Source organism: Balaenoptera musculus, chromosome 18 (assembly GCF_009873245.2).
Source record: "Balaenoptera musculus isolate JJ_BM4_2016_0621 chromosome 18, mBalMus1.pri.v3, whole genome shotgun sequence".
Classification (NCBI taxonomy): domain Eukaryota; kingdom Metazoa; phylum Chordata; class Mammalia; order Artiodactyla; family Balaenopteridae; genus Balaenoptera; species Balaenoptera musculus.
The window spans coordinates 12,717,092-12,789,180 of NC_045802.1; the positions used below are offsets into that span (position 1 = coordinate 12,717,092).

General features: G+C 40.9%; 2 protein-coding genes across 4 annotated transcripts; one reads left to right on the forward strand and one right to left on the reverse strand.

The window, feature by feature from the left end:
• Positions 1-2,451: 2,451 nt before the first annotated feature.
• On the reverse strand, positions 2,452-3,435 carry LOC118884398 (TIP41-like protein). Its single transcript, XM_036832047.1, has one exon. It carries the CDS (start codon positions 3,433-3,435, stop codon positions 2,788-2,790), a length of 648 nt encoding a protein of 215 aa, XP_036687942.1. The 3' UTR covers positions 2,452-2,787.
• Positions 3,436-33,103: 29,668 nt separating this feature from the next.
• Positions 33,104-59,256, forward strand: SERTM1 (serine rich and transmembrane domain containing 1). Of its 3 annotated transcripts, XM_036831090.1 has the most exons (4): positions 33,104-33,204; positions 35,021-35,085; positions 47,642-47,752; positions 56,355-59,256. In XM_036831090.1, exon 4 carries the CDS (start codon positions 56,533-56,535, stop codon positions 56,854-56,856), a length of 324 nt encoding a protein of 107 aa, XP_036686985.1. In that variant the 5' UTR covers positions 33,104-33,204; positions 35,021-35,085; positions 47,642-47,752; positions 56,355-56,532; the 3' UTR covers positions 56,857-59,256. The 3 variants fall into 3 exon arrangements, with proteins under 3 accessions (XP_036686985.1, XP_036686983.1, XP_036686986.1); XM_036831088.1 differs by lacking the exon at positions 47,642-47,752; XM_036831091.1 differs by lacking the exons at positions 35,021-35,085; positions 47,642-47,752.
• Positions 59,257-72,089: the final 12,833 nt, after the last annotated feature.

Below are 72,089 nucleotides of genomic sequence, written 5' to 3' on the forward strand. Positions count from 1 at the left end.
GACATGAGTGAGGCCAGATAGGGCTGAAGACCTGCTTCTACTCTCTATCAGATGACCTTCCACGGGGAATTTAACCAAGAACCAGGAGCAGTGCATCTGTGATACTCAAACCTTATCACAGCGATCACTCTCCCTAAATTATTAAAGGCCATCAGAAATCCCCCTCAAGGTCAATCTTAATCAAGCCTGGCTGTACATCAGAATTACACAGGGAGCTTCTAAAAAAGACATATGGAGATTCCAATGACAATGATCTGGGATGAGGCCAGGGTAAAGGTATTTTAAAAAACATCCTAATGTTTCTAAAGTATATCCAGATTTTTGAGCCATTAGTTTGGATAACCAACCTCCAGTTATCCATGTCAAGGGCAAGTTGAGAGAGAATTGCAGAGTCTGGGAGGAACACAGATAACTGAATTCTATAGGCAACCCCAAATCTCATTTATGCTAATGGCTTCAGCCTTTTTTTTTTTGTAATTACTTATTGTTTATTCTCCTCTTACAAAAAGACACTTGGAACACATAAATATAAAATGGTGTATGTCTTGATTAGCAATGGGCAAATATAAGTTTTCTTGGCATTCTCCACAGGAACAAACTAATGAAGTTTTCAAAAGTACACTCATCCTATCCACCTCCCACCTTCTTCTATAAAATGGTCAATTCTACAATTTTTAACAATGGATTCTCAAAATAAGTAATTTAAGACTGACTCAGGGACTAAGACATCTGAATCAAGTTAAAAATATATGTGTAATATGATGCTGCCCAGAAATCTCTAATTCAACTAATAAATATTATTACAGTTTTTCATTTTTTATAATTTGTATGACTAAAGAGTCTGTTCTGTTCAAATCTGCATGGCAAATAAAATAAACAGTAAAGCAGAGTACAATATATACACTTTTCTGTCCTAAGAGAAAACATTAAGTACCGGTATATTTAACATACACTGAACATGCCATGTATTTTCTTAAAGCCAACAAAGCTGATTTCCTATACATTGCAGGTGATGTAGCAGAAAGCAAACAAATACCCAAATCATTTGTGACCAAATTTAGCTAATAAAATTAGCTAAAAAAAACAATATACACAACAACACACCAGAGTCTGAGTAATGATGAATATCCAACTGTATTTGTTTCACTAAAATTTATCTTCAGGCTAATATCTGAAGAGTTTTGCTAATACTTACAATTAAATATCCTTCCTTAATGATTTATGTATCAAGTGGAAATATGTACAACAGCTGTTTCAAACCAGAAAAAAAGGGGGTAATTCTTTTCCCCTGCCCTTTAAATAAAATATTTTTTTAAATCCATTTAAAGTTAATTTCTTACTTGGTGCTTTATAACCACTTCCTACTTTATGGAGACCATTTTAAAAGGCAGAAAAGAATATAAAATGTTTAAAGGGTCACCATCAAAATAACCAAATGGATTTCAAATTTACTTTTGTAAACTTTCTGTACTACCTAGATCTTGTACTAATTACTTACACTTTACTGGATCCCCGATAATGTTAAAAACATGAATCTTTTTTTTTTTTTTTTTGGCCATGCTGCGCAGCTTGCTGGATCTTAGGTCCCTGACCAGGGACTGAACCCAGGCCCTTGGCAGTGAAAGCGTGGAGTCCTAACCATTGGACTGCCAGGGAATTTCCCAAAACATGAATTTAAAAAAAGAAAAACTGGCTTTTAGATTTTAAAATAAGCCCCTTCCTCCTCCACAGCTACCCTTCAAATATTTTAAGCAGAAAATTAATCTGGTTGCTTTAGAGACTGATGTAATTTTTGCTTAAACTGTAACACTTAAAACTTTTTAGGACCAATATCAAATTCAATATCCAAAAGATTTATTCACTCTGAGGGTGCGTGGAAGGTGGAAGTAAAAAACGTCAGTACAAATAGAACCACACATAAGAAAAAGCACCTAAAGATGGAGGAGAGACAGCTCTGACATCCTGTCAGTGGCAAACCATGATTGTGTTTCCATGGACATAACACCTTAAGTTCTCCAAAAACCTAGTTTGTTTCTATGTCTGAAACTTTCTTTAAACTTCAAAAGCCAATTAAAATTTAGGAGGGTAATTTTTTTTTAATTTCTGGGTATATATCATTTGAGATCAATTTCCTAGGAGGCAAGTCATGACTCCCCAGAAGTGTGAATAAACATCAAAAAAACCAAGGTAAAGAGCCACTACATCAACGTGAACAATTAGGAATCGTATGAAAGTCACAAGGTGTTACGATTCCCTGATTTAAAGTAACTTCCTCATGGTAGAAGATAGTGTTTCATGACAGATATAGGTTATGGCCACTGCTTCTGAGAGATACACACATCACCCCCTACTGGTGAGACCCCACTATGTGACAATTTAGAAATCTGAATTTAACTCCAGAAGATATAAATTTCTGGAATATGAATTTGAAGACAGAGAGTACAACAGCAGTTGAGTGGAAACTGCCTGCGACACTCTTTTATTTATTTATTTTTCCTTTAAGGCTACAGAAAATCTGCACATAGACAAGGCAATTAATTCTCATAATAAAAATACCCCCTCCAAATAGCCCCAAGGTCTCCAGTCAGATTGCACGGTCAGTATATGCTGTAATAAATTCTATTCCACAGATGTACATTCTTTTGAGTCTGCAGGGTTAGGATCAATTCTTTCTGGAAATATTAGCTTCTCACAAACTGCCTCCTTTATCGGCAAATACTGTGATATTTCATTAGGTTCCATGAAGAGGGAAGGTGAAACATGCATTAAATTAGCAATTTTGCTCTCTCATGAGGTATATTCTTGTAACATGTAGGTCTTGTCAGCCTCATGGTAAAGTCTTGTGTCATTCTTCCTAATAAGCACCCCATCAATTCTCAAGAAAAACCGCAACAGCAAGAAAAAGCTAGAAGGCATTACTCTAATTTTCACACTCAGGTTTGAAACTCCATGATCATGAAGTTCATCCTCAAACAGGAGAACTTCTTCAAAAAACTTAATCTGTTCTCTGGCTTTCAATTTCTCTGTATCTATATGATCTGTTGTAGGTACAATCTTTAGCTTAAGTGATTCTCCAAGTAACGTCCCCTTATAATCTGTTGTATAGGTCCAATCATACGGTTTCACAACCTCCTTACAGTGCTCACCCTCCGTCCTGCTTTCCTGCCACTCTTCAGCACAGGCTACTTTAAGCATTCCTTGGTAGTTGTTCACACATCTTAATGCATCTGTAGCATTGAACTCAATCCCAAAGCCAGAGCCATGCTGGATTCTTAAAACGTTGTCTCCAAACATCATTTCAGGGAGAGATGGCATATGCAATTCATCAGCTAACTTCTCCACATCCGCTGACTTCATTATGTGGGTCTTGGACGCCGTCAGCTTCCAGGGCCCGAAGGATAAGTCCTGGTGGCTGCTCTGGAAGCCGTGGATCATCACGGCCGCAGCGAGGCCCGCGTGGGCCACATGGTACAGGCTGGAGCAGCGGCGGCAGCGGCAGCCGCGGCCGACACCGGGCTTCAGCCTTTTTATTTTTTTAACTAGGTGGTAATTAGTACCAAAATCAACTGTCTTGATTTTCTTTCCTTATTTCTGTCACTCATGATAAAATAGAGGTGCTAATTAACAGTGAAATGGCCTGAAGGCAACCAAAAGGCAAGAGAAAAAAGGGAAAGAGAAGTGTGTGGTTCCATAAATGGGATCTTTGTTCCTGTTAGCAGGTTTAACATGCATATGGTCTTTACCATGTGCCAGGCTCCATTCTAAGAATTCCACATGTAACTCATTTCTTCTCACAACGACTCTACGAGTCAGGTTCTTTCATTGTGCCCATTTTACAGCTGAGGAAACTGTAGCACAAAGATAGTACTGTAAAGTCATAAAGCTAGGCACTGGTGGGGATGACACTGCATGCACGCTATCTGATTCCACAGTCCTCCTTTAACCATTACACGTATGTATTCAGGAAGCTAATAAACTCATTAAGAAAAGGAGAATATATTAAAGAAAGGAAAAGTCAGAGAACTCTGTGGTTATCATTCAGAAAGTCAAGACACATATATATATATATTTTAAATTAATTAATTAATTAATTAATTTATTTATTTTTGGCTGTGTTGGGTCTTCGTTTCTGTGCGAGGGCTTTCTCTAGTTGTGGCAAGTGGGGGCCACTCTTCATTGCGGTGCACCGGCCTCTCACTATCACGGCCTCTCTTGCTGTGGAGCACAGGCTCCAGACGCGCAGGCTCAGTAGTTGTGGCTCACGGGCCTAGTTGCTCCGCGGCATGTGGGATCTTCCCAGACCAGGGCTCGAAACTGTGTCCCCTGCATTAGCAGGCATATTCTCAACCACTGCGCCACCAGGGCAGCCCAAGACATATATTTCTAAATGGATCTTGAATGCTAATTTTTTTTCTGGCTGTATCGCTGATTCACAATGTGGCAACAGTTCCTGAGCCAACACTTTAAAGAAATCACTTTTTCAGATGCAAAACTAGTTTTTTTGTTAAATTGTTTAGTACCTGAAAGGTAATACAATTTACCTTAAAGCTAAATCCCTAGGTGAAGTGGCTGATAGATTATTACCATCCTCCTAAAAATATCTGCTCAAATGAACAGATAGATTATAAGTAAAATTTCCAAACTCTCTGCTTGTACAGATTTCCTCAATAGTAAGATTTCCATCTTGCCTACCTCATCTGTACGCATTGCACCTATCAGGTAACAGAACCTTCATTCAATTAGGGTTTTATTAAACCTCCATCATGTAGTTAATTCTATCTCTTTCAAAATGTCAGAATCTACTGCCTCATGGAATGCTGTGTATAGTCAGTTTATAAGTTATCTAGGTGTTCATGGTGTGCTTTGCTTTTGCTTTCATGTTAATTAAATTACTTGTATAAATTATTGCAGAATGTCCCAGATGATGGAGATCAGGCAAATGCCAGGGTGCTCATTAATATTTCCTCAACACTTGCAGGAAGGAAAGCATTGCTACTTGTCTCTGGTCCCCTCTCTCCCAAGTGGTTCTCAGCCTTGGCTGTGCATCAGAATTGCCTGGAGATCTTTAAAAAATATGGATGCCTGGGTCCCACCCCTGGAGATTCTGATATCATTGGTCTGGGCATTGGAATAAGGAATTTTAAGAGATTTCCAGGTGATTCTAGTGTGTAGCCTGGGTTAGGAATCCATTCCTCAGGAGCTAGCAAGACTGTGGGTAAAAGCAATAAATGAGAGGAGGTATATCTTTCAAAGCCACCCGCATTTTTTTTTACACTACGTGACTCACAAATCTCTGGGGCTGTCACCCTCTCTCTAGCTTGTAGAAGTTTTTCTGAAATAGGTATAACCTTAGTATTTTATTAGAATTCAGTTCCTTTGGGTAATTGTACTGTGTGCTTATAAAATGTCTGAGCGTTTCGCTTGAGTCACTGAGACATCGTGTAAACCAATAATTCTTTAAGACCCACTCGTGTATGCTAGGAACACTGAAGCATTTTAATTGGGAGATTTTGCTTCTGGTCCAGTGGTTCAAAAGTCAGAGAAGCATATTTTCAAGCAGACAGGCTGCTGTGAGAGTTCCTGCAGTGATATGAAGTTACATACCTGTATTTACTTAATAGCACATATCCGTCTTACTTATTATAAGTAAATGTAACAGATTCAACAGATTTTGAAGAGCAAAAATACAATGTCTTTACCTAAAACAATGACTAAAAGACATGCATGTCTTCCTTCAACAGTTTCCCACAACCCACCCTGAGAAAGAATAGGGAACGTCACCAGGGAAATGACAGGGTGTCCAGGAGACTGTTTACTGTCACTGAGCATAAGGCCCTTTCACATTCAGACTCCATCCCCCCTTTAACAGCATGTGACCATGAGCTAATTAGGTAGCCCATCTATGCCTCCATTTTGTCATCTGCAGCATGGGATAATAGTGGTCTGTAACTCATGGGCTGATGTAGGTTAAGTAAATTAATACATGTAAAATTCTTCAAACAGACTTGGGCACCTGGTAAGCACTCAAATATTAGCTAAAATAATGCTGTTTTTTCAAGACCCTAGGATTGGAAGCCATCAATTTCACCCAACAATTTAGCTACCTCTGTGAGAGGTGGCAGAACTGGCCCTGGTGGACACAAGGGGCAGGAGACTCAAGGACCCTCAGCCGTAAGCTTCCGCCTTCTTCCTCTAATATTTAAAGGGATCAAAGAGGCATCTTCTCCACCTACTGGTTCCATTCACCTGTCTGAAATTTATTTTCCTCACTCTTCAGAACTGCAAGCTCCATGAAAGCAAGGATAATGTACGTTTTACTCACCAATATGCACCCAGTAATTATCCTGGGGTCTGGCACTCAAGAAGTGAGCAACGAAGTGTTGATTAATCTGGAAGTCCCGGTAGGGTAATATATTATCAGCTACTAACACTTCAGCTTAAATCAGACCATGCACTTTAGTTCTGTCACCTAATGGTTTTCAGGTGTGTACAGATAATGAATAAATTGTGACAGGAGAAGGGAAAGGCTCGGGGGGTTGCATGGTCTCATTTAAGCTGAAGTATTTCTTGCTCTTCTTATAAGGACACCATTCCTACTGGATTGGATTCCCAATCCACTAGGGCCTCATTTAACCTTAACTGCCTTCCTAAAGGCACATCTCCAAATACTGTCACAATGGGGTTAGGGCTTCAACATATGGATTTGGAGGGGGAGACACAATTCAGGCCACAACCCTAGGGTTTGCTGCGCCTTGTACATGAGGAACAAGCTCTCGAGTCACGGTTCTGCAGGTGTGGTCCAGCAGCATCAGCATCACCCGGGAACTTGCTAGAAATACAAATTTGGGAGCCGGCCCACATCTAATGAATCAGAAACTCTGAAGATGGGGCCCAGCAAACTGTCATAACAAGCCCTCCTGGTGATTCTGATGCAGATTAAAATTTGAACACCACTATATTATGTTAAAGTATCAAAACAAAATTAAATCAGCCCTGCAGCCTAGTAATGTGATGCGGTGAAAAGAGTTACTTGAAAAAACTCTTTGCAACAACCCTGGAAGGTAGACAGGGAAGATACCATGAACTCTATTTCTGTATGAAGAACCAGGGGCACAGCGCTGTCACCGAGTCTCCCAAGGCCGCCCGTTGTCGCACAGCAGAAGCAGCAGGCAGGCTCAGGTCTCCTGATTTACTGTCAAGACGGCCGGTGCTTCCTACCAATCTCCTCTGATAAATCCAGTTCTACAAATCACAATCCGTGGTCTTTCTATTTTCTCCTTTTTACAGTTTTGAGTGTTAGTAAACTCCACATCTACATCCATCATTAGTCACATTATTATTTTTCAAATGAAAGCTTTCTTCTAGCCATGACTGCGTGGTCAAAATCATCATTGATAAATAGAGCACAAGTTCACTAAAATTAATTTAGGATTGGGTGTCTACAGTTGTGAATCAGATGCAGAGAAATCTGAAAGCATCCTTGGAACACTGTGGACAAAATCAATGAACAAAAATGTAGCAAGCCAAAAGTAGTGTTAGAGCTCTGGGTGAAATTTGAGAAAGCAGAGAGAGACCATTGAAGACGTTCAGTCAGCACTTTAAGGAGATGTATTGAAGTCTGGTCCCTCTCTACCAGGAACATCCTTTGGCTTTTGTTTCCTTCTGAGAAAATCTCCACCTCCATCAGCCTACTCCAGGAAGTCTATGATCTGTGAGAGCTGAATGCAAACCCTGGGGAAATCAACAGTTGGGGAAGCCAAACATTGCCTGGGAAACTGGCAATGGTGAAGAAAATTCTGGGGTTAGAGCATAACAGGAAAATGACTTCCTAACTGCTTCCAAACGCTTCCCATACAACGCCTTTGCGGCATGCCAGGTTGTGCTGGCTGTATCCACACACAAAACAAACCAAAGCACACCGTAAGATGCACTTCTGTGCCCAGAATTTTTATTGGGATTAAGTGCTCATCCCCTAAATTTCTGCTACTAACTTAGTGACTTGCTGGTTTACTTAAGGTAGAACGTCATCTATTTTTTTTAAAACATTATTTTTGGAGTATAATTGCTTTACAATGGTGTGTTAGTTTCTGCTGTTTAACAAAGTGAATCATCTCTATGTATACATATATCCCCATATCCCCTCCCTCTTGCGTCTCCCTCCCACCCTCCCTATCCCACCCTCCCTATCCCACCCCTCTAGGTGGAAACAAAGCACCGAGCTGATCTCCCTGTGCTATGCAGCTGCTTCCCACTAGCTATCTGTTTTACAAGTCATCTATTTTTACAGTTTAAGTATAGTTTAAGGTTTGGTTCTCAATCTTTCCCGCACATTTGAATCAGGTGAGGAGTGCTTAACAATCCCACATCCAGGCTGCATCCCAGGCCAATTAAATCTGAGTTCCTGGGGTTTAGTTCCCCAGGCATTAGTATTTTGTAAACTCCCTTGGTGATTCCAATGCACAGCCAAGGTCCAGAGCCACTGCTCAAAAGTACTATTTTCTTTTCTTCATCCCTCTCACAACAATTACAAAAAAGACACAAGAAAGGAATTTAATCAAGAAAGAAAAATTAGAAAAATTCACCCCTTAAAGAATAAAACAGAACTGAGTGGTAATTATATTATTTTCAGCCCTCACCAGATAAATGCCTGTGTTAAATCCAACTTCTTTATGTCACTGTTTTATTCCCCAGCATCTGGCTAGAATTTAATACAGAAAGAACAAAAGCAAAATTACAGAAATCTTTCTGTAAGATGTGTCTCCTAGCATGGGAGGAGGGACATTGATCAATTACACCTTAAGAAGAAAAGTAAGTGGACTTCAATGCAGCTGGGAAGGTTTCCAATAGACATACACTCTTGATTGGGCTCAAAGTCTTTGTTCTAATCATCAGTCAGGTTTTTTTGTTTGTTTTTTTGTCTTTTGGGTTTTTTTTTTTTAATTTATTAATTAATTTATTTATTTATGGCTGCATTGGGTCTTCGTTTCTGTGTGAGTGCTTTCTCTAGTTGTGGCGAGTGGGGGCCACTCTTCATCGCAGTGCGCGGGGCCTCTCACTGTCACGGCCTCTCTTGTTGCGGAGCACAGGCTCCAGATGCACAGGCTCAGCAGTTGTGGCTCACGGGCCCAGTTGATCCGCGGCATGTGGGATCCTCCCAGACCAGGGCTCAAACCTGTGTCCCCTGCATTGGCAGGCAGACTCTCAACCACTGCGCCACCAGGGAAGCCCCTGGGTTTTTTTTTAAGTATAGTTGATTTACAATATTGTATTAGTTTCAGGTATACAGCATAGTGATTCAGTTATTTTTTCTGATTATAATCCATTATAGGTTATTACAGACATTATATATAATTCCCTGTGCCATACAGTAAATCCTTGTTGCTTGTCTAGTTTATGTATAGTAGTTTGTATCTGTTAATCTAATCTGTCCTTCCCCCCTCCCTTTCCCCTTAAATATTGCCATTTGCAGCAACGTGGATGGACCTAGAGAATATTATGTTTAGTAAAGTAAGTCAGACAAAGAAAGACAAATACTTTATCACTTACATGTGGAATCTAAGAGTCATCATCAGTTGTTTTTGATTATCCCTGAGAACACTGGTTTTCCCAAGTCTGTCAATGAAGGAAAAAAAAAACTGACTAGTTTTACCCTCTCATTCTTCCACATCCTTCTGAAGAAAGACCAGCACTGCGTTTTAAAATCTATGAAAGGTTATGCAGGATAATCCTGGAGGAGGAGAAGATGGAGGGTGACACCACTGGAAGCAGGGAGGCTTGAGGGAGATTCCATGAGCTCCTTCTGCTCCTGTACTGGGAAAGGCAATAGGGCGGTGGCACATCCCTCCACTCCCTTGTCGAGATGCTACCAGGTGGCAGAACTTCTAAAGGGGTGGATCAGGAATGCTGTGGACGGTACGCTGGCTGCTGAGGCCGTGGAGGTGTCACTAAAGACCCATGCTTGACCTTGACCCAGAGCAGCAGGGCTTCCACCCTCCAGGACCCCGTGGGCTTGGACACAGTCCAGTGAGGAGTGAGGGGGGCTCTTTCCCAGATGCTGAAACCCCTCTGTCCACCTAGACATAAAGGAAGGGGTCTCCATTATGCCTGAGATGGAATTTGATGGTGACCTGGTAGGATGGGGGCTTGAAGATTAATCTTGACTTAAGGGTTTTAAAAGAATGTTAAATGTTTACACTCAAAATTGTAGAGTAAAATTCACACCAACTATCCTGGTGTTTCACAGACTGACCTAGTCTCAAGAGCTGAGGGCTATAAGCATCAGGACACATGTAAATTCCAGTTCCAAGACTGAGTCACTCGTGTAAAGAGAATGGACTTTCTAAACATCCAGTGCTGCCCACTTTTGGAGCATCGCCAGACTTTTCAGGATAGGCCTGAGACACAAAGATTTGTCGTCAAAAGTCCAGGAGTACAGTATGTGCTTGAGAGACATAATTTCGCTTTTACCTCTGGCAGTTTCTCTGGGTACCGGAATGCACAGCTAAGCAGGGAATGTGTACGTAACCTGAGGCTTCCTCTCTATAAGCAGATTTCACTTATTCATCCAATAAACTTTTACTGAGTTTCTACTGAAGGCCAGTGCTGGGGAATAAAACACTGAGGGCTATCCTGGCTAAAGTGGGATTTAACACAGGCATTTACATCTGTTCTCTCTTTAATTCCCACTAAATGACAGCTGAAGACATAAACCATGGCAAGAAAGAGGACTGTAACTGAGGAACAGTCATGAACATGTGGCCACGAAAAAACAAACAGAGAAGCAGGTGACGTTTTAGTCCAGAGATCGCTGGAATCCACACCAGCAGAAGTGGAAACCGAGAAGCAAAGTGATTTTCCCACAGAAGCTCAGAGCAAGTCAGGAACAGGCAGTACCAGCTGCCTCTAAAAGGAAGGGCAAAAGTGAGGCTGAAGACAGCAAGATTGGTTAAAATAGTATTATATTTAAGAAGCACCTCTGCCAAAGACCAGAGGTTTACTCTCTGGAGAGGGTGAACCAGAGGTATTCTGTACAGGAAACACAGAGCACAGCTGACGGCGGGTGAGATCACTGTCGTAAAAACAAGAATTAGGCAAAAGTTTAGGGACTTATAAGACCCCTGCCTAGCCCACATCATCCACAAGCCTTCTACACCACTGGGAGCCAGGCTCAGGCCCCCTACGCAGGAGAATGGAAGACAGTTCTGGTCAGCCCGAGACAGAATCTGACCAGCCCGAGGGAGAAGGATTGGGGGTCCCTAATGAAACAGGGCAGCCAGATCACCCTAGAGTGAAGCCCAGCAGTGAACAAACAGGGAAGTTATTTTCACACAGAACTTCCAATCAACAACTGGATGGCCTCATTCTTAATTAGGACCAGACAGGCAAGGATTGCTGGATGCTTGAGGATTAAAGTAAATAAATAGGGGAAAGAAGATACTCAGAGGAAATAGAAACAATGCAAGGAGAAGATAATTTAAAAAGAAAGCCTGTCATTAATATCTCAGAGACATGAGACTGCACCAATGAAATAAGAATGGAAGGAAACAAAGAATAAATAAAATGAGAGTGCTCTTAAAAGTCTGAGTAGGAGTTTGCTAGATTTAAAGATGGGGAAGGCAATTTGAAGGAAAGAAATGTCAGGTGTGAAATCACAAAAAAAGAGAAACATCAGGGCAAGGGCACTCACGTATGGAGGAATAGCAGGAGTTACAACTGTAGAGTGGCCAGATCATTAGGACCCCGTGGGTCAAGGTAAGGTGTTTGCTCTGTATTCGATAATGGGTTCTAAGCAGGGAACTACATGAGTTGAATAGCAGCAGTGTAAAAGATGAATTGAAATGGGTCCTGAGGAGGGAGGAAGAGTGAGGGCACTAATTAGGAGACTCTTGCAGTAACCCTGCACGAAGCAGAATAAAGCAGCAGCAGTCGTGAAGGAAAGGAGAAAATGGATTGCAGTTAGAAAGAGAAAGGATGGAGGGCTGAAAATGAGAGGGAGGAGACTGTGATGACTCCCGGGTGACCTCTGACTTAGGTGGACCAGAGGGCAGAGGTGCCAGTCATCAAGACAGGGATACAGGAGGAGGACCAGATTGGAAGGGAATACAACTCAAACACGTTGCTTTTGAGTTGCTCGTAGGACGTCCAAGTGGACATACCCAATAGTTAGGCACCTGGGTTTGTAGCTCAGCAGAGGGATGTGCTAAACTGATCACTGCACAGGTGGCAACAGAATGTATCCACGTGAGAGAAGTCACCCAGAGAAGACACAGTAAGAAAACCGCAAGCCCAAAGATGGATACCTGGGGAACACTGACCTTTAGCGAGTAGGTGAAGGAACAGGAGTCACAGGAAGATAATGCATGATTCATACACATCCAAACCTGTGACTCTCTTAAGAAACTGTGATTTCGTTACCCCAAATAGCTCTCTGCTAGTCTTTAGAATCCATGATCTCACTGAGTTCAGGCAGTTTAGGAAAGGAAAAGGAGAATGAATCCTCTCCCCCTGTTGGCTGTACAAGACATACATGAAGAAAAAATGACTCCCGATGTATGGGCAATGGAACAAATGATGGGCATAAGAAACCCAGGAAGAACGTTTTAGGGAGAAGATTGTGAGTCCCATTTTTGATAAAAACTGGTAGTGGTTAGGGGAGGACCGCAAAGAAAGCTTATTATCTTGATCACTTCATGCAATGAACATGACTTGTACAAATCACAGCAGAGTCTCCCAACGAACCTTTTCTTCCTTTCGTGGCAAGTATCCCACATGTGGCAAGTGAACTCAGCCTTCCCATGTTTAGAAAACATAGTTAAACATATCAGTGTGTGCATGTGGGCTAAATGGGTTTGTTGCTTTTTGAAACAATTCTAGAGGCTTTATTAAGAAGATCAGGTTGAGAGACTAAGGCAGGAGGGCACTATTCGGCCTTCGAGCCATCATCCATTGGACACTTACTCCTCTCTTTAGGGAGGACAAGTAAAACTCATAGAAGTTTTAGAAAATTCCACTCCTACCTCAGAATCTCTATTCTTCTGTCTCTGTAGCAGTGGGTTCAGTGGAGTAGTGCATATGAAGAAAGAAAATAAGAGAACTTAAAAAAAAAAAACCATCCTAAGACCATCCATTATTTCTTGGCACTGTCAGAGCAATCAGAAACAATCAACAAACACACACTAAATATGATGGGTTGCTGTCAGGAAGGCAAGACATGCAACATGCTCTGCCCTGCATGACAGTGAATTAGACAGTGAATTAATTTTTGAAGGGAAGCTAAAGCAGTACCTCAAGAACAAGAACAAGGAACCCTGTGCTCCAGACCTTAACTGGCAAGTGGTATAAGCTGGGGAACATTCTTCTTCCTTGCTCAGAAACCAGACTTCTAAAATAAGGATTGATAATAACATTGACCCTGTTCTTAGGAAGGTTGTTAGGATTAACTTAGAAATTATTATAAAATTACTTTGTAAATATTGTATTAGGTCAGAATACCTAACTCCAGGCAACATATCTTTGCAGTTGAAATAAAGTTTGGAACTTCTTAGACTGTTCATCATTGCGATAAAAAGAGAATGGAATATAAATATATTAGCAAATATTAAAATCCCTTTGCCCTTAATGAGTTAATTTGGAACAATGGATTACATTGCTCACTTAGCCACACAAATCAATACAATTTCAGTTGAGTTACATGCCAAATCCAGACAATTTTTTAAAAGACATTTGATGGTTTTCATCAAATAAATTAACATCAGTTTTAGAAATGTGGGTATAAGAATATTGTATCAGACAGAGTCCTGACAGGAAACAGAATCTAAATCAGGTGGTTCAAGGAAATTTCATAAAAATGTGGGCCAAGATAAGGAACTGACAGAAGATGTTGATGCCCCTAGAAATTAGCCAGAATAAGTGGTTACCACTCTTGGACCTAGAGTGATAGGGAAGATAGGACATTTCAGGAACCAATGGAGTTGAGGAATCCAGATTTTGCCAGAAAACTCTGCCCAAAGCAGGGATGGAACAGGGAAAACACAGTGCAACCTCTCTCTCCCACCACTTACCTTATTCACATCTCATTCAATATTTTTGTTTGATTATAAAATCGCTGCTGGTTCAGATCACTGAATCCTAGTGCTGCTGCCTTTGCATGACAATCAGTAGATCACAGGCTTACAGAGTTGAGGCAGAATTAGGTATTTGGGGAACTAAATACAAATGCAAGGTAACAGCATAATTGGGTTAACCTTGAGAAGCAAATATATTCATATTAAACATCAGTACTAAGTCCTAGTCATTGGATTCAGGAACACAAAACAGTTACTCTAAAATGGAAAATCCAGTTCATGAGTTGAGATATTACCTGTTACACCTCCCAACCTCCAGTCTCCTACTGGTGCTGACCACTGGTTGAACCCAAACAGAAGCCAAAGAGTCAGGAGTTGCAGTTCATAGGGTCAGCCTCCTAGGGCACAGAGGAGGGTTGAGAAGGGCAGAGTGGACTGAAGGGGTGGTAAATGGAGAGTAACCAGCATATATAACCCCCATAATTTTTAATACATACTATCAGCCCAGCTTTAAAAATAAGGTTTGTGTCTTCCTTTTAACTCATTTATGAGTCACTGAAATATCCTACTCTACATTATTCTTATGGCAATGCCAACTGGCAACAAGTTCTATGTGGGCCCGGGTTTTAATTAGGTATTCACTTGACTGTAAATAGCAAAAAACCCAGTGACTTAAATAAGTGAGATTCACCCAAAAGAAGTTTGGAGGCAGTAGGCTGCTAGCACTGTCAGCACTCAGAGACATCAGAGCCAGAGTCAGCCATTTTGGGGGCTTTTTACTTCGTGCATTTCACCTCAAGGTTGCAAGAAAGCTGCTACAGCTCCAGACATCATGCCTTCAAGGAAAGAGGAAGGCAGAAAGAAAAAGAGCAATGCCAGTTGCATCTGTCCATTTTTATCGGGAAAGCAAATGCTTTCCTAGAAAGCCCAGCCAAATTCCACCTTTGTTTCATTGGCCACAACTGCAATACACTTCTAACTGCAAAAGAGGCTTTATAAGCATGTATTTAGGTTAATCTTTCCACTCTTAATAAAATCTGGCTTCTGGCAGCAAGCAGGAAGTGGGAAGATATTCAATAGGTAATATTTAATAGGTAACAGATATCATTTGTATATTTTATAGTTTATTACATTAGCTACTCAAAAGAAGCCCATTAATACTCATTAAACATTAGATAAGAAAAAGCAATGTTCACTTACTCTTTTGCTTCTCTAGTTAATGAGCCAAAGGGGTAGTGAGCCTGTCATCTGAAAGCCATTATTCTGTCAACCACCATCAACCCATTTCTTACAGCAGATGGGAGAACTGATTTAAAAGAAATATCTCAACTCAAGAAAATGACTTTATCCTTCTTAGGATAATTATTTTGTGTTCTTGAATCCTAGTCATTACTAGGGCTTATATTTAGAACTAATATATTTGCTTCTCGAAATTAGCCCAATTATGCTGTTAACGAATTTGTATTTAAGTCCCAAATATACCTGCTTCTGTATCATCTCTACAAGACTGTGATCTACTGATCGCTATGCGAAGGCAGCAGCACTTGGATTTAGAAATCTGAATCAGTAGAGGTTTTATTTTCATTAGAAATATTGAATAAGATGTCCCTGGATGTACCATTTTGATCAGTTACAAAATATAACATGCCGTAGACCAAGAGATATTACACTCTACTGCCTTATATTCAGTGATCCTACTGCTCATGTTAATGAGTAATAGTCATTACTCATTAATAGCCAAGTAACAGTCATTTAACAGAGGAGGGAGCACAGAAACCACATTTCAGACGTCACTGTGACAGTGATCCATCCCACTTGTACATACCCAGGATGGTGTGTGGCCTTGAGCTGCTGTCATTTCAGTGGGTTTTTAAATTTTTTTAATCATTTTTTTATTCTGCATTGCATCTATTATTCATGTGAATCCTAGGGCAAAGCTAATCTTCCTGCCACATCACCTTGTTGTTCTGCCATACAACCTTTCTGGCCACTTCTGCCCCAGAGCACTCTTGACGGAGCATTTGTTATACAATCAGCCTACAATGTAAACCTCTCCTTCCGGGATTAACTTGCCACTGACTCCCAAAGGGGAAGGAAAATCATATTTTAGATTGCAGAGTTTAAAATCTGAACAATTCAGGTACATTCAAAACACTGAGACAATAACATTTCAAAGGCAGCCTGATACAAAACCCTAAATGATATTCAATTTAGTCATACTGTTTTATGTTTTAGTTAATCAATATTGTTGACATATAACAGAAAAAGATTCCATGGTCATAGTGAGACCCAGGAGACTGTAGGCTATAACTCTTGTGATACTTTAAAAATTAAAAGTTTGAAATGGGGTTGGATGGTCATGAAAGTCAGTCCTTCACATGCTATGGGCAAAAAACACTCAGGCATCTCCTGAGATTCTTCCTTAAAACACAGCTAGTAGGACATGCCACCATTTTCCCTTTTTTCTTTTTCTTTTTTAAACATCTTTCCCTTTTTTCTTTATCCCTTCCTCGATCCTGCTGCTGAGAACATGGCTGAAGCTCTTAGCACCATCTTGGATCATGGGGACAAAGGTCACATCTTAGGGATGGTGGGATAATGAACTGGAAGGAGCCTGGGTCCCTGAGGACCTCAAGGAGTAGTTCTGGGCTTTCTATTCCCGGATCCCTATGTGAAACAGAAACAAGCTTCTATCCTGTGGGTCTTTATTATTCACTGTCAAACACAATGCTAACAGCTAAAAGCTCAGGTAATAACAATAACAACAGCTAATATTTATTGCCCTCTGACTTTGTCAGATACTGTGCTGAGCACTTTATTTGCATTACCATCTTCAACCTTCAGAATAACCTGTGATGCAGGTACTATTATTTTACAGAGGAGAAAACTATAACTCGAGGAAGTTAATTAACTGACCAAGACGATGCAGCCAGTAAATGGTAGAAATGGGATTCAAGCCCAGCCATCTGACTCCAGCACCCATGCTCGGGTCATTAACCATGGTGGGGAATATCTTTGTGACTAAGACTCATGGTTCCTCTTTACAGTACATCTATTTCATTTCAAGCAATATTTTTTGCCTCAGTTTTTGGAACTTCCCTACTTCCAAACACCCTACCTGTTAATCAAATACTTACTTTAATAGGTTACAATACTCTGTGTTATCCAAGGTTAAGGAAGACGGATGAAATTTATTCTGATGGAGAATACACATAACTGGCTTGTGCTTTGTAGCAAAAGACATAATTTCATTTTCCTAACTGCTGCACAATGGGGAAAAAAGAAGTAAAAGACAGAGACAACATCTTGAAGAATGATTCAGTAAGGAAGGATGTGGTCAGAGAACAATCTGCATTCAGTACTGTTCCAATGCAATCCTCCACAACATAATATTTAAAGTACTTTATAGGTCAGCAGCCTAAATCCTTCTTTAAAAAGAAATTGTCATTATCCCTAAAAGGAAAATACATTTACTCCATATTTAGGGTGGGTTGGTACTTAAGGTCATTTTATACAAATGACGTTTTTGTTGATAACGTCTAGGACAAGGAAACCCAGTTTCTATGTAGGTACTAGACTTTTTTCTGGACTCAGGGTTTTTAAAGATAATTATGGTGTTGGAATGTCCAAAGAGAAATATGGATGAAGGATGAAAGAGATTGGAAATTAACCCTTTAACCTTATTCCACATGGCTAGAACTTCATATCAAATGCTAGGCTTCACAATTTAAGGCTCAGAATTTTGAGAGAGAAGGAAGTCAAGAGACCATAGTCTGGTGCCTTAAATAACGGAGGGAAATTGAGGTCCAGTAAGGACCTGGTCAAGACTACACAGTAGGAAGAATGACAAGTAGAAGTCAGAACCCCGAACCCCTAACTGAGGCTCCATCCACTAGGCCATATGGCTTATGAGAGACACAGAGAGCTTGGAGAGCCTCAGAAAAGGCTGAGGGCTGGAAAATAGGGTGTAGAATGAAAGGTCAGAGGATCTGGGATTAGTTAACTTGAAAGGAAGAGACCGAAGGGATGCCTGAATAATTTCTCAGAACAACAACAACAAAAATCTTCTTATCTCTCCTAATGAGATAGATAATAAAAGTTTTCTCCACAGTGTTGCCCATGCTGTTCTTTCCATTTTAAATGTGGCTTTCCTTTACTCTCCATCTACCCAAATATAACTTCCCTTCAGTGTCATTAGACAAGACCTAGGTCTTTCTAAACCTTCCCCAGATGAGTCCATTAACATTGAACTTTATCTTCTCAGGTTTCCTCCTTTAGCGCTTAAGGTTGGGACCACAAAGATTGACACATACATTGTCATTATGACTAAATGTTTCACTGGGGTGTTTCTCCTTTGGAGAAATCTATCCCAGTCCTTCAACTTGTAATCCTTCTGTCATGTAACCCTCCACGGAACTTCTATCATGGTTAGGATTGACCTTAGACTAGATACTCAACACTTGTAGAATTTAATTAATCTATGGCATTGTATCAATAATTTATGTTAAATATAAAATATATTTTTCTAATGGTGAATGTTATCATTAAGTAGTATACAAAATATACTGTAAACTTCCTTAAAAACAGATATATTATCTATCTGGAAAATTTAAGGTCTGAAAGCAGAAGGATGCATGGATGAATTACAATCTTTTTTCAAGTCTGAGCCTTATGATTCTGTCATTATCTACATTGAATTAAAAATATGTATTATAGATCTCAAATATACTTCATTAAGAGATGGACGTAGAGGTTTCAGCTATCTCTAACATTGATTCAAACCATTGCAAGTCTAGCTGATGAATTAATTGATGAGATATTTGTCATGATTTTTCTGTGGCACATAAATAAATAAACTGAATGGTTGATTCAATAATCATATGATTAGAATGTTCTAGATCTATCTAAGTAATGAGAATCATATGCTAAAAGCCACATATATTGCTCTGATGTTACAAAAGATGATGGATTATAGATGTGTTCACTCTTTATGACTCTATTACCTATAATATTTATAAAATATAATTTTTTCACAAATTTTTCTGTAGACTTTTTTTTTCAATTTTCTTATTTGTACTTACGCATTTACTGAAGTAAGTGATATGCTGGAGAAGAGAGGATACCACTAAATAACCTTGGCAGATGAAAAGAGAAAATCCCTTATAAGAGACCACCTTGCTGCATGCTTTAAAAGATCACTCTTACAGATCTCTACTGCTGTTTTAACTAACATCACTCTAATCTCATCCTTCCAAGCGTTCTACTTTCACTATAAAACATAAACACGGGGACTTGTCCTTTTGTTAGCATGTAAATCTATTAATATAATAAACATGCTATTTGGGATAATGAATTACCTGATCTCCAGTGGAGCTCATTAAACTGTTGCCTCTCAAACTGCCTTCCTAAGGGGCAGACCTCTTTAAAAAATTAATGGGAGTCATGAATTGAGTTTGTGAAATCTGTAGCATCTCCTTTCAGTAACAGCTACAAGTTTCCTATAGACAAAGATGGTATTTGGCTCACTCTGGGAGGTTTTCTTGTCTAATAATGTTAAAATAATACAATTTTAGAATAAGTAGGGCTTTTAAATGTCATTTTAAAATGACATTTTAAATGCTTAATGAAAAGCAAGAACCTAAGTGTCTTTGTCACTTCACCATATTTCAGGATTCTACTTTGCCTGATTTAGGGTCACTTGAAAAACAGCCATGCTTGACAGCAGGATTTGAAAGGTGGCAGTGTCTGGAATAGTTCTCTCAATGCCAACATGGATCCACAGTGAAGTTAATGAAGCTGACCCTTCAGGGTCTCTCCCTTGCACAGAGCTATGAATGTCATGAGCTATGAATGTCTTAGTGTCCTAGAAGGGACCAGCAAGCAAGGTTCTAATCAGGAAGCATTCCTATGTATTCATTTCTGGTAAGCTGCCTAAAGAGATCTCTGAATCTTCAAGCCTTCCATAATTTGTTGTGGTTTATTTCCTCATTTTAACGAAGATCCCTTTTATAACTTTGTATTTGTTTTCTTAGAGGCACCCCAAAATCATGTGTTTCAGGCTCTATAAAACCTAGATCTGTCCCTGTCCAACAGCAAGAAGGATTTCATTGCAAAGGAAATTTGTTGCAAAAAATCTGTTTAGTTGACATTTTCTAACTAAGTTTCAGTAGCTTCACCAAGGCCCCCAATGTAATTTGTGTGAATATAGCCAAACGGTCTGCATAAATCATCATTTGGATATCCGGAGTTAAGGACATGAACACTAGGCCTCAGGGGCAAATGAAAGCCCTAGTTTAGATATAGCACCACGGACTCATAACAATAGGTGGATCAGTGCAACAAAAATGACCAAGCAGATGTTAATTCCGATCTTATTACCAGGTAGGAAACTCCTACAGGGTCTGCATGAGGTTCTGACACATCGAGTAAAAGTCAAGGGAAAAGGCATAATCTATCCTGTGTCAAACAATAATCACTATTGAGGCTGCAAAGAACAAAGACCTTCATTTGAGGTCTTAGGAATTGCAATTCAAGAGACACAGACTCCGATAAAACCGTTTAGAATGTTCCTGGAGAATAGAAAGAGTTGGGGGCTTATAAATGCAAAAGCCACCACAAGGTTGTTCAAGAACTATGACTGACTTTGATACAATAAAGGAAACATTTGACCTTAAGGGATAGGCTGTCACAAATTATTTTAGAGTAAGGGTCGGATAAGCATCTTGAGTTTCTGGAACACTGGGCAGATGTTCTGGGTGCCTATGTTAAGATAAGAAGTGGTCCAAGTTCAGATTTCTCCAGGCCGAGAGGTGCTTGAGTCACATGTCTTTAGTGCCCTCCCAGCTCTATTTTAGATATGTCTCTTGTCAATACCAACTCCATTTTGATTTTCCTTTTATACCTGAAATCTCTCAGCAAAAACTGAGTTCAGAGACACAGAAAATTCAGCAGTCAGTGCATACCATGACAAATAATGTGGCACAGAGATTCAAGCCAGTATGAGAAAAAAAAAAAAAAAGGTATCAAAGACTCACAGGGCCCTCTGAACACCATGTATTCTGCTGACTCTATTCTGCTGAGCTAAGGCATCACAAATTGTATATGAATCCACTTCTGATTCACTGATACTTGTCAATTATCCTGCAAGAGATGGGCTAAGAGCACATAAATGGTCGGCACCCAATTAGGAAAACATATTTCTCTCACTTTTAATTTCATGACTTAGTAACATGTCCTATAGTCTAGAAAATTCACCTACATTAATAACAAGGATATGGCAGTCCTCCACTGTAGTCAAGATGGAGTAGGTTGTTTTTAAAAACAAATTAAGGTAACTTCTACCATCTGAATGAAATAAACTTTCAATATTTAAAATAAATCTTTTTCTAATATTCTCCACAAAACTTAAAAAGTCAGAAGACAGTCTCTCCCAAGATAAGAAGTACAACTGCTCAGCCCAGTGGGTAAAGGCATTGGTGGTGGGAGATGGGGGTGGGAAGGGGTGGCGAGGGGTGGAGACAGGGAGATAAAAGATCAAGGTTAAAGCTTGTGAGAAGACTCATTGACTTTCTCAGGAGAAACTGGCTATTAGCCAACACCTTAGGACAGCAGTACTCCAAGTATGGGCCATGGACCTCTGAGGGTCCCTGAAGCCACTTGCAGAATATTTGAAAATTCAAAACTATTTTCATAATAATACTAAGACATTATTTGCCTTTTTTCATTGCGTTGTTTTGCATCAATGGTACAGAAGCAACGATGGGTAAAACTGTTGGTGGCTGAACACAAATCAAGGCAGTGGCCCCAAACTGTACCAGTATCATGTACTAGTTTAATGTGAAATCAGTGTGCTACTATAATGTACATTGTACTTCACTGCCACTTACTGGTAGGAGAAAAAAAAAAAAACAAACCAGAGAAGAGTTTCACCTTACAATGACTGTTATGAAGCAATATAAATTATTAACTTTATTAAATGTAGGCCCTTGGATGTATATCATTTTTTATACTCTGTTTGATGAAATGGGAAGTATGCAAAAAGTACCTCTACTACATACCGAAGTATGATGGTTGTCTCAAAAAGAAGCACTTAGATGGTTGTTCGAGTTGTGAGCTAAACTAGCCACTTTTTTCACAGAATACCATTTTTTACTTGAATTGGTAGAGAATCATGTTTATTTAGACTTGGGTATTTGGCAGACATTTTCTCAACAATGAACCAGTGAGACTATCACTTCAAGGAAAACAACTGACAGTTTTGTTGCCAAGGATAAAATTCAAGCTTTGCAGTGAAAATTAGAATTTTAGAAAAATTGTATCTGCCAGTGTAAGCTTGGCAGCTTTCCAATGCTCAAAGACTTTTCTGATGATTAGTAACATTAACAAATATAACATTTTACATTGTGTAATGAAATATGTCAACATTTGAAAGAGCTGCGTAATTCAGTGAATCAATATTCCAAATGACCAATGCATCATGTTACAAAATGCATCATATTATAAAATATATGGGTAAAATATCAATTTAAAGTACAAAATAAACCAATAAATTTTAGTGTAACAGAATTTGAAAAGTTCATGGATATGGTTTCAGATTCCATAATGCAACTCACTTTTCAGAAACCAGCATTTGGTGTCACATCTAAGAATAGCCACAAACTATCTGAAAAGGTTATTAAAATACTCCATTTTCCAAGTATATATGTGGGATTTCTTAAAACATATCAACCAAAACAAGACATCACAACAACTTGGTAGTAGCTTTAAAATATGTCCATAGATTCTCTGACAATCCTCCCCTCAACAGGTGAATTCTGAGGGTCAGACCTTTTTTATTGAAATATAGTTGATTTGCAATGTTGTATTAGTGTCAGGTGTACAACAAAGTGATTCAGTTATACATGTATGTACATCTATTCTTTTTCAGATTCTTTTCCCTCATAGGTTATTACAAAATATTGAGTATAGTTCTCTGTGCTATGCAGTAGGTCCTTGTTGGTTATCTATTTCATATATAGTAGTGTGTATATGTTAATCCCAAACTCCTAATTTATCCCTCCCCGCCCTTTCTCCTTTGATAACCATAAGTTTGTTTTCTATGACTGTGGGTCTATTTCTGTTTTGTATGTAAGTTCATTTGTATCATTTTTTTTAGATTCTACATATAAGTGATATCATATGATAATATGTCTCTGTCTGGCTTACTTCACTTAGTATGATAATCTCTAGGTATATCCATGTTGCTGCAAATGGCATCACTTCATTCTTTTTTATGGCTAAGTAATATCCCATTGTATATATATACCACATCTTCTTTACCCATTCCTCTGTCAATGAACATTTAGGTTGCTTCCATGTCTTGGCTACTCTAAGTAGTGCTGCAATGAACATTGCGGTGGTGGGGGGGTGGTACATGCATCTTTTTTTTCTTATTTGGCTGAGTTGGGTCTTAGTTGTGGCATGCAGGATCTTTCACTGCAGTGCGTGGGCTTCTCTCTAGTTGTGGCACGTGGGCTCTTTAGTTGTGGCACGCGGGCTCCAGAGCGCACAGGCTCAGTAGTTGCGGCACGCGGGCTCAGTTGCCCCATGGCATGTGGGAACTTAGTTCCCCGACCAGGGATCGAACTTTCATCCCTTGCATTGGAAGGCGTATTCTTTACCACTGGACCACCATGGAAGTCCCACAGGTATCTTTTTGAATTATGGTTTTCTCCATATATATGCCCAGGAGCGGGAGTGCTAGGTCATACGGTGGCTCAATTTTTAGTTTTTTAAGGAACCTCCATAGAGTTCTCCAGAGTGGCTGTAACAATTTACATTCCCACCAACAGTGTAAGAGGGTTCCTTTTTCTCCTCACTGTCCCCAGCATTTATTATTTGTAGACTTTTTGATGACGGCCATTCTGATTGATGTGAGGTGATACCTCATTGTAGTTTTGATTTGCATGTCTCTAATAATTAGCGATGTTGAGTATCTTTTCATGTGCTTTTTGGCCTTCTGTATTTCTTCTTTTCTGAGGGTCAGACTTAATGACTCATTTCTAGCAAACAGAATGTAACAAAAGTGACAATGTGTGACTTACAATAGTTCATAAAGGCATTGTGGTTTTCTCCTTGCTCTCTCTCAGAAAACCTGGGAGAGGCCAGCTGCCATGCTGTGAGGACTCCAAAAGATTTGAGAACCTTAGCCTACAGTGACAGGTCAAAGGATCAAGCCAAACGTCTGCATCTTGACAATGTGAGGCAAATATTCCCTTTAGGTAACTTCGAGATTCAGCTACTGCCCAATAGAGCATCAGTCTTCTTGTGGATCATGGATCATATATTATACCAGGATTTGGGTAAATCCAGCCCACCGTCTGCTTTTATAAATAAAGATTTATTGGAACACAGCCAGGCCTATCTGTTTACATATGGTCTATGGCTGCTTAGCAGAGGTGAAGTTGTCACAAAAACTCTACAGCATACAAACTGAAAAGCTTAAAATAGGTACTATTTGGCCATTTACAGAATAAGTTTGCTTACATTGATGTGCTTTGATTTGCTCTGTTTGTGCAGTTTGTGCTCATTTTTTCCCAATGAAATTTCAAGGTATGGCTTTTTCTAGGGATCAGAAACTTTCTCCTCTCTCCCTCTTATCCTTGTCTAACCAACACCACAGATGAGTAACTGATTCAATGCCAGAGGGTGGTTGGTTAATATTCCAAATGCCATTACACTGAGGGTTAGTTTTCAATTTATAAATTTTGAGGGTATACAAACATTCAGTCTATAGCAGTAATCAAGGAATTTTAATACCATATAAATTTGTTTCCCACCATCATCCATTTAAAAATACATAAAAGTGCTTTGTAAATTGACAGTTTACATCTTCCTTTCTATTTGAACCTGTACTTCCAGTCTACGTATCCTCCCTGGCAACTAAATTTTATACTGTATTTTTGTACTCACAAGTTTTGTATTCATCACCTTCATTTCTCTGCAACAAATATATAGAGTTGACCCCTTGAACAACATGGGATTGAACTGCTCAGGTCCACTTACACACAGATTTTTTTCAATAGTAAATATGACAGTACTACAGGTTCTGGGGTTGGTAGAATCCCAGGATGTGGAACTGCAGATATGCAGAAACAGTGGATAAGGAGGGCCAACTATAAGTTAAACTCAAACGTTTGACAGTGCGGAGGGAGGGTGCCCCTAACCCTCCCATTGTTCAAGGGTCAACTGTCTATAAACTGAAGTTTTAATATAAGTTTACATTTTCTGTGAGCGTAAGGCTCTAAGTGTTAAAAATTTTCTTCGAGATCAATTACTATTATAATTATTATCAATGTACAACTGACAAAAATTTTCATATATTAAAGCTTTTTACCAAAACATAAATTTATTTTAAAATTTTATAAATATTAAACATAAAAACTAATATTTTATTGAAAGTTCTCTTAATAAAGTAAAGGAGGACACTTTTTTCTAATTATTTCATCCATAGGTGAATTTACTTGTTTCTAGATTAAATTATATCAAATATAGGCCATCGATTATATTATTATTTTCCACAGTAAGATTTGGGATCAGTGAGGTATATGCCTTTCTCATGTGTAGTAGGAGTAGGGGTATTAGAAATGCCTGTGAGTTCTCAGGGGGATCAATTTAAGAAAAATAATCAATATGAAGTTGAAGTTTTCCTTAAAACTATCATTTGCACAAGTTCTCTCTTGGAAAGCCTTCCTGTACCTTATGGGAACCGAGTTTGAAGCTCACTGAAGTGAGGACCCGTGAAATCTCAGAGGGGTAAGGAGAGAAGTGAGGACAAGAGTGAATGATGGGGCTTCCCTGGTGGCACAGTGGTTGAGAATCTGCCTGCCAATGCAGGGGACACGGGTTCGAGCCCTGGTCTGGGAGGATCCCACATGCCGCGGAGCGGCTGGGCCCGTGAGCCACAACTACTGAGCCTGCGCGTCTGGAGCCTGTGCTCCGCAACAAGAGAGGCCGCGACAGTGAGAGGCCCGCGCACCGCGATGAAGAGTGGCCCCCGCTCGCGGCAGCTAGAGAAAGCCCTCGCGCAGAAACGAAGACCCAACATAGCCAAAAATAAATAAATAAATAAATTAATTTTAAAAAAAAAAAAAGAGTGAATGATGAACAATCACAAGAGGTAGTGACGATAACTGAAAAGGAAAGAAAAGAACAGAAAAAGGAACAGTAATAAATTAAAAAACAGGATGTCATCAGATTTAGCTCATACTTACTCAAGCACCAGAATTCAAAAATCATGTGGCTCTAAGAGGACGTTAAGAAATTTAAGAAATGTATACTGCCTATTTTTAGGGAAATATGGGCTCCCTTCTCCTCCTCCTTCCCCCAAATATGGTATATGCATAGAGGAAAAATAAATCACATTCTGTGGAAAAAAAAAAAAAAGAGTGGATGATCAATTGTGAAAAGCTGTAGGGCCACTGGTTTGGAGAATTGGTTAAGTGGAAGTTCATGGTGAAGTAGGAAAAGGAAAACCAAGAGAAAGACAGCAAGAGAATGGGAAATAAAATTTGTTTTAAGAAAAAAAGGAGAGAAAACAAGAAAGGCAAGATGGGAGTGTTTGCACACTGTTATGGGGGGACACAGGGGGAAGTACCAGGACCACAGCATGTCCAGCAAGGTCTGTTTTCTCAGACATCTTCATGATGACCATCTACTCCAGCTCAAGTCTATCTTGTTCACGACTGTGGACAAGTTCCTGGCACACGGGAGGCGCTCAAAAAAGATGTGTTGACTAATGGAACGTATTTATGAAATTTAGACTGCAAGGCACTATTCAGGGAAAGCTTTCTCTACCTATCTGCCTTGACTATCAATGTAAGAAGTGAAAATACAATTACTATATTTATAGTTTTGGAGCAACTCTTCCCGATTTTTGTAACATGTACTTTGTATAGCAATAACTTCTGGGGGTTTTCTAAAAGATATTTTTAACATATGAAAATTATAGCCCACTCTGCAATAGGAGCCCTACTGGGTCTGCTGTTCTTCACTCCCCTTCCCCTGCAGGGTTTGTGGAAATCTCATGCTTTCCTATTCTGCACACATAATACTCTGCTCATATTTATTGTGCTGAAAGAATCAGATCCAATTCTGTTTTCCTCTCTTTTTGACTTTAGAGCACATTTGCTCAAGATGCATATTTTCCCAGGCTGCTGATTGCTGATTTGTTTTCACCTGGATGTCTGGGGAGGTGGTGCCCATACACCAACTCTCCGCCTGACAGTCAACACCACTCACAGCCACTGCTCACATCACTCACACCACTGTTGATGAGGATTCCTCCGAGCAAAGCCACAAAATAAGGCAAAGAATAGAGCAGATGTGTTTGGCTCAGAACCATTTCAGTAACGATTTTCTATTTTCTTGCAGATGATCAACTCTAGTATTGTTAAACTATTATACTTCTGGGTTTTTAACTGTTTTTCCACAAGAGCAAGTATATTTTCATCACCTGAAGGCTCATGCCTAAGTAGATTTTCCCAACAGTATTTGAGGGTTGGACTGAGGCATGGAGAGCAAAGCTATTGTCAGACACTGGGAATTCCCAGTGACAGACACTATGGGATAGAATTCAGCCCAAATATTTCAAACCCCTTTAGCTCCCTGCCTTCACCTTCCCTCCCAACCCTATTTCTTGCTAATTCTTTCAAAATTAGCTTTTCTATCCTAACAACCCAAGTTGCCCTTTTGCTGTTATGAAATTACAAACCACGTCAAGGCAAGCCCATCTCTGAGAAGTACCTAAGAGGCACATTATGAACTGCAAAGCTCCCACGGAGCAATTTGAAATGATGAATATCCTTTTCAAACATCCTTTTCAAAATTGCACATGGACTTCAGCCAGTCACAAGACAGAGATGTGGAGGATGCGTTCAACTCCCCATCTGCTTTTCACATTGCTCAGCACTGATTTATAACCCACAGTAAGTCACTTGGCCACACAAACATAGCTGATGGGCAAATGCAGCCCCCAGCATCTAAGAAAGAAAAGATGGGTCCCTAGCATTAATATTTTTCTCCTACCTGCACCCTGATGTGACTCACTGCTACTCCGAGAAGAGTTCTACCCACTAGTCTCAGAAGAAGAAAAACACCAAACCCTGAGGTACATTTTAGACTTTGAGAAAATAAATAAAGCTCTGTAGGGATAACTTCAGACTTCTGCTTCCGTTAAAGCAGCTTCAGTGCATCTTCTCTCCCTTCAAACACAGCAGCATGCGTAAATTCGTTCCTTCCTGTGTCAAGCCTCATTAACAGAATCACTTTTTTTTTTCTAGAATGTGTACCATTTACTGGCTAGGTGAGACACATAGATATTTCCTTTTGCACAAGCCATGAGAGGGCACTGTATGTTGCAGGAGATAAAGTGAAGCCTGCGGCAATGAATGCAAGTAACCCCAAGGCACGACTAATGTAATTTCTGAGCAGAATCTCAAAGCGGGCAGACAAGACGACCATCTTACTCTCCACTTTAGCCCAGCCCCACCTCCTGTAAGAGCTGAAGGGTAACAGAAATTATTCAAGGTCGTACTCCGGGGCCGCAGAAGGCAGATGGTGAAGTGAGAATGTTTGCTGCCATTTTGGCCGCACTGCCCCCGGCACTCTTCACACTGGCTGCCCACCAGGACATTCCCTCGTGGGAATGTTCCATTAGACAGTCCCTTAGAATGTCCCTGGGACCTCTCACCTCCATTTTCTATTATCTATTCCCCACCCTCCCCGCCCTTGTGTCTGATTTGTCTGCCCTATAACCAGCTCATCTCCTAAGTATCAGACCTCTAAGAGTTCAAATTTAAGAACGAACTCATTTAATCTGCTCAGGTGCTAATGGCTAATGCAGAGAAAAACACCTCTGGCTCATCTTTCCCTCCAGGGAATAGAGTACATTTTAAACAGGGACTTCTTATAAACCATTATTTTCCAGCCCAGAGGAAGGGTTCTGCTGCTGGGAAACTTCAAGGAAGACAGGAAAAGAAAGGACATCTTTGGAGAGGCAGGTCAGTGACTTCTGAGATATACTATTTGACAGCTGTTTCCTGTGTCCTGGTCATAGCATCACTGTAATCTTTGGGACCCTTTGGTCATATGGAATAGTCTTATCCTGGTTACCTCAAATAATAGGCAAGTTATTGTAAGGATATACATTGAAATGAGAACCTGGAATTTCAAGGGAACCCAAGAATAGCTATGGCTAATTAGTTTCACAGAAATGGAAATGCAGTTTGGAAAATGGAAAATAGTTCCAATTCAAGGAAAATCTAGAGCTTGGAGAGCAGGGGCTCATCCATTCCCTCACCATCATGGGGACTTAATGCCTCTGGCTTCTGCTTCCTTGCAGCTGTCAGCCAACCACCTCTTCCTCTCCTCTGCATGTGCTTTGACATCTGCTAGATCACAACTTTTGCTTATTCATAACTCCTGCTTACTCACAATTTCAGCCTACACATAGCCCCTGGGCGTGTGCTTTTAGCTTCTGTTCTGGATTCTAACTGACCCACTCACATATTTCCAGTTTGAATGTCCTAGAAGGAGAAGTTACCCGGATCAGTTTATTAGCATTGTGCTGGTTGAGGTAGAGCCTTAGTACCAGGCCTCAGCCAAAGCACTCTTACTTGCTAAGAATCAGTTTGGCTGGTTTAAGGGAAAAAAAATTTATTGAAAGGATATTGGATTTTCAGAGAGAGGCTCAGAAAATGAACAGAAACAAAGGGAGGCTGAGAAGCCAGAATCACAGCCAAATCATACCTCCAAATTAGCTGAGAGCAGACACTACTGCCATTACTGAACAGGAGGAGCTGTAACTTGTAACTGACACCTGGGCACTGGAAACCAGATCTCACTGCTTGTCCCCCTGCCCTTGCTGGCCCTGTAAACTGGACATTGTTGCAATCACTGCCAGAAAGAGCCCTCCTCATCTCAGTTCCCTGTGTGACCAAGTCCCAATTCCAGGTCGAAGGAAGGTATATTTGATTGGCCAAGTCTAGGTCACATACTCTCACCCCAGCTGCATGGGGGTTGGGTGGTGATGGGAGAGCAGGAAGGAGTATACGGCCTTTCAGGCTTCATCAGTGGGAGATGGGCTCTGCCTCTCACCGAGTCTCAAACAGTGGCTAGATGATGGGCACCTAAGAAAAAAATGTGGACACCCATCACACGAAGCAGAGTAAGTGAGCTCTGCTCAGGGGAGTAGACAGCGCTCTTCACTCAGCAGGGGGCTGTGGGCAAGGAGGGCCTTTTGACTGGCCAGTGCAAGACAATCTCATGACCAAAAGAGCACAGGGAATTCTTTCATGTGCACTGTTTGAAGCCTCACAAGGCACACTTATATTCAAAGTAGGTGTTTATAGGTCTGTCTGCCTGGTTGGTCTGTAAGCATTTTAGGGCAGAGACTCTGTCTTCTTTATTTTTATCTCCCTAGTGCCCGGGGCACTGCCTGGCATATAGCAGATGCTCCAAAAATGTCTGACGAATTTAATAAGACTGTGGTCCAGGAATTTTTCCATAGCATTAGATAACACAAATTTCTCCATGCTTTTGGGAAGACCATGATTTAAACAAGCAAATAAACAAGAAGGACTATCGAAACATCATGAAAAGGCAAAAGAAGTAAGAATTTTTATGACCCACGCTCTCCTCCGAGTTATCAGTTCCTTCACAGGGCATAGATCTCTGAAATTGTGGCAGATGGAAAGTGGGAACTGCTTGAAAAAAGAGACATGGAGGCATGAGAGAGAGGATGGAGTTTGGGAAGGAATCATTAAAAGGGGGGCAGAGATGAAGGAATCAAGGAAAGGAATCAGAGAGTTAGTCCAGGGAGTATTAGAAACAGAATGTAAGTTTCCTGATAACCTAGAAGGAAATTAGAGAACAGACAAAGTAATGCTGAATGCTGCTTTCATGGCAGCAAGGAAGAAAAGATGGAGCTAATACTTTTAAGCACTTATTATATGCAAGACAATTGCTAGGAATGGTGTGTGTGTGTGGTGTGTGTGTTTAACTCTCACAACAACCTAATAATGTGGACACTTATTTCCATTTTATAGATAAGGAAAATGAGGCTTAGAGAAGTTAAGTGATTGGCTTAAGTCACAGAGATAATAAATGACAGCATCAGAATTTAATGACTCTCCATCTGATTCCAAATTCCACACTTTTTTGTTTCACCAATCCATCTCTCTCTGAATAAGACAGAAAAGGGTTGGGGGAAAGATGGGATGACCATGCTTGCTAGAAGCTTGGAACTATGTCTCTAAACTGTGCCTGCAAACTCCCAGGACCTTGAGTGGTGCCTGACCTACTTTTGAAGACTTTCTATGGAAGCAAATTTGACAATTAAAATTGTTTAGACCATTTGTATATGAAATTTAAAAAAATAAAGACACGGGAAGCTTTGCCTCCCTATCAATTTTGAAATCGCTTGTGGCAATTTGTTACAGCAGCCCTAAGAAACCAAGTTCAGGACATAACAAGAAAACCCTTAGAGATTATTTATTTATTACTTACTTCGTATTGAAATGCAATTGGTATATAGCAAAGTAATGATTTCATGGAAATTACTGCTTATGATGAGCCGAAGTAAAAATCTAAGTACCTAACAGAGCAGGCAGGTGGTAGATGGATATAATAAAATTCATGAAAGTGGCATGTGAACGGGTAAAGTTTAGGGTACAAATGCAAGTGTGCTGGGAGAGAAGCGGGTCTCAGAATCTGCCCTTTGGACAATGCAGCTCATTCCAGCATCCTGCATTTTAGATCCTATATAGAAAGATTCATATAGAAAAGGTTGACACACAGACAATTCTCCTGGAGAAGGAAAGGGCAGAGATAGAGCCTTTGCTCACTTACCAAAGGAGCCTCAGAGTTAAGCCCGCCACCCCCATCTATCTCTACCTGGAGAACCACCGAACATGGGCACAGCTACCATGATCCCAGGAGCTGGGCACTGGTAGGTGGCAGTATTTGTGCAAATTTATATGGTCCCTGAGACTTGAGCAGCATTTTTTAATACTGATTTGTACGATTTGCTTTCCTGGCCACAGGGGGATGACGTCAGGGTGAATGCAGCAGGACAGGCAGGCAGGGACAGGCAGGGACTGGAGGAGAAGGTGGCCACACCAACACCTCCCAGGGCTCAGCCCTTCGCAGGCCACAGAGCCACCTGGACTGTTGACTGTCAAAGCGCAAGAGACCTCAGATATCAAATAATCCAAGCCTCTCACTTTCCGGTTGAAAAACAGGAATCCAGAATCGCTGGATTCCTGGTTTTCAGAATCGCTGGGTGAAGGTCACAGGGCTGACTAGTAACCGGAGTTAGTCATATCAGTTAAAGGCTCCCTTTCCAGAGCTCTTTTAAGATGTATGACTCTCTCTAAGCCAGTGACCCAACAGAGAGTTTTATGATTGCCTGTCTCCCTGGCAGTGAGAGGAACTGCAATCCTACTCAGCTCATCTGATGATCAGGCAGAGGATTCAGAGGGGAAAGAAGAGAAACGCCGAAGGAGAGACGTCTGAGGCGCGGCCCACAGGACCGGGCGAGGGCCCCAGACAGCTCAGAGCTGGGCTTGCGGTGATGCACCTGGACTCGTGGTTTGGACGGGGTGCTGCGCGGACTCATAAATGATAAGAGAAGAAACTTGGCAGGGAGTAGATGCTTTTGCCTTTAGACAGAGGTCCTTGAGTCTCCAAGGAAACTGCGTCCCCTCCCTCAGTACACACGCGCGCACAAAAGTTGGGGGCACCACACCTGCCTCCCCAGATGGGGCTCCCTGCGCAAACGCCTCCTCCTCCTCCAGGATTTTCCAACGCCGGCGCAAGCTCCTCCCTCGCCCGAGCGGGGCTCCAGTCCTAGCCCCAAGCGCCCGCCCGAGCGGCGGCTGGGGGGCGGCGGGGAGTGGGTCCCGCTCGCCGTCATTGGCTGTGCGGCTGGGGGCGGAAGGAAGACTTCGGCTGCGCCCGCCGCCCCAGTGAGCCCCACATTCCCGCGGACAGCTTCGCGGGCGCGGATCGGCGGGACCCGGGCGCCCGCGAGGAGGTCGGCGCAGCCCGGTCCCACCCCGAGCGCGGGAGCCGGCGGAGCAGATCAGCGCGTCCCTATCGGCAGGTCAGTGAGGGGCTCCCGACGCCGCCCGTGAGCAGTCGCAGGGGAGTGGGCGCCAGGGACGCCCCGGAAGGGGGCTCGCCCTCTGCCACGGGCGCCCTGTCTCCCCCCCTGGGGCGGCCTCGGGTCGCGGAGGCTCCGCTCCCTCCTGAGCCGCCTCGCAAACTCTCCCCGGCTCTCAGCGGTTTGGCTCCTTGCTCTGGACACCCCCGAATCTGTCCCCTTCGTGCCGGCTACGTCCTTACTGCCGGCTAGCAGCCTCCGCTGCCCGGCTCTCCCTGTTCTCAGGGTGACTTCATGGGGCTACAGTAGGACGCAATGTCCTTGGTCCCGGGATGACCCGCTTCTGTCCCGGACGCAGGGAGCCGGGGAGGTCTGCCCTCGCGTCTGCCGCTGCAGAGGTTGATTGATTTCCCTGTGCAAGTGCAGATAGTTCTGCACTTTGCGGAGCGTGTCTCTAGGTGCATTCTGATTATTCCTGCCTTTGTGGTGTGTGCGGTCACGCTTGTGTTTGGCGCCTACCTGGATTTCTGGGGTCATCCGTCCCTTCCTGGGGACTCGCTGCGCACACACCGACAGCCGCTTTGTACCTTACCTTGCTCGCGTGAGTCTTTTCACCTGTCTCCGGCGGCTCCAAATCCGGTTAAGTTCTACCTGGCGCAGAACATCCTGGCGTTCCCCAGCCGTGGTTTCCCGAGCTCTTGGTTGTAGGAAAACGCACCAGCTACCTTTCCCTTTTCCCTGATCTGATGAGACGCTGGAATCCTGCGTTTCCCTGCCGAGGTTCATGGATCATGGGCAGATTGTTTGAGTTCTAATTGAGGAGGGAGGTGTGTGATGTGCCGTCCTGCGGGGAGTAGAAGGACCCCTTCATTCACAGAAACATCCTGTTGAGTACCAGACCCGGTTAGCGGGCTGCACCTGCTCGCTTTCCACCGCCAGACGCCTGGGGCCCCGTTGGTCCCGGGTGGTGTCAGACTCCAGAGACAGGGTCCGTTTCCTATTGTCCTTCGTTTCCTCTGCCCGTTAAATTTCCTTCGGAAAATTCTCTGCTGAAGTATTAAGCACTTGGGTGGTTCTTGGCGGGGGATAATGGGATCCGATGGCTACATGACGTCTCAAAGCCATTGCATTTGGTTCAGTCCAAACTCCAGGTGCAAAGGGCGGGAAATAGGCAGCGATTACCTCCTGGGCAGTCCCAGGCTGACCCGAGGGACCATGCCCCAAGATCTTTCTTCTCAGGTGCTTTTCACTTCAGATTTTTCAGATTCATTGTCAGACAATTGCCTATCAACGGGAGAAGAGTCAAGATAAGCAATACTCTTCTTCAAAGGTTTACCTCATAATGCAGTCTTGCAGCCCAACGCATCCTTAAAAAAAAGAAAAAAAAAAGCAGTATTTAGCCTGTTTTAGCTTATTCGTGATCTAGCTCCTAGACATGCTTAAATATATTTTGTGACTAAACTGCTTTATTTTGCTAAGTATAAAGGCATTTTGCCCCACTCTCACCCCCCGCCACTTACACCCTTTATAATCAGCACGTAGCTCATAGGTAACGTGAATGGGCTCTTGAAGCGTGTGTTAGTGAGACTGTCTCGCATTGACACCACCCCACAGAGCACGTCCCAGTCACCTTCAAATGCTGGGCATTGTGGGGATGGGGAACCATTTGCCAACCTCAGAAGAATTCTGGGAATAATGAGTTCCAGAAAATGGGTGGGGTATTCCATTTTTGTGTTTGTGTTTGAAGTTTATTATTTATTTGGCTTATTTTTTTATTTTTTTATTTTTTTTACTATTTTTGATTCCTCTACATAAGGCAAAGTGCTTGAAGAGCTCACCACACGCACATTTACGGTTCTCATTAAAGAAGCCTCACGTAAGGTAAGATCCATTCTGTTCTCCCTGCTGTTGGTTAGTTCAATTCAACAGATTTTACTGGATGTCTGTGATGTAAAGAGATAAATAACGGTATGCTGGTGTGTGGCTTCAAATCTATCAGAAGGTTTATTTGCAGGCTTCCTGAGTTTCTTTTTTATTTTTATTTTTTAATGAGGGCAGATGAAGGATGACAGAGCTGATTGGTGAGAATGATTAATCACACTAATCATTAAGTAAACTTGGAGTCATACATTTTTTCTAAGAATGAAAGATTAAGCCATCACAGGCAAAATTCTCTGATTTGGCCTCTACTCTAGATCAAGTCTCAGCCCATTTGATAATATTTCTTCTCTGGGCTTACTCTTCTCTCTGTGCTTGTAAAGTCCGTAGAATTTATATTTAACTGTTTTATATTTAAATATTTTTTTAAGATTTACTTAGTTATTAGGGAAAAGCAAAAAGTAAAATTATGGCTGAATTTTTGTATTTTGCTCATTTGGGTTTTTTAAATAGTAATTTAAGAACCTGGAAAATTATGAAAAGCCTTTGACATCAGGCACTGGTGTAGGTCCCACTTGCCTGGCTCCTGACACCCATGAACCATTCAGTAAACATTTGTTAAATGAAACTAGAAGCCAAAAAGTAGTATGGCAGAAGAATTTTCTTCAAATAGACATATACGGAACATATTGTATACTTACATTACTACATTAATACAAAGCATCACAGACTTAACTTTTACAGACTATTTCATTATTGTTCATATTGACAACTAAAAAAACAATAAAGCCTTCAAGTTAGTTAATGGAATTAGGGAACCCAACATAGAGGAAGCTCAAATTAAGTGCCTGAGTTGGCAGGATCCCTTTTAGCTAACAGATGTACCTACAGAAATCAAGCCAGAGGCTTAGATTCAGTAGCCCATGATACCACATGTGGACTAGCCTTCGACGCAGAACTGGAAAGTCCATCTGTGCATCCACTGGACTTTGCAGGTCCAGGGTAGCAGGCTACCGAGCCACATTCTAGGGCCTCGTCACCTATGATTCTGATTTGTGGCAGATGTCTCTGTGGGAGAGAGCGCTCTGAGATGCTCAGTCGCGTGACACAAAACGCCTTCTTCAAGAGTTCCTTATGAATAGAATCCGTGCTCGCACTTGCATTACCAGGAAATAGTTATTATTTAGTCTACACTAAGTTTTGGAAACAACAACCACAAAAAAATGGAGATTCTGAGTAGTCAAGTAGCCATATACAATTTAACAGTACCTCTAAACACGACATGGCACAATCCAGCCAGAACAGTGTCAATATTTCAATCCTCTGAATTCATATCAGGAACAGGATAGACTGTCATTAATATTTCCTGAGTTCCTAACTTTTAAATTATTATTTATTAAGTTGTATTAAGATGGGAGATCAGTCGGTCCAGACTTATGATTTGTATTATGGGCTTGAACGTTGATGCTGATGCTGTTACAGGCAACAGTGAACAGGTCTGGAAATTGTTAGCCTATAACAGTTGTTAAAAAGCGTGACTTAAGAAGGTAACAGCCTTGAATACAATTTTTGATGGGAAACAAAAGCATAGGTGGCTGTAAGAACCTGTTTCGGACTCAGAAAGACAGGAAGATGACTTAACCATAGTTAGAATACTAAAGTAATTCATTCAGGGAACATTTAACATATAGATTCCCTGCCCAGGGGTAGCCAAGACAGCAGCCTTCCTGATTCATTTGTCACGGTAGTCTAGTACTGATCAACAGTGCCTGGCTATCTGTCAACTGTTGCCAATTAAGCTGGTTTGGTTCTTACTCGCTTTTAATTTTCCTATGACCAGGATTATAACAGAGGGATTTATCTTCTCATTTCTTAAATAGAACATTCAGAACATGCTGTAAAATGCAACTGTAACAGAAAGTGCAGTCAAGTTCTATTGGGCAGGTTGACTTACTGGCCTCAGCCTGACAGTCTTAAACTTTGAAATAAAAGGTACATATGAATCATTTCAAAGGCTTGTGTTAAGTGTATACATTACAAAAAAAGAAGGAAGAGGAGGAAGAGAAAGAGTTCTGGGTTCAAAAATCAGTTATGTTTTCACTGCATAAGCTATAATTAAATTTTATTTCTATTTCTTCATGAAAATACCCATATTGTTTTTCTGATTAAAATTCAATTCATATTCTTTGTACCAACATTCAAATACAGACATACACAAAACAGAATATGAACATACCCATAATATCACCCGCTAACAAATCATATGTTAACAGCTTGGTGCATAACCTCTTCTTTCCTTTAGTTTAGTTTAGTCTGGTTTGGTTTGGTTTTGCACGCCTCTAAAATTGTGGACGCATGTGTAGTAGCAGTGGCCGTGCTAGTAGTTTTTTTTTTTTTACAAAAACAGAATCATACTATGCACGAGTCTGAAGCTTACTTTTTGACTCTGCCATACATCTTTCCATGCTAGAACATATAATCCTTTTGATTACACCAGAATCCTCCATTTGTATGACTCTTCCATCATTCATTTAACGAATCCTTGACTCATGGTCATCTTGGTAGCTCCAATGTTTAGCTACAGTGTACATCTTTGTGCATGTGCATCTTAAATTTGTCTGATTTTTTTCCCATAGGGTAAATTATCAGAATTCATTATTTATATTATTAGCCTATATGCCATATATTTTTGGGTAAAAAAGGAAGCACTCAATAATTCATCCAACAAGTAGTAGATATTCCCCACTGTGACCCAGAGTGTCTTCTATATGCCCAACATATTTTTTGCACTTAAAAAACAATTTTTATTGCTATTTAACATTCATAGAGAAAACACACAAGTCACAAGTACATAATTTATGATTTATGTGTTCAACTTGAACACACTCATATAAATGGAATCCAGGTCAAAAAATAAAATATTTACCAATCCCCTCCTTTGTGCTTTTCACGTGCCTTGGCAACCAACTGATTATTCTAACAATTACTCATGAGAAAGTCCTTCGTGAGTTTGTTGACCTTGATTTTCATAGTCGAGTGCTAAATTATGGGAACTACGCCTTTAAGATTGACAGTGGAATATTGACTGATGCTTCTCAGACCTTCAAGGACTCCTTGTCAACAAAATTGGCCTGGTTCAGCTGAATTAGTTTCCAAGATCCTTCATTCTGTCCTCTTATCACTTTATCATCCCTAGCAATTTTGGTCTTATATTTATCCATTTGATCCTGCTTGGCTCATATTTGGATTGATATGATAAATTAAACTTTGGATAACAAAAGAAACTGAGTAACTTGTTGTTCATTTGATTTCCTCTTGTTGGCCACCCAGCTCAGATGAGTATGGATGGATTTAGAGTTGGAAAAGGAATCCTGGGCTCTCAGTTTGTGGTTTCTGTCTCCAGCTGTCTCCTTCTGCCATCCTTTGTCTTAAGGAGTACAAATAATGACCTTCAAAATTTACTTAACTTTTGGAGACCTCAGTTTCTTGATTTTTAAGGACTTCCAGCTCCTCGATTCTATGAAAAACGTTTTCCTTTAATGTTGTGGTTGTTGTTTCTTGTTTGGTTTTTGTTTTGGTATTGTTAGATTTGTTTTTTCATAGAGGAAAGTTAATACTGAGTGACCGTAAGGAGAGACGGAATGAGTTAGATACATGAAAAGTGTTTTGAGTTAGTTCCACAATGAATGAGAAGAGAAAATATTTGCTTCTTTTCTGCCCATGTGTTTTCATTCCTCGTACTATTCTTCTAAGAAGCTGAGGTCTGGATCAGTTTCCTAGCATGATACTGCTGATACTGATCACTCTCAGGCTGAGCACAGCAGTGAGCACAATACTGATCCCTGCTCACATCACCACCGCTATGATCTAGATGAAGTGCTACTCAAAATACAGTTCACGCACCAGTGCCAGCCCTTGAATTGTTAATTACTCATTCACCATGAGAGATGGAACCTGAGTCAGAATATACATCAAGTAAGGTACTAAGAACACTTTTTAGTTTAGATGACTTTTTTGTTAGTAAGACCTTCTTGATGAAGGAAGCAGTGCTTTGCAAGTTCCTCTTCTCACAAGGACTCGTAACCCATATAATTCCTGAGGGAGCCAAGTGGCTACTCTGAGTGGCATTGATCTCTAATGTGGGACTTTGTAGTTAAATTGAGAAATTTATAAAAATGTAAACATTTTCTCCTTCTGTACTGATTTTCTATTGAAATTGGGGTTTTTTTGAGGGGAGGTTGTGTTTATCCTTGAGATAGAGTGACTAACAGCACCATGGTACATGATGTTGCTGAATGCAGTAAATTATAATACCCTTCCCTACAATGATCAGCGTATTGTCCTTGACCCTTTTTATCTCCACAGACGAGCACAGGGACAAAGGTTGTGATTATAAGGGACTTGGTAATTTTCAAAGGATGGGATTATCATAGAATTTAACTTAACACTTTAAATAAAAAACAATTCATCTTACTTCCACATCCAGTCACATCTTCACTGACTCACTGTGGTAAACTCCCTTTTGATTTTTATTGTGCTCTTCAGAATACATTCGTTCCAACCACTCAGCTATGTTCATGATAATGTATTTCAGTATTAACAGCAGATTCCTCCATCCTTTCCTCAATTATCCTGGTGGACACTTGACTTAATAAAATCTTTGTTCAATATTGTTGAGAGACACAATCGTTTGATAAAAGTATGGTCAGAGTTTCCTCTGGAGCCTGGAACTATTAATTTTATTGCCATAACTAAAATATTTATAAATTTAGTGAGTATTCATAATTTTTCTTTACTATTGAATAAATTACCCTTTGACTAATCAATATGAATTAATACAAGATCATGTATTCATTCATTCATTCAATAAATATTATCGTGCAACCAAAAATAGAACAAATAGGGACTACCTCCCCAAGAAGCTTCAAGTTTCTTCATTTCTTTATCCTTTCAATCCTGCAACCATCCAACAAATACTTATTGAGCATCTTTATACCAGAAACTGTGCTGAATCATGGATAGAAAGATGAATCCTTGGAGAGACCTTCAAGATGGAGGAGGAGTAAGATGTGGAGATCACCTTCCTCCCCACAAATACATCAGAAATACATCTACATGTGGAACAACTCCTACAGAACACCTACTGAATGCTGGCAGAAGACCTCAGTCTTCCCAAAAGGCAAAAAACTCCCCACGTACCTGGGTAGGGCAAAGGAAAAAGGAAAAAACAGAGACAAAAGAATAGGGACAGGACCTGCACCTCACGGAGGGAGCTGTGAAGGAGGAAAGGTTTCCACACACTAGGAAGTCCCTTCACTGGCGGAGACTGGGGGTGGTGGGGGAGAAGCATCGGAGCCAAGGAGGAGATCACAGCAACAGGGGTGCAGAGGGCAAAGCGGAGAGATTCCCACACAGAGGATTGGTGCCAACCAGCACTCACCAGCCAGAGAGGCTTGTCTGCTCACCTGCCGGGGCAGGCAGGGGCTGGGAGCTGAGGTTCGGGCTTTGGAGGTCAGATCCCAGTAAGAGGACTGGAGTTGGCTGTGTAAACACAGCCTGAAGGGGGCTAGTGCACCACAGCTAGCTGGGAGGGAGTCCGGGAAAAGTCTGGAACTGCCTAAGAGGCAAGAGACCATTGTTTCGGGTGCGCGAGGAGAGGGGATTCAGAGCACCGCCTAAACGAGCTCCAGAGATGGGCGTGAGCCGCGGCTATCAGCGCGGACCCCAGAGATGGGCATGAGACGCTAAGGCTGCAGCTGCAGCCACCAAGAAACCTGTGTGCAAGCACAGGTCACTATCCACACCTCCCCTCCCGGAGTCTGTGCAGCCCGCCACTGCCAGGGTCCCGTGATCCAGGGACAACTTCCCCGGGAGAACGCATGGCGCGCCTCAGGCTGGTGCAACATCATGCCAGCCCCTGCCGCCGCAGGCTTGCTCCGAACTCCGTACCTCTCCCTCCCCCCGGCCTGAGTGAGCCAGAGCCCCGAATCAGCTGCTCCTTTAACCCCATCCTGTCTGGGCACAGAACAGACGCCCTCAGGTGACCTACGTGCAGAGGCAGGGCCAAATCCAAAGCTGAAACCCAGGAGCTGTGTGAACAAAGAAGAGAAAGGGAAATCTCTCCCAGCAGCCTCAGGAGCAGCGGATTAAATCTCCACAATCAACTTGATGTACCCTGCATCTCTGGAATACCTGAATAGACAACAAATCTTCCCAAAATTGAGGCGGTGGACTTTGGGAGCAACTGTAGACTTGGGGTTTGCTTTCTGCACCTAATTTGTTTCTGGTTTTATGTTTATCTTAGTTTAGTATTTAGAGTTTATTATCATTGGTAGATTTGTTTATTGATTTGGTTGCTCTTTTCCTTTTTTTGTTATATATAGATATATTTTTCCTTTTTTTCTTTTTGTGAGTATATATGTGTATGCTTCTTTGTGTGATTTTGTCTGTATAGCTTTGCTTTTACCATTTGTCCTAAGGTTCTGTCTGTCCTTTTTTTTTCTTTAGTATAGTTTTTAGCGCTTGTTATCATTGGTGGACTTGTTTTTTGGTTTGGTTGCTCTCTTCTTTCTTTCCTTCTTTTTTTTTATTACTTTTTAACTATTTTATTTCTAATAATTTTAAAAATTGTTTACTTTGATAACTTTTATTTTATTATTTTTTATTTTTTTCTTTCTGTATTTTTTTCTCCCTTTTCTTCTGAGCCATGTGGCTGACAGGGTCTTGGTGCTCTGGCTGGGTGTCAGGCCTGAGCCATTGACGTGGGAGAGCTGAGTTCAGGACATTGGTCCACCAGAGACCTCCTGGCTCCACGTAATATCAAACAGTGAAAGCTCTCCCAGAGATCTCCATCTCAATGCTAAGACCCAGCTCCACTCAACGACCAGCAAGCTACAGTGCTGGACACCCTATGCCAAACAACTAGCAAGACAGGAACACAGCCCCACCCATTAGCAGAGAGGCTGCCTAAAATCATAATAAGGTCACAGACACCTCAAAAACACACCACCAGACCCAGTCCTGCCCACCAGAAAGACAAGATCCAGCCTCATCCACCAGAACACGGGCACCAGTCCCCTCCACCAGGAAGCCTACACAACCCACTGAACCAACCTTAGCCACTGGGGGCAGACACCAAAAACAACGGGAAATACGAAGCTGCAGCCTTCAAAAAGGAGACCCCAAACACAGTAAGTTAAGCAAAATGAGAAGACAGAGCAACACACAGCAGATGATGGAGCAAGGTTAAAAACCCACCAGACCAAACAAATGAAGAGGAAATAGGCAGTCTACCTGAAAAAGAATTCAGAGTAATGACAGTAGAGATGATCCAAGATCTTGGAAATAGAATGGAGAAAATACAAGAAATGTTTAACAAGGAGCTAAAAGAACTAAAGAGCAAACAAACAATGATGAACAACACAATAAATGAAATTAAAAATTCGCTAGAAGGAATCAATAGCAGAATAACTGAGGCAGAAGAACGGATAAGTGACCTGGAAGATAAAAGAGTGGAAATAACTACCACACAGCAGAATAAAGAAAAAAGAATGAAAAGAATTGACGACAGTCTCAGAGACCTCTGGGACAACATTAAAAGCACCAATGTTCGAATTATAGGGGTCCCCGAAGAAGAAGAGAAAAAGAAAGGGTCTGAGAAAATATTTGAGGAGATTATAGTTGAAAACTTCCCTAATATGGGAAAGGAAATAGTCAATCAAATCCAGGAAGCACAGAGAGTCCCATACAGGATAAATCCAAGGAGAAACACACCAAGACACATATTAATCAAACTACCAAAACTTAAATACAAAGAAAAAATATTAAAAGCAGCAAGAGAAAAACAACAAATAACATACAAGAGCATCCCCATAAGCTTAACAGCTGATCTTACAGCAGAAACTCTGCAAGCCAGAAGGGAGTGGCAGGACATATTTAAAGTGATGAAAGGGAAAAACCTACAACCAAGATTACTCTACCCAGCAAGGATCTCATTCAGATTCAACAGAGAAATTAAAACCTTTACAGACAAGCAAAAGCTAAGAGAATTCAGCACCACCAAACCAGCTTTACAACAAATGCTAAAGGAACTTCTCTAGGTAGGAAACACAAGAGAAGGAAAAGACCTACAATAACAAACCCCAAACAATTAAGAAAATGGTAATAGGAACATACATATCGATAACTACCTTAAATGTAAATTGATTAAATGCTCCAACCAAAATACATAGACTGGCTGAATGGATACAAAAACAAGACCCATATATATGCTGTCTACAAGAGACCCACTTCAGACCTAGGGACACATACAGACTGAATGTGAGGGGATGGAAAAAGATATTCCATGCAAATGGAAATCAAAAGAAAGCTGGAGTAGCAATTCTCATATCAGACAAAATAGACTTTAAAATAAAGACTATTACAAGAAACAAAGAAGGACACTACATAATGATCAAGGCATCAATCCAAGAAAAAGATAGAACAATTGTAAATATTTATGCACCCATCATAGGAGCACCTCAATACATAAGGCAAATGCTAACAGCCATAAAAGTGGAAATCGACAGTAACACAATCATAGTAGGGGACTTTAACACCCCACTTTCACCAATGGACAGATCATCCAAAATGAAAATAAATAAGGAAACACAAGCTTTAAATGACACATTAAACAAGATGCACTTAATTGATATTTATAGACCATTCCATCCAAAAACAACAGAATACACTTTCTTCTCAAGTGCTCATGGAACATTCTCCAGGATAGAGTATATCTTGGGTCACAAATCAAGCCTTGGTAAATTTAAGAAAATTGAATTCGTATGAAGTATCTTTTCCGACCACAACGCTATGAGACTAGATATCAATTACAGGAAAAAATCTGTAAAAAACACAAACACATCAAGGCTAAACAATACATTACTAAATAACCAAGAGATCACTGAAGAAATCAAAGAGGAAATCAAAAAATACCTAGAAACAAATGACAATGAAAACACGACAACCCAAAACCTATGGGATGCAGCAAAAGCAGTTCTAAGAGGGAGGTTTATAGCAATACAATCTTACCTCAAGAAACAAGAAACATCTCAAATTAACAACCTAACCTTACACCTAAAGCAATTAGAGAAAGAAGAACAAAAAATTCCAAAGTTAGCAGAAGGAAAGAAATCATAAAGATCAGATCAGAAATAAATGAAAAAGAAATGAAGGAAACAATAGCAAAGATCAATAAAATTAAAAGCTGGTTCTTTGAGAAGATAAACAAAATTGATAAACCATTAGCCAGTCTCATCAAGGAAAAAAGGGAGAAGACTGAAATCAATAGAATTAGAAATGAAAAAGGAGTAGTAACAACTGACACTGCTGAAATACAAAGGATCATGAGAGATTACTACAAGCAACTATATGCCAATAAAATGGACAACCTGGAAGAAATGGACAAGTTCTTAGAAAAGCACAACCTTCTGAGACTGAACCAGGAAGAAATAGAAAATATAAACAGACCAATCCCAAGCACTGAAATTGAGACTATGATTAAAAATCTTCCAACAAACAAAAGCCCAGGACCAGATGGCTTCACAGGCAAATTCTATCAAACATTTAGAGAAGAGCTAACACCTATCCTTCTCAAACTCTTCCAAAATATAGCAGAGGGAGAAACACTCCCAAACTCATTCTACGAGGCCACCATCACCCTGATACCAAAACCAGACAAAGATGTCACAAAAAAAGAAAACTACAGGCCAATATCACTGATAAACATAGATGCAAAAATCCTCAACAAAATACTAGCAAACAGAATCTAACAGCCCATTAAAAGGATCATACACCATGATCAAGTGGGGTTTACCCCAGGAATGCAAGGATTCTTCAATATACGCAAACTAATCAATGTGATGAAACATATTAACAAGTTGAAGGAGAAAAATCATATGATCATCTCAATAGATGCAGAAAAAGCTTTCGACAAAATTCAACACCCATTTATGATAAAAACCCTCCAGAAAGTAGGCATAGAGGGCACTTAACTCAACATAATACTGACAGAAGCTGGCTCGAACTCACACAGTTACTGCAGCAGAGGGAAGGGATGTGGCAAATCTCACACGGAGTCTTACATTTTCTACCCAGAAGTGACACATGTCACTTTTCCCCAAATTTTATTGGTCAAAACAAGTCATGTGGCCACCCTAATTTCAGAGGGGGTGGAAACATGCAGCCCTACAACATACCTGGACAGAGGGAAGAATGGCAGAAACATGCGAACATCACCAAGGACCATAGGTCTCAAATTTATCCCTCTTTCACTTCCAACCTCTCCAGAGAGAAGAAATGTAATGAACATAAAATTTGGAGACATAGGGATATAGATTTGAATGCCAGTCCTGCTTCTATGTGGCTGGGTGACCCTGGGCAAGCTTTTAAATTCTCTGATCCTTAATTTTCTCATTGGTTAAAGAAAGGTGAGGTATAATAATAACTAGAGTAAAGAGCTGTGAAGATTAAAGAATATACACCTGCACCATGCGCGCGCGCGCACACACACACACACACACACAACTAGTATATGCTTTTATTTAATACATATTGGCTGCTGTCATTCATTTTGTTGTTGTTTTTCCAAACTAGTTTGTCTGGACATTCCTTCTCCTATACAAGAATCCCGGGTCCACCTTTCCCTGCCTGTCATGTTCTGTTCCCATTCCACAATGATTTGGGGATGCTCCCACCATCCCCTCCCCTCTACTTCCCACAACTCTTCTGGCATGATGTGCCCCCTACATCCCAGGGCTCATGACTGAAATAAAAGAGAACTTAGATGTAAGAGCAGTGAGTGATGTGTGAACGTGTGTTTCTGACTAAGGCTATTCCTACAATTGAATAAAAAGCACAGGGCACACAACCTTAAAGGGTAAGGTGAAGAGCTCAACCCTGATAAAGGGCAAACCAAAGTCTGTTAAATCTTGTATAAGATACTCATGATTTCCATGAGTAAAACCATATTTATTTATATTTTTTAAAAGAATGTGTAACTCTTTTATATAGGTCATCAGTGTAGCAGTCTGTTTTTTACAAATAATTACTTATTATTCTCCAATTTGACCTCCTTGCATTTTTAAGCTGAAATACATTCTGGGAGAATCTGAGCCTACACTTGTTTACTGCATCCATATTGTCTTTGACAGATTCTGGTCTTGAGTTGTTATCTCATATGACAACAGGCTGCCGGGGACTTGATTTCCTCCCACACTTGATAGCCTGCCATGTCATTTTGTTCCATGTTACAAGGAACATGTAGACATTCTCTTTGTTAGCCAGACTTTTGAGTTCATTGTGCTGCCTGAGAGAGAGGGAGAGAGAGAGAGAGAGGATGCATGAGAGAATATTAAGGCAAGCTCTGCTGCTCTGTTCACACAAAGGATTAGCAGGACCGTGGAAAGTCCCACATGGGAACTTGCTTTCCTGATGAAGGACACAATGTCCTCTTTTCTGTCTTCTGCCTTCCCTGGTGAACCTGGAAGTCCTGGTAGAAGAGTAATTTCAGAGCCATGAGAGAGCACTTTGTCTCCTTATAGGGTTGGTGTTTTATATAACCTCTGCCTAAAATCTGACTCATCTGGTACTCATCAATTTAGGGTACCTACCTAGAGCCTCAGTCATATGATTGCTGATGACTGATGAAAAGCACTGTTAACATCAGTGCTCCATATTTTCTTTTCATTTGCAGCTGCATTTTGCGACAACTAGATTCATTCTTAAAATTGTTTATTGGCTCCTATTTCAAAAGATACTGGACCCTGGACTGTAAGAGAGTTGATGTGGTTGGGTTTAGCCTCTTGCCACACTAGAGGATTCACCCAAACCAGGGCAGTCAGAGGGGTGGTTGATAGTTTAAGAATTGTAAGGAGTGTGACTTCTTTAATCTGCTGAACTTGGTGTTTGAAGACTGTTTGGTGCTTACTGCCTAAATCAAGTCTCCCACTTGTACTGTGTTTATTTGCTGCTCGGGCCCTGTGTGGAACCTGGAGCTCACTGGCTATTGGCGGATCTCAGTGAGCTTCCCCAGAGTCCACCCACACATTAGTCCTCATTAGAAGACAACTCTCTCTCGAACCTTGAGGGCATTTTGCTAAGTGAAATAAGTCAAACCAAGAAAGACAAATACCACACGATCTCACTTATACGTGGAATCTAAAGAAACCAAAAACAAAAAAACAAGCTCATAGATAGAACAGATTGGAGGCAGTAGGGTGTGTGTGAAATGGGTGAAGGTGGTCAAAGGGTACAAATTTCCAGTTATAAAATAAATAAGTCATGGGGATATAACATACAGTATGGTGACTATAATTAATAATACTGCATTGTATATTTGAAGTTGCTAAGACAGTAGGTCTTAAAAGTGCTCATCGCAAGGAAAAAAATGTAACTATGGATGGTGGCAGATGTTGACTTATTGTGGTGATCGTCTTGCAGTATACAAATATCAAGTCATTATGTTGTACACCCCAAACTAATACAATGTTATATGTCAATTATATCTCAATTTTTTAAAAAGAAAGAAAACTACTCTCTCTTGACTCAAGATGGCTCCAAAGCCCCTCCCTTTGACTGGGTATTTAAACTGCAAGAAAGATATCCTTGACCTCATCTGAGGATGACTGATGATGTAAGATGAACATAACTGGATCCCATGATCCTGGAGACCCAGATTGAGATTCAGACCAGTGGATGGTGGCAGAGTGAAGTCATGAGCAAGGCTGGCTGGCCAGTCACCATTCCTGGTCTTCAGGCAGCATCTCCCACCACCATGGATCCAGTTCCCTTGGACATATTAAACTTCCTCTAACTCATTCTCTGATGCTTCACCTCCTGTACCTGTGGATTAGTGGGCAAGATGGTAGCAGCAAATATTTGAACTTCTCCAATGCCCACTGAAGAATCAAGCTTAATCAGTGTATTTCTTTAGAAGCTTCAGACATTTTGGCTGACTTACTACATATTATACTAAGCATATTTCTTAATATCCTCGGGGATAAATCATTTTTCCCCAAGTCGTATGTTGAAAAACTCCAATCCTACTGAAAAGTTGCAAGAATAATAACAATGGACACCTATACATCCTTTAACTAGACTAGTCAGTTGTTAACATTTTAACACATTTGCTTTATCATCCTTTCTTTCTTTCTGTATGTGTACTTATTTTTTTATTTTGGCTGAACCATTTGAGGGTTAGCTGCTGAAACTGTGACACTTTATAATTACATACTTTGAACATGTACTTCCTAATAACAAGAACATTCTCCTATATCACACTTAGGAAATTTAATATTGATATAATGCAATTATACAATGTACAGTCTATGTCCAGATTTCCCCTGTTATCCTAATAATGTCCTTTATAACAATGTTGTTTTTTCTTTTAATTGGTCCAAGGATCTTTCATCACATTAGAGGATAAATCTTGAAATCTGCATCCTACTTTTTCTTCTCTGATTATTCAGCTGACTACTAAATAATGTAATATGGCCAAAACTGTATGTAACCAGAACTTAGCCTGCCTAAGCTGCCAATTACTAAGCATTATTCTTTTTAAATATCCATTTCACTGTGGAAAGCATCATCATATGTTGACTTCCAGCCATGGAAGAATGAGAGAACTTATTTAGCAAAATTCATATGTACGAATTATGCTAAGCACTGGGCTAATATCCAGAAGGGATGGGCAATGTACACACTATGTAATCAACTAAGGTTCTATTTGTAGTTGTATTATGAGGGACGATGGTTCATTATTTCAAGTAAACACTATGCCTTGGTTAAAAATGTCATCATGTAGATGACTCCATGAGCTTGAGTCCCCGCTGGGAAATGCAAGACTTAAAACACTTATACGTACTTGTCATATTCCAATCCATTTCTAAGGAATAGGCTACAACGCATCTTAGTTTAAACAAATACATGATTATAGTTGTCAATAGAGAAATATAAATAGTGGCCTGTTTCATTAGTTTGCTAACACTGAAGTTCTTTTTAGACAACCTATGTCATCACTTGTTTTTTCCAGATTGTACCTGTACATGTTATTTTATAGATAGAGAACGGTTATTAGTTTTTGGCATATTCTTAAGTGCAAAATTAGAGAAGTGGACATATTAGATAATTTATGTTCCTCTCTTCCATATGCCTCAATTCTCAAGATATTTTAAGTGGAAATTAAGTTTGGGGCTTAAGTTATGGAGTGAATGAAACATTTACTATAGATCCATTCTTATGTTGAAAATTTACAAGACAAATGAATATTTACAAGAGAACGTACACAAAACAATAGACATTTACAGAAACATACACAAACAGAAAGGTTTTCACTGAACACATTAACCTGGATGCCAATGGGAGATGAAGGGAGATGGAGTGAGGAATTCAGAGAAAGAGGGATCAGTGGTGACAATTAGCCACAAACAGAGGAATATGTATTTAAAGAGGGAGGTAACAGTAGAAACAAGAAAAGAAGAAGTGGCATTTGTCGGGAGTCATACAAGCTCTCTTATTTTCTTCTTATACTGTGTGGCACCAGTGGCCCATGGCTGCCCACTTCTGAGGAGTCTGCTTAAATTTAGGGTGGACTTCATCAAATGCTTATAGAAAACACATATTTCCAAGCTCTTCCCTGTTTCCTTAGAGCAGCTTTAGAGGCACCCAAAGGCCTCTGGAGCGTGAGAGAGTAGACTGGGGATACCTTGTGGTCTACCTATAAAGGTTTCAAAAAAAGAGTTATGACAATTGCAAAATTAAGTTTACGAGAACAAAATCTTCCCACTTATCATACTCTGTAAGGAGACTGTTAAGAGCATTTCCTGATTGGACAAAAACTATATTTGATACAAATTATATTAACTATGGAGACAGAATGAAAGACAACGGAAAAGGAGGAAAGGCCATTCTCCAACCAGAGCATGGTTGAATGAGAATTTCAAAAACATGTCTAGTATAATTAAAAATAAGCAAGCTTTTGTGTATACTAATGCTATAATTTAACCAATTCTAGCTGCTCCAAGAATAAAAAGTATTTTTTCTTACTACTCTTCTAAAATATTAGAAATGATCCGAGCTGAGTGGAGGGAGCGAACTGAACCCAAAAGTCCTCATTAAAAATGCTGTAACATCTTGAAAGGTTGATCTTTCTTCTTAACCATCTTTCTTCACACTGATTCATTTCAACCTTGCCTATGATCTTCATGTCATTATTTCTTTGGCTGTTTGTTTTTTTCTCTAAATCAAGTGTTTAGCCAATAGCCTTTTCTCCTGCTCCCTAAAAATGACTTTCATTGTTTTGCTACTTCTTAACCAGTTCATGCTTCCTTCATCCTTTAAGTTGCCACTTTTCTCATTTTGATTTAGACTAAGTGTGTTACCCAAGATGGGTCCAGTTTCCCCAGAGCGCAGGACACAGCCCTCCTTGGTCTTTTCTAGACATAATAAAAGAATCATGAAAAATACTATGCCTAGAACTGGTTTTATATTTGACCTTTTTATCCAGAAAATTATCCACTTAAACTCTTTTTCTAAGGGAGTATCATTTTAAAATAATTATTCTTACTAAGGCAGTGATTTGGACATAAAATCTTCACAAGAAATTTAGATACTGCAAAAATTTATTAAGAATAATAGTTTGATTTCCCCGGGAAAATACTGCTATATAAATGCAAGGGAAGTCATATCTATCAATATAATTACTTTTTAGGCTATATAAAGATAGATGGTCAAAACAGTTACATTCTAATTCCCTTCTGAAATACTCTCTTGTGTGTGTGTGTGGTTTTTTTTTTTGTAGCTTTACTCAATCTACACTGTTTTGCATGTCAAGAAATGTATATTCTGAATGTTTGTGGATTATACCTTATGTGGATAACTAACTTTTAAAAATTAGGGCAAAATAATTAGTCTAACAGAAAAGTATTCTGAATATAGTATAATTTAATTATTTTGCTGAGCCCGAGGCTAATCCAGAGAGATAAAAGTCATCACTGAGGTAAAGAGAGATAATAAGAGATTGGACTGAATCCAAAGCCACCTAAGGACCTACCCTAGAGATTGACTTTTAATGTAAATTACAGATACCAAGCTGTTACTCTGACATTTCTTTAATTTTCACCAAAGTGCCATAAAAAAGTTCTGATTACATTTTCTGATCATTCTTTTGAACCCCAGATAAAGGACTGTTCTTTTTAATTTTTTTGGCTGCCATTGTCCAGTCTAGACCATGAATTCCAGGGCTTATTCAGAATCTTCATCTCTCCACACTTCTTTTCATGAGATGGTTCTCGAACTCTATGAGATAGCAGAGAGACTCAGTCTTTTTTCTTTACTTGCTTTTGTTTTTTATTGCACTGATACAGGGAATCACAGTGAGATTCTACTCATTTTCACACAAAATTCTTCTCTCAAAGCATTGTATTGATTAAGTAGGAGCAGTTCTCAAATAGGCGAATACATGGATGGACTTAATCAGCTCTGAATAAGCTTAGTAGTAAGATAATAAACTCTATTTTCCTTATTGCAAGCCTGGGGTAAGTGCTGCCATTGACAGCAAGTCAAGGTTTACATTTAGAGAAGAGTGGGTGGCTAGTCTGCATTGTCAGCACCAGTCTTCTCTCACCTAGCACAACCTAAAAGGCCACTAGGCAAAGAGAAAGTGTTAAGGGAAAAGATAATCATGCAAATTGTAAAGGAAAGCTCACGGTCTTGTATAAAACATTTAACATTTAACAAGGTCTTGTATAAACATGCTGTTTTCTAAGTAGAACTAAAAACAGCTGTGCTCAGATGTGACAATTTCCCTTCTACATTCTGGAGATGGTAGTTTCTGTATTCTACAGAGAAAGAAACCCAGTGTATCATCTAAAACTATTCATTACATTATACTATTAAATTTTACATTTGTAGACCAGAAAAAGCCTTTACCGTATCACGTTAATACTTTATCAAATCGTTGCTAATGGTTTGGGAGAGCACCTTTTGGAGAATGACACAGCAGGGCTTGATAAGGATGAAATGTTGATTTGACATCATAACATCTAGGGGACTCTTTGAATAATGTCTGCAAGGGAACAAAGCAGCTTGTCCCAGTTTTCCACAACAAAAAAAACCTTTCAGAGAGTTGTTATTCACATAGAAATGTATTTAAATAAAGGTCAGAAACTCAAGAGATTGCTGTGACAGATTTGAGGTTGACTATAGGCAGAGTTTTATACACGTTGCATTGTAGAAGTCAAGGCCCTGGCAGAGGCTCTGCCCGCAGGCTGGCGGCCAGGGGTCTGGCGATGCTTAGGTGAGAGAACTCAGAGTTGAGGACCTGTCAGCTCTTCTTCCTTTTACCAAGCAGCAAGGTACACACCAGAGAGTATGCTTTGTTCCTCCAAAACTTTACAGCCCTAATCACCCCATGGCAAGGAAAGCTTCCATTCTTTCAGAGGAGTCACAGTGGCCGGGCGCTGAGTGACATGGAAGCAGAGACCCACCCCCCTGCCAAGGTCTGACTTATCCGTGCGGTCCCTCCATCTCCCCACCCCGCTGGGCTCATGGTGAGATTACAGTCAGTCCTTGCTCACTTCAGGAGGTGACTGCCTTTTGTAGATTTCTTTTCAGCACAGTTCTTTATTCCAAGAGACAAAGGGAAAGCTGGCTGACCATGAACTTAAACATCTCCACAGATCTTCATTTATAATATTGTGATCTCACTGTCTCATTTTCCTTTCTCAAAAATCACTTTCTGAGAATGGCTCAGAAAAAAAGCATCACAATCCCCACATGGCTTTAGGTGCCACCTGAAATGAGAGTCTGCTGTCACTGCCCCTAGATAGGTCAAGGCTATGCATTTAAGATGAAGTCGCTTTCTTCTTTCCTTTGAACCCAATCTGTTTGGGAGAAACAGCCCAAAAAGCAGCATCTTGAAACACACTTGTTTGATTTTGTTTCCACAGTACCGTCTTGGGCCTCATTCACACTGTCCCATAATAATTCCTGCTCTACCTCCCTTACAAACACATACAATTTGGATCGTCCTCAGCATTATACATAGACTGTCAAAACATTCACCAGAGAGAAAGAAGATTTATCAATTTTTAAAACATCTATAAGAAAATGAGAACTAATGTCATCAAATTAAAATGATTTCTAACACTGCATATGCTCTGTTGTTTCAGAGTAGAAGAGTGAAACGAAATTCGTATATCTGTCATTTTAAATTAAGAAGTATTCTGGAAGTAATATTAAATCTAAAGTATTGGGGGTAGGATGTTTAGAGAAGATACTTAATTGTGAAATGTCAAATAAGGACACAAGGTTTCATCTGTTCATTTCTACCATCTTCCAATGTCACTTGGAAGATCAGATGCTTTCCCCAAATCTTAACCTCATTTGCTATAAACTATTCCATAGACACTTGAGGCTCACAATGGGCTTTTGTCTGAAAGAAGGTGATCTTCAGGATGTGAAAAGTACTCTTGGAATATTTACACTGTAAAGAGATACCTTTGTTTTAGCAAGTGGTCTGGCAGCCAGTTGTGAGCCCTGCCGTTGAATTGCCAGTGACATTATCTGTGCCTCCAACCTCACATCCAGAAAATGATACAGTTCTGTTTAGTGAAGGTGCTTTTAGAAAAATCAGCCAATTCCAGCTGAATCGATGACCTGCACGTGTCAGAATTATTGGACTAGCAGAGACCTGGAAGTTCCTCTAGTCTTTCTAGGCATTGAGAAATAACTGTCTACCGGCCCTTTACTTGGATGGCCTTTTATCATTTTCAAAGTATGATTTTGGACACGGTATCACATCCTAACTTAGGATCTCGTGGAGAGGTAGGAAAGGTGTCATTGGACAAATGGGGAAACTGAAATATCAAGACTGAACTGTGAGCTTGTTCAAAATAAGTGGCAGCTGGGAACTAATTACCTGAGTCTCGTCATTTTCTCTTCCTACAACATTTGAGGAAACTAAGAACGCTGTTCAGGCATGGGTTCTTGTCACTCCTCTGTCACTGACTAGCTGTGAACCCTGAGTAAATCACAATTTCTTTGCTGATCAGTTTCCTCATCTGCAAAATGGGAATAATAATTCCTGCTCTACCTCCCTTACAAACTAGTTTGTGTGAGGAACAACATAAAATGCACAGCCCCTACCTTCTTGCCCATTCCAGAAAAAGACGATGTAAAATCATTACTACCAAACGATAGGAAAATTGAGACCAGATGGTATAAAGGGTGAGGATGGGCAGAGCTGAAAGTCCTGGCTTATCTTCTAATTAGATACATTTCTTTTGTCAAATCGATCAGCTTCTTTGTTCTCAGTTTCCTCAGCTAGACTTAGGAGGTCTTACCAAAACATCTTGAAGATTTCTTTTGACTCAGCCCATGAGAGTCTTTCCTAGTTTTCTTGCCTATACATCACGCTGTCTCTGAGATGCTGCTGTTTTCCCTAAAGATGAGTGGCTAGAGCATTTATGTGCTGTATAAGACAAGGTATTGCCAGCTCACTGTAACACATGTGCAGTCCCCCTGTGATTCTCTCTCTCTCTCTTTTTAAGGATTGTTAGGAGTCTGTAGCAGCCTAGTGGAATTAAAATCACCAGGTAAAGTTTAATGAGGAGTAGGAGTCAAATTATTTTAGGAAGTACTAAAACTGCCCGTGGCCTCCTCTGAGGAGTCACTAAGATGATTAGCCTGCTTGACTGCCGACAGGGCAGCCCTCTCAGAAGGGTCCCCTCCTTCCCAGGGATCATAAGTGCCACTCAGCCACAGCCACAGCGGCCACTGTCAGCCCCTCAAGGAATCAGCCACTTAATTAGATTTGGGGAACGGAAGGGAAAGGCAAGTTTTCAAGGTAAAATGCAGGGCAGAGGTTAGGGAAAGGGAAAGCCAGGGCACAGTGGATATTTTCACATTAGCGTTTCCCTACATCCGATGCAAGGAAATTGGAAATTTACAACAAAATGATCTAATGCCATAAAGAGCTAGGAAGAGCATCTTTTCTGGATTTGAGGAAAGACAGTCATCCATCGGGAGGGATCATTCTTCCTCAGGCTGCTTCCCTCACCCCCGCACAAACTAGGCAAAAGCTGGCTATGACTTCCCCAGTCATGGACGCGAGGGTGTCAGAGGCACATGGCACCCGCACCCACGCCTGGAGCCTGCAGAATCATGCTCTGCCCCAGGGCTACCTGCCTGATTCAGTCCACTTTGTTTCCAGTGTTCCTCACAGGGACACTGTAAGGAGGGGGAACGTGGCCAAGAGCATTTCTTTCTCTGCACCCATTTACACACACACACACACACACACAACACACACCAAACACACACCACACACACACACACAAACACACACACAACCCACACACACAGTAAACTCATTTTGGTCCAATCTTAACAATTTACAAAGTGCTTCTCTGTCTATTATCTTGATCCCTGCGTAACACAGTGAGGGAATGGGGCAGGTACTATATACCATTTTACAGATGAGAATAGTGAAGCTCAGAAAATGTAGGCAATTTGCCCAACTTCCCAAAGATAAAGGAGAATTCAGGCCTCAAACTTAAGTCTCCTGACAGCAAAGCTAGTACTCTTTCTACCATTCAGAGGAAATCCAACCTTTATCCTTCTAAGTTAATCTAAAGGTTTTTTACTGAATGCCTAAAATATGCAGAACAAAGTACAGAGGTAGACCTAAAAGAAAAGAAATATGTAGAAATGGCCCCCAAGCTCAAGAAGATATATTTTTATAAACAAATTAGCAAATTATGAAAAGCAAACTTACATGTACAGTGATTCTCCAAAGCATACTAGAAGGAAATACTGGTCTGGAATTATGCTAGTGGGCTGGAGAGTGCAGGGATTCATTTTCTGGAGGAGGAAGGTTTGGAGCTAACTTTTGGGGTCCTATTCTCAGAGCATGCACTTGGAGCATCTGTTGAAATCTCAGCAGATGGAACGTATCAGAAATATATTTTCCTTTTTATTTCATTTTTAGTTCCTTGGAGAAACCTGGCACCTAGGGTACTGTGGAGATCAAATAAAAGTGCATTTTTATATCATCATTTGTAATATAAAGACAGAAACATTACTTGTTCCTGGGGAAATTATTTCATTCTTTTCCCTCCCCGGTGGATTTTATAATTAAGCCTTTGCTGAAGTGAAAACTGGAAGTGAGATTCAAAAGTAATTTTTTCTGAATAATGCACTCAGTTGTTTTGGGTTTTTTGTCTTTGTTTTTGCAGTGATGGACACCTGATACCCTGCTGCCTTTGCTTGGAAACCGAGTTTTGTTGTACTGATTTAACCACCCTCAATGTTTGCTGATGCTAGCATGACAAAAAGAATGCTGATTCTGTCCCTGTTGACCCCTGTGTGAAACTGACTTTTCATATACTGTGCATTCTTTGACCTTCCATAAAGATGTCTGAACCTGACTCTTCATCTGTATTCTCGGGGAGTATGGAGAATGGAACTTTCCTCGAGCTATTTCCCACATCCCTGTCCACATCGGTGGACCCGTCCTCAGGCCACCTGTCAAATGTCTATATCTATGTGTCCATATTCCTCAGCCTGTTAGCCTTCCTGCTTCTACTTTTAATCATTGCCCTCCAGAGGCTCAAAAATATCATCTCCTCCAGTTCCTCCTACCCAGAGTATCCAAGCGACGCTGGAAGTTCTTTCACCAACTTGGAAGTCTGCAGTATTTCCTCGCAAAGGTCCACTTTTTCAAACCTTTCCTCCTGAAGAAAATGTAAGAATCCTTCAATGCTGCGGCCCTCGGGGAGTTTTCCCTTGGGAAGTGTCGCATGAAGTAGGTGCCTCAGGAAAGAAACGCCCATTTTGTTCTTTTCCACCGATTAGACCCAGTTCTCCTTCTCCTTCAGCCCTGATTTCTTTTCCTGTTCATGATGCTTTTCATCGTGAATGCCAGAGTTGATGCTGACAGAAATGCATGCAAGGTGCAGAATTTCACCCAGACTTCTTGGTGAATCTGGGGCTGGCTTCTTCTCAGTGGGTCAGGCCACCCTGTTGGACACCCGAGGCAGAACTCACCTGAGGCGGCCTCGCAGAGGATGCTGGATCAGGGCTCTGCACTTGGCTTCTCTTACAAAACCGTAAAATCAACGGAGTCAGCAGAAACTGGCTAAGTGAAGTCTGAGCAATGTGGAAGATATTATCCATATTTAAAAGATAAAGTGGAAACACCAATTTAAAAAAAAAAGAGTCAATTTAGATTTCATGTATAACATCTCTAAAACCGGGGGCAAAAATATTTTAAATGTTTTCTAAATCACATTTATTGATGAATTAAGTCATATGTGGAAAAGTTCTGGAAGACTTTAACTTTTAATGGCAAGACAAATATGTGTTATAATGCCATTTGTAATGTATTTCTGCCTCTTGGGTTTTTACCTACTTATGTTATAGTCATAATGCCCCTACATGGTGGAATTCTTTGTGATAATTGCTGTTGCTATTACTAAGAGAAGCGCCAGAACAGACGCCAGGCCGTTTATTTTATATCTGTAATTCCCATCAATGGAATCACACATATGGAAAATACTCATTTAGTTGTATTTTGTACAGTAATAACTCCTCGCAGTTGTGTATGTTCCTTTATTCAGTTTCACAGTCTTTATAAGTTTAGTGCAGAATTATAGTAAGACTCCGAGATGTCAGATGTTTGTTCACTCACATTAGGTTGCAAAACTTAGAAGACTCAATAGCTAATATCCATGTTATTATATACTCCATGAATGTTACAGGTCTCTGATAACTTGTTGTTGTGTGTTAACATAATACTCTACATTAGGATTCCAGGATGTGGATTTATGTTTAAAATTGTAAACACTCACGTTGGGTAGCTGCTGGGAGCTTAGTGATCCTGGGGCTGCCATACTGTGGTCAGCCAAGCACACCTGAACTCGGGCTTTGTCCATGAAATGAGCCACATGCATGAACATAGACATGGAATATGGAGGGAATCAAGCTGCCCCTAAAAACCCAACAAAGCAAGCAAACTGTGGCTTCTTAAGAGTAAGAATTTTAATTTAATTTTTAAAATAAATGGTCCACGGCATAAACACTGAATGTATTCAGCCTACGAAGCCCACTGCATCAACATGCCCCTGTCTGCCCATGGCAACTGGATCCTTCTTGTCCAAAACATTCACTAATCTTAAGTGGTGGGCCTTCAACCCACCCTTTGGCTTGGTTGTGTGGCATCTCCATCCAGAACTGGGATGGGATAAAGAATCCACCATTTCCACAGGGTCTATCTTTGTCATTCTAAAATGCTGAGAGAAATGCGGATCGGTAAGTGAGGATCAGAAGGTTGTTTTTTTTTTTTTAAATCCATAAGCCTCACGTAAATCAGACCACATTGAAAGGTTTATATATATCAAAAATGTCCTCAAACACCATAAGACCTGCACAGAGTTGCTGCCCTAAAATGTATAATTAGTGAAAATTTTGCCTTTGCTGTCATTTAAAGCATGGCAGTGTGTTAGAATGTTATTATGTAGTATAAATGCTGGACTAGAAAAACTCTGCTATTTTAGACCATTATAGCATTCTGTGTGTGTATGTGTGTGTGTGTGTGTGTGTGTGTGTGTGTGTGTGTGTGTCTGTACACAACACATTCTCAGAATATATAATATATATATTCACACACTCCCAATTAAGAGTTGTGTGAAAGCTGCACAGGATTACAGAGGCATCTATATTACACTTTTGCTCTTTGATTAATCTTGTGCTATTTTGGTTACCAAGGAAGAAAGGACTTGGATGAACTGATTTTAAAAAATAAAGGAGCAAATTTGCCACACAACAGTACAATCTTAGTATGACTAAGGGGTAACTTTATACTCTTTCCTTCTGGAAGAGATTTAAAGGCTTCTAAAAGTAAAACTAACTTTTTTTAAAAAATTGCAGTCACACCCCCCCTCCCCCTCCCCCTGCCATGATGTTTCTAGCTCTCAAGGTTAATTAGAGTGATTGGAAGCAACATTCAAAGATGTAAAATAGGATTTGTCATTCCCAGCTTGTCAGGATAACAGATTGTACAACTTGAGATGAATTTGTGTTAAGAAGTTCAGAAAGGTTGGAAGACTGGTTTATAAATAAAGAAATCAAGCCCACTGAAAGCCTGGCTCTTCTCTTATTGTTTGTTCTCAGTGAGGTGGTCCGCAAGCTTCTCTCCTAGGGAGGCTTTTCCTTCACGTCCTCTCTGAAGCAGGGTCAATAATTAGTGGCCCAAATGTCAGTCTCTCCCCACCTCTGAAGGGTCCCCTCCCTGTGGGGCAGTGAGACCCACACTTCCCTGATCAGAAGAATCACCTGGATGCCTGGGAAATATTCAGGTTCCAGGGCCACAGTCCAGACCTCAGGAGTGGAGCCAGGGAGCTGGTATTTTTTACAAGGACCCGGGTGATGCTCATGGTCAGTAGGACACACTGTGGCAGAGACAGGGTCGCATGTATTGCTCACGCGTATCTGTGGAGGACAGGGAGGTCTTCCCCTGGACCGCTGCCTAAGTAACTGCTGTCCCTCCAAGCAAAGTGTCCCCTCGCCCCTCACACGGCTCACAGCCCTGCCCACTGGGGGGGACGGGGCTGAACTCCAGGCCACCTTCCTAGGTGGAAAGCGGCTGCCATCACACTGGGCTCCGTGGAAGAGGGACGTAAGGAAAGTCACAGCCCTTCTTCCCTGCAGCACCTCTTTCACAAGATCATGTGCCTATAACAGACTAGGTTAGAGGACTGGGGGGTCACCGATGAGATTTATCAAATGAGAGAAAATGTTTTACACGGTATCCAAACTAGACTATCCCCACAATCCAAAGGAAAACAACAGCACATGAATGAACAGCGAATGAAAAGGAAACGTTCTCCAAGAAAAACCCCAGTGTCTAGACTTGCTGCCTGAGGTCTGCCTTTCCCCACTGAAGAGGTTCCCACTTCAGACCAATGCCAGGTCCCCCTGTCCTTTAGGAGGCCCTCTAGGATCCGTCCTACTTGGTACAACACACAGAACCCAAGCTTCAGCACTGCACTTCCCAGAGCCTGAGTTACTCAGAACAGGGTGTGCGCGGAGGCAGTAGTTCCCGTGGGTGGTTGGGGGGAGGCTGAAGCGGAAGAGTCCAAGGGGAGCTCTGGGGCTCCCGGGCCAGCTCCCTTCGGTCTATCCCCCTGAGAAGGCAACTGTGCTCTTTCTTCCTGGTTACCAGTGGGCAGCTCTCAGAATCCCACGTGTGTGTAGCATACACTCTCACACACACACAAACCTCCCAGGAACAAACAACAATTCTCAGTGTTCAAAGACAACACAGTTTACACAGGCCACTGACTTCACTATAACCCTGCCCTCAACAGTGAGCGGAGCACACTAGCTCCTCCTTATCCATTCCTCAACTTCAAAACCATGCCTAAACATCTCTATTTTGTAAGAGACAATTCCTAGTAATGCTCCCTTCATTACAACAGAGCTCATTGATTCCTGTAGTCACTTCACATCTGACTATGCAGAGCCCTCATCAAACCATTCCAAGTACTGACTGCTGTTCTTTATCTTAGCTCTGATCCTTTCTGAGGGAGGGTGTGCCACCCTGAACACTGTAGCGAGACATCATTATCCTCAGGTATTTATTAAATAAACAAGTAAGTCCATTGTCACTAAGCATAACAAGCAGATATAGTTCCTTCCCTCAGGAAGCTTATAATCTAGTGAAGAAAATACAGAAACAAATGTACAAACAATATGTATAATTACAATTACAGTTAGCTCTACGAAGAGAATAAAATGGTGAAATGATAGACAAGAAGGGAAACTCACTTAAGATATGATGGTCAGGAAGGGCTTTTCTGATGAGATCGCATGTAAGCACTGAAACACGCTGGGAAGAGTATTTTTTCAAAGGGAGTAGCATGTACAAAGGCCCTGTGGCAGGAAAGATCTCAGCTCTTGTGAGCAGGAAAGTCAGAGTGCTGAGGTGCACAGCACGAAGTTGGAGTGGTGGGCAGGGGCAGATTACACAAGGCCTAGTAGGTTATAGTAGGAATTTGAGTTTTATTTGGAGAGCAGGGGGAATCCATAGAAGGGTTTTAAGCAGAGAAGTTAAATAACTGAATTTATGTTTAAGAAAGATTACTCTAGCTGCTTGTGGGAAACAGACCAGAGATGGACACAAAGTTCTATTCGGATCCACCCTGGGTGGGGTATGGGAGTGGGTGGAGAGTTGTTCTCCCTGCTACAAATATCTGTTCATCTTCTAGCCATGGAAACGGTCTTAGCTTAGAACGAGTGTTACCACACAACTCCCTTCCTCCTCCACACGCTCACCTCTCTCCCTCCCTCCCTCTCCCCTCCCTCCTTCTCTCTCTCCCTCTCCTTCTCCCCCCACCTCCCCACCTTCTCAGATTCCCCTCCTCTCCTCTCCTCACTTGTCCCCATTTGGCCCTGGTCTAAAGTCTTTCAATCATTTTCAGTCCATGTAACTCTTACTCCAGTATTTTTAACGTGATGTGTGCCTAATGTTCCAATAAAACTCTAATACTGCAGTAAAGTTGAAGTGTTTAAAATTTTGCTACTTTTAAAATTCCATTCCTGAAAAAGCAGTCATGCTTTATCTCCTATATGGCTTATTCTTTATGATTCTAGCCTCTTGTGAATAGTTGACATTTTTGGGTAGTTTATGCTCAGTTATCTGCCTGCCCTGTTTAACTCACTCCATGTGCCATGGAACACAGGGTGTGGATTCAGACAGAGGCTGTTTCAAATCCTTAAGCCCTAATTATTACCTCTGTGACCTTAGGCAACCTCTCTGAGCCGCCATGATCTTAATAACATAAAGAGAATACTAACTTCCTTACAGGTTGTAAAAATTAAGCAGAAATGGTATGTAAACCATCTAAAACCACATTGCTTAATATGTGCTGAGTAGTACTGTGTGTGCAAATATCAAGCAAACACTGGGTAGAACTTTTGGCTCCTGACAGTTCAAATACCCCTGTGTTATCCCGCCTACTATCTACTCTCTCTACCTTCATGAATTTAATTCCTCTTCCAGTCTTCTTTCTTTCACACCTCCAACTTAACCTTTATTTGGCCCTACCGGTTCTGCGGTCATCTTGCTTCCCTTACTCCCTCTCTAAGCTCCTGTGGCCTCAGCGAAGAAGCACAAGGCCCTGTTGACTTATTCCAGCCTATCCCCTTCCCAAGGTCCACAGGCTTTGGGGACAGAGTCATGTGTCATAATGTGAGCAATAATGGCGGAAAGACAGTTCAAGAATGAAGCCTACTGGTGAGCACCCTGTGACTTATGAAGCATCACGAATATGCTGGAGAGATTTGGGGTTACAGTCAAAATTGGAATCACCCTAGGAAAGTCAGGGTGGGATGAGACAGTGCCTGGAGATGTCAGGCAACACGGTGCCTCTGCATATTTGCCCAAATCATCCAGTGTTGCCCAATGAACCAGTACCTCTGGACTCCCAGTATGTGCTGTTTAGTTGCACACCATATTACTCGTTCCCAGACTGTCTTTATGCCTTTATATTTCAAGGAGTCTTTGTACTACTTCTTCCTGGCATTCAAGAATGTAAACTTACTGAAGAATTTTTGCACATTGCTACTTCTGGAGTATTATATTTCAAAAAAGTATTTTACAGTTTCTTTATAACAAAATCCACTCAACCCCAAAGCTGTAGTAACTCTGATAATTCAGAAGCTAATTCAAGATCTCCCAGTGACCCAGAATTATCATTATAAACAACATTTTTAGCTCTATAGGCATAAATGCCAGTCCGGAGGGAGTTCTGGTTAACAAAATGCCAGATTCATTTGTTTACTATAATATCAGTTGTAATAATATTAAAAGTATCTAAACATGCTTACTACTAGCAATAAAAGTAAACTTATTTAGCTCAAGACCGTTATTCAAGCAGGAATAATAATAATGACAAATAACATTAATTGCCAACACTTACATAGTCACTATTGCATGTCACTCTTTTAAGAACTTTGTGTATGCACTCCTAACACTCCTTGCAGTAGATACTATTATTATTCCCATTTTACAGATGAGGAAACTGAGGAAAGTCACAAAGCTAGTGAGTGGCAGAATAATCAGGACTCCAAGCCAAAAAATCAGGCTTTAAGTTCCTCAACTTAACTACTGCTCTTTACTCCTCTCTTCCTTTCACTCAGAAATCGTCATTTTTAATAGATATATTTGGGAAAATGTTTACTCACAAAGATGACTGAGGAATAACTATATAACCAAATATTAAACTTTGCAATATGTCCCAGGCCAATATAAATGTGTACCTGCTGAAAATGGAGAGAAGAACACAGGCTATTGCTGTCTTATCTAACCACGGACACAGGTCCCACACAGCCTCCTTTCTCACACACGTGCCCAAGCTGGAGCCAGGAACACTGAGCAGGGGCCCTACTTCCAGAGCATGGACACGAAGACGTCTCAGCTCCACAGCAGCTGGGAGCAGAGAACACACATACAAGGCACACAGAGAGCCCCTCCTTGGGGCAGACTCATTCCTAATGAAAAGGTGTTCATTCCTTCAGCAAATACTTATTGCTCACCTACTATATGTCAGGATTGTTCTTTGCTCTTAGGGTTCAACAGTAAGCAAAACAGACCAAAGCCCTTCGAGAAGTTTGTATTCTAGTGGAGGAGACAGACAATAGCATGATAAATAAGTAAAATACATTGTAGGTCAGATAATTTAAGTGCATAGGAGAAAAACTAAAGTAGGAAAAGGAAACATAAAGAATTGAGTGTAACTGGAAGTTTAGACCAGGTGGAAAGAGAGGCCTTTCTGAGACGATGTTATTTGAGTTGCAAAGAGCATCTTTTTGGGCTCTCTTTCCCCAAAATGAAATTACATCCCAAACGATGATCATCTGAGGATTACAGTGTAAAAATAATTATTGAATCTCTATTATTTCAATCACTCAAAGTCGGCCAACAAAAAGACCACAAATCAAAACAGAGTTTTCACAGATTTACCTGGGGAAAAAAAAGGAACAACAACAACAAAAATTCCTCACACATCAAATTGACCTCTTCTTCCTCTGTCTTCCATCTATTGATTGGGTCTATATGCTCTGCTTATTCACACAGAGGATAAACATATGAAAACAATTGGTTGCAAAGTTAAAAATGATATTAACCATTTGCTTTTGCTATCCATTTCCAAATGTCTTGGTGATTTTTTTCACTTCATAGACACGAATGCACACTTTTGTGTCATGCCAACCCAGCCTCAGCTAAATGGTTAGAGGTGGGAACAAACTATTAGAATTTACAAAGCCATAAAATTAGCTCTACTGGAAGTAAGTATAAGGTACAGCAAACACACAGAGGAAGAAGCCTGCTCCAAGTTGAGGACACCTGAGTCAGCTCTTCGCCATGTATATGGGCGCTGAAGACGGCATTCCTGCAGCAACAGAAGTTCAAAGCCGTGGCGGTCAAGAGGGCTTAGTATGTGTGAGGAATCATACGGCGTTCCATGCCGTTAGCATATAACACACAGACAGGAAGGCGGATCAGCACTGGACCGGCTTCCAAAGTGTCTAGGCCCTCCGCTCCTGGTGCAGCATCTTAATTCCTGGGGTCCTGGTGTCTGAGTGGCATCTCCAAGCCTGTAGCTCAGTACCCGTTGCAGCACTTTTACAGGGTGGAGAGAGGGAACCTGAAATCCAAGATCAAGGACAAGCGGCCATGCACAAAGAGACCATCCTCCTCGCCACCTTCCTACATACACCTCCATCTCTGAGGATCTGAGGGTGAGCTTCCTGCTGGACCCCCGGATGACAAAACGGCTAGTTAGGGCTCTTACAGGGCGTGGTGGGAGATGGTCCCCTCCAGCCAGGACGTAAACCATCAGGCCTTGTCTGCCACAGGAGGCTGGGGCATTATCCTGTAGCTGGGGGCTTGCTGTGGAGCCCTCATAAGCAGGGGAATGACATGACCATACACTTCCTGAGTTTTTTGAAACTTGGAGTCATAATACATATGAAAGTGCTTTGCAAACTTTAAAGTCTTTTTTTTCCAGCCATACGATGGCATAGTGATGTTTGCAGAATGCATGAGGAAGTGAAAGACAGACCAACCATGCAGGAACAAATTCCCTCTACTCCCAGAAGAAGGGCAGCATGAGAACCCTGAATCCCATGAGGAGAACTGATCACAATGATTTCATGGGCATCATCCAAAAAATCGGTGGCAACGACTTGAATCAGAGGCTAAGAATCTTTCCACGTGTCAATTTCACCCTGGAAGCTCTAGAAAATACTCTTTTGCTTAGAAAAGCCAGTGGAAAGAAATCAGGCTGAGAAATATGTAACCACAGCTTGGATCACTGAGTTTTTGAATTGAGAAGGAGTTTGATAAGGCAGGGCATACCATATGTCATGAAAATGTTCATGAGGACATGAGGAAAGTAGTAATAAGCCAAAGAACCCAATAAATTGCTGAACAGGGAAAAGCATCTTATTCGGTTCAGTAAATCTGGCATCTTTGAGACTTTAAACCTCTTGCTGTCTGTGCTAGGGCAGCTCTCAATCAGCTGTTCCATATAAATATCAGAGTCTTTCAAGCTTATTTGTACTCTTTGCTTCAGTGATCCTGCAGACAATTTATCCTACACTGTTTATAAGGCTAAATGAAATCCACAGTTCTGCCTGAATTCTTTTTCCCCTCTAGAGATTTTACTGCCTCCTGGTTTGGGTTCCCTCCAAATTGTGAGAATAGTGTATTCGGCTACATCCTCCCTCCCCCTTCCTTCTGATGCTGTCCTTCATTAACCCCAAAGGTTCCTCTTCTCCAGCGATTCCATTGGCTTCCTCAACTCTTCCCAGGAACAAGCAGCCTCTCATTCAGGGAGTTGTCTGCCCTGTGCTCAGAATCCACAACACCAGCTGGCTTGTTCTTCTGCACCCTGGGCCACTTCAAACTGTCTTGACTGTGATCCCAGCAAAGCCAATGTTCTAGAGACATTTATACTCCAGTCTATAAAGGTTTCTCCATAGGATCTGATTTTCAATTACACTGCCATGAGAACTTATTGAAGGAGGAAATTGATTTATGACATCAATATGCATGGTCCCATCTTTTGTGACAGAGCTCACTACCTGATATAACTTTACAAAAAACATTTAGCATGATCAGCTTTGTTTTGGTGGTGGAATGGCTTTTTCTTACTCTTGATACTACCTCTGTTCCAAAATATAACTAAAATATGTGTAGAAATAGTTCACTCTAATCTTGATACCACTCTTTCTTCCTACATTAATGCCATGTTCAGCATATCAAATCTGACACAATAATTTAGCAAAGGAATGTCATCATGTATGAAGAGTAGCATTTTTAAAGGTTGTTCTTCTCCTTATGATACGCTCTCTTATTCTCTGGATGGGCCTCCCTGGTCCTAACTTAAGTTGTGGGGAGACAGCAAATAGGAAAGATGTCAAGACCCTGGGAACATGGCTCCAGAAACCAAGGTTGCTAGGAACAGGCAGAGCAGTTATGGAGGGAAATTATCTAGTTTATAAAGAGTGGTTCTTAGGAGGGCACTTGAGTGAGCCAATGAAATGGTCCAAAGCAGCAAGGGGACCTCAGCCTTCACCCTCTCTCCTCCTCATGTCATCTAGACTATGCAAAAGATCTGTCACCACCTCCTCTGCTTCCATTCACTCATCAACCTGCTGCAGTCTGGTTTCTGCAAACACACACACACACACACCTTTTACTAAAATCGCTGTGCTGTTTGAAGGTCACCAACAACTTTTTCGTCATTAAATTCAATGGACACACCTCTATCCTTCCCCCCTGCGACGAGGACTCCCTGCAGAGTCTGACACAGTGTTGAACATCCCCTCCTGAAAACTCTCTCTTCTCCTTGCTTTACAACCCCACACTCCCCCGGCATTCCTCTGGCCACTGTTTTCCAATCGCTTTCTCTGCATCTTTTTTCTTGACTCTTCTTTTAAATGTTAGTGTTCCTCAGATATTTGTCATTGGTCATCTTTTCTTTTCATCCACAATCACATCCACTCCCATGGAGTCACTTCTGTTTACATGCTTATGACTCTCAGTCAACCTACAGTCCAACTACCTCCTGGCCCAAACTCAGCACATCCAACCCTGATGTCCTCATCTTCCTGCCCTCTGCCCCACAGCCTGCTCCCTCTCTGATATCTTCCATGCTTGGCTCCTCCTACTGCCTCACCCACATTCAAACAGTCTCAAAAGCCTGACCATCAGATCTCCAAAGATCTCCTGAATTCACTCACTTCTCCCCAGTACCATTGTTCTATTGCAGGCCACTTAGCTCCAATCCTTAATTAATTAATTAATTTAATTAATTAATTCCAGCTTCCACAGTCATTCTCCTCCAATCTCTTCTCCAATCTGCAGCTAAAGTAATGTTAAGAAAATTCAGATCTGATCCATCATTTACCATCCTTCAGCGGCTTTCCATTAAAATAAAGATAAAATCTCTCCAGTGGTTGGTTGTAAAGCCTTCAGGCAATGCCCCTCTGTTCTTTATTTCTTACAGCTCCCCCAGCCTTCTCTTCGCAGTCAGTCCTGCGCACATGTTCCACTCACCCCAACAGGTAAGGAAGGACCTGCAATACCCCCCCAACCCCCCACTCCCCTCCCATCTTTGCACAAGCAGCTTCCTTTGCCTGTAAACACTAATACCTCTCCCCTTCCCTAAGGCCTGTCTAGATCATACACATCCTTTAGCTTATCACTTAGATGTCAGTTCCTCTGTGGGTCTTCTGTGACCCTCTCAGACCAGGTCAGGTATTCCTTATGGGTTTCATACCACTCCCTGTTGGTAAATACACAGCACACATCACTGTGTTGATTCATCTGTCTCCCGGGCACATGATACTCTAAGCTTGCAAGTTATCCTCACAGCCCAAGGCCCAGCACATGAGCTTCCCTCCATAAAGAGCCCACAAATGATTGAGTGTCATCTAAGAAACACAGAATTAAATTTCCCTCGGGCTCATTAGTAATTCCATACAGAATTCATTTAGAGTAACAAACAAAATAAAATTCACTTAAAAATATTTGTTTATAAGCTACACAATACCTCATAAAACGAGTGAAAACAGGAAAAAAAATCTTAGTTTAAATGGTTTTCCCAACTCATTTAACTGCATAAAGCTCAGAGTAGCCTCTTCCAGTGTTTGCACTTCCCAATCTGCAGGCTGCCCAAGGCTTTGGACCTGTTCCTTTCAGCTTCTACAGGCCAGAGGAGAATATTCACACTCCATCCTACGCCCTCCCTATGGACTGTGTGCCCCCAGCTTCACTGATTCTCTTTTGGGTCCACTTTCTCTTTGCCAAAGGAAGCTCTGTGACTCAGCAGCTTACAATCTGCCTTCTTAAACAAGTAGACTTTTTGCTCAAGCAAACACAATTAACCACTACATACCACACAACAATCAAGTTAGAAAAACACTGAATAGATCTCTGTATAATTAGAAAATATCTGCTTATAAGCTGCACATAGCTAGAATCATAATGTTTTTTCAGGGTTAGATGGCAATTCAGCCACGCTTGGCCACGTTGTCATAGTGAATGCTCAACTGCAACAAAGAATTCCTCATGAAGGAAGTGTGCTACTCTGATTTCTTTCTCGCAGGATAAAGATGCTGTTTTACCAAAAATAATCTATACCTTGGCATCCAGTGAAATGCAAATTTGATGAAAATAAAAGACTCCATTAAAAGCAAGGACAAGAAAGCCTCTGGTTCATACAATGTGCAGATTGAGAACTTTGGTGGATTTTAGAAATGTGGGCTACAGGTTGTGTTCTGAATGCATTACTATAGGTTTTATAGGTGGTCTGTTCCTAATACGTGTGAAAATACACCCTATGTAAAACCCTTGATATTTACTGCAATCACTGTACAGAGTTTATCCTAAATTTGTGCCTCTTTGTACTTCCCGACAGTAGGAATACAGAAAGCTGAAAGATTGGTAGCCTCAAAGATTTTTAAATACAGATTTAGAAGGTCTGAATATTTTAGGTCCCTGTTATATAGGTTCTGTGATTCACTAAATAATTACTCCTCACGGATGCAGACCCTGTCCTCGGGTAGCTCACGGTCTGGTGGAGGTGGGGAGGAGGGGAAGGAAAAAGGAAAAGGAAGAAACAAACACAAGCTAAGTGTCTGCTGCAGGACAGGCACTATGTAAGATGTTATATATAATTTCACTTCATCCTCACGATGACTCCATGTGGTTGCAATCATTAGCTCTGTCAGAGAAAGAAGGAGAGGCTCAGAGAGATCTGTTCCCTAAGATTATCCTGGTGGTAACTTGCTGCAAAGCAATGTGATAAGAGCTGTAGGAGCAGGAGAAGGAGGCAGGCCCACGTAACTGAGTGGTGATGATATCATCAAGTGGGATAAGAAATAGAAAGGTGGGAAGGAGGTCTGCAAGGTTGCACATAATGAATTTGGAGGTCCCAATTTTGATGTCTCTGTTGACGAGGTCCTTTAGACAGCTGGAAATACGGGTCTGGAGTTGACAGGAATGCCAGGCTGAAGACATGAATGAGATTCCCTAGGTGTTCTGTACAAATCCAGAAGAGAAGAGGCTAACGACTGAACTTTGGGGTTAAAACACACATAAAATAAAATAAAACTGATACACCTCTAGCCAGGCTAACTTAAAAAAATAGACAGAAGACACAAATCACTAACATTAAAAATGAAAGAGGAGCCATCCCTCCTGATCCCTATTATCCTTTTAATGATCCCATGGACATTAAGAGGATAATAAAGGAGTATTATGAACAACTATATGCCTACAAATTTGATAACCTTCTTTTTTTTTTTCTAAAAGATTTTTCACCAATCCTGAATCTTTAGAGCAATAGTATCAATGGCTTTCATAAAGGTAATTCTATGGGAAAGCCAAAGAAATTATGCCAGGGTATAAATATATGTGGTTGTATGAGTTACTCAGAAAGTAATTCTGGGTAGAACAGTAAATGCGTAGTGAAGTGTTCTTTTGATAACCATACATTTGAGGTGTTCTTGGTAAGTATGAACACAGTCATTTCATTTGCAGTTTAAAGACATGCCCCTGTGCTTTGGTCTTGTGAAAGAAACAAACTTAAGTTCATCTCAGTGTGGAGATGGGCTTCTGTTTGAGGAGTCGGTTGGAGGAGCACTGAAAAACACAGCCAAGATTTTTCTTAAGAAGTAGCTTTATATCTATTCCAGTGCAGAGAGTAAAATCCTCAATACTTTATAAGGGAGTATGACTCAATTTTAGACAGAAAACTGTTAGAAATGAGGTCTGATCTCTTTGTAAAAAGTGAACTATATCTTCAACTTGGCCATAAAGTCATTTCAGTGAATAACCATTAGAATTTTTAGCTCAATGATATAGCTTTCTGATTTATACCTTAAAATGAACTATATAAAACACATACCTAGCTAATATAATGAGTTTATTCTCAAAGTGGAGTTATTAAATACAAGCCAATTAATGGTTGAAGTATATAAACTTACATTTATTCCTTTTGTTTGGAATTATTATTCTGTGGTAGATTTTTCCCCTTTTCTTTCTTTTTTAAATTGTGGTAAAAATCCCTTTTGTTTTGTAATAATCTAGTGGGAGGAAATGTATTGAATTAATTACGAGTAAAAGAACTTCTGGCATCAGACTAGATTTTAACCCTAGATGTAATAATCTACTCAACCTCTTGGAGCAGTATATGATACCTACTTCATAGGATTTCCAAAAAATTAAATATCATACTAAAATTGCTCAACGCAGTGCATGACCCAATAAATACTACTTCTATAATAAAGCTTTAAAAAAAAAAGGCACATGAAAGGAGAGGAATCCAGCAATAAGATGAAGCAGGAGTTGTGTGAAATGCAAGGAGTGGGAGAACACGGTGTCATGGAATATAAACTGCAGAGTAGAAGCAGGTGTCCAAAGAGGGCTGCATCAACTTTGACTTTCAGTTTGAAAGAGCTTGGCTGTGTTATAGGCTGAGAAGGAGTCTGATGGAGTGGCGAGGCAGAAGATGGACCAGAAAGGGGACAGTCTTCTCTCCCTGGATGGCAAGATCCATCTAACATGGCAGGCCCAGGTTTGTCTTTTCACCCCTTCACTTCCAGACCTAGCAAAGGGCTGTGTATAGCATTTCAGAAATGTTTGTTGAATGAATGAATGAACGATTTAAATAATTAATACTTAAAAGATCCCAGAGAAGATGGGAGGAAATGAGATTCAGAGTGCAGATGGTTGAGATCAGCCCTGGTCAAGAGGAGGGTCATCTCTTCCTTTGAAACTGGAATCACTAGCACTGAGAATGTCGCTAAAACAGAAGAGACACTCAAATGTTTGTGGATTAAATGAATGAAATTATATGTAGGGTGTTATCAAAACATAGCTCATCTCATCAGTGTTCCTTAATTTCATAGTTAGAAAATTCTATTTAAAAAAATAATAAGTCTCGGGGCTTCCCTGGTGGCGCAGTGGTTGAGAGTCTGCCTGCCAATGCAGGGGACACGGGTTCGGGCCCTGGTCTGGGAGGATCCCACATGCCGCGGAGCAACTGGGCCCGTGAGCCACAATTACTGAGCCTGCGCGTCTGGAGCCTGTGCTCCGCAACAAGAGAGGCCGCGATGGTGAGAGGCCCGCGCACCGCGATGAAGAGTGGCCCCCGCTTGCCACAACTGGAGAAAGCCCTTGCAGAGAAACAAAGACCCAACACAGCCATAAATAAAATAAATAAATAAATTTAAAAAAAAAAAAAAAAAAAAAATTCTCTCTAAAAAAATAATAAGTCTAGTAAACTAAATTGAACTTTGGTCACCAACAATGGTTTTGCAGTAGACATGCTAAGACAGCCTTCTCTTGATTTTTCACCATGAATAGCAGAAGCCTTTCTCCGTTGATGGTTTAAATG

Bases quoted from the DNA above. Each gene is read 5' to 3' on its own strand.
- LOC118884398 (XM_036832047.1), bottom strand. From the start codon at position 3,435: ATGATCCACGGCTTCCAGAGCAGCCACCAGGACTTATCCTTCGGGCCC.
- SERTM1 (XM_036831090.1), top strand. From the start codon at position 56,533: ATGTCTGAACCTGACTCTTCATCTGTATTCTCGGGGAGTATGGAGAAT.